This window comes from Coregonus lavaretus (genome assembly GCF_964263955.1).
Source record: "Coregonus lavaretus genome assembly, chromosome: 3".
NCBI classification, from domain to species: Eukaryota; Metazoa; Chordata; class Actinopteri; order Salmoniformes; family Salmonidae; genus Coregonus; species Coregonus lavaretus.
In genome coordinates, this window is record NC_139990.1 from 98,379 (window position 1) to 149,713 (window position 51,335).

Here is a 51,335-nt window from a genome sequence, read left to right on the forward strand (position 1 = left end):
TCAGAATAGACGAAGCCCCATTAAAAACAATGTATGCTGCCACCCTAGGTTCATGCACCAAAAGCATATTTAGAACTATTATTCAAAAACCTAAAATACCATAAAAGGTGAAAAATATTGTGATCTGATATTTTGCCCTGGCTGGTCTGTTGTGGAATTCATAACATTGTTGGACATGTTTAAAAGCTCAAATCCATAGAGCCAGTTCTTTTTTCCTGTAGTCTACCCTCCAATTAGAGGATTGGGAGAACACTCCTTTAGAATGCCTGAAGCTTTAACAGTACTTGAGTATGTGTGAACATTGATAAAGAGTAGGCCTACTTAAAACATGGGTCGCATTCTGTTTCTGATACAGATTGTATTTCTGTCCCTTACAATCAATGCATAGTATGCCTGTAACTCAAGGCGCTGCTTTTAAAAAAATGGAAACGTTAAAGAAAATCATGTGATTAACCATTTTAAATCGTTTGACAGCCCTACTAACTACACACATCAAGTGATATGTACTCCTTAGACTGGATAATGATCAGTCACGATGGGTATTAATTGATTAAAATAAATCTGACTTCACTCACCCAGCAGAACTTGCTTTGCCACAATAGCAGCATGATGGCTAAGTAGATTTCCATCAAGCACCAGGACCTGGGAAGGTAAGAAACACGTCAAGACAACAATTGCCACAACCTGGCCTTCAGATGATTCAATGAGGTTGCTTTATGTCTCAGATGGTAGTGCATGTAAAGTATTCTCATGGTCGTTAAACTCAAATACATTAATGTGGTAAACATCACTGACAAGCAAAATTATGTACTTTGATAAATACATTTAGCTACGGTTTAGGGAATTCTTGCTTCACAGCCACTGAAGCATGGAGTCACTAAAATGCAACAGCGATTACTTTAATGCTCACCAAGTATCAAGGGGGTTGGAGAGTTGCAACAGAATGTGTCCATCTTCCATCCCACTGTGTCTAGAAAGTAATTAAAATCATTAGAATCAATAGGAACTTTGAATTCACGCATGGTAGGTTAGCCAGTATGCATTTTCAGTGCACTGTGAAGTTAACTTCATGTTGTATTCAGAGACTCTAGTCTAGGAAATCATCATTAATGCATACACTGATGGAGCGGACGTCCATGACGGCTTTGTATTGCTCTTCTCCCATTGACTAGATGAAACACTTACGGGTGTTGGCGGTGCCCATCTTATTGGAATCCAGCCATAGCGTTCCAGCAGCGCAGGAGGCAAGCCTCTTTGGGAGACGGAGCATGCTGTGTTAGAGAAGAAAAGCGTTAACACACAACATTATGTATAACAACGTAACAATCTTCAATGTGTGAACAGCGGTTAAATCAGATAGCCAAGAGAAACATGACATCACAAATGTCAGCATAGTTTGCGAAACCATTCTCAGAGAATCATCATATTTAACCAATAACCGTTGATTGTTAGCCATACTGATAGCCACCTAGAATGCAACTGTGCTAGGCTAATAGTTAACTAGTCATGGAAATGTCATCCAATACTGCCCTGACAAAATGCTATGTTTGACAAACTGAATTACTCAACACAAGTAACCAGCTGGCAACCATAAAGCAACTGCCGGGGAACTCTTCCCTCCAGAGATGTCAGAACTCACCATCAATGGATGCAGTTTTATATGCACACCATTTGGACGCCATCTTGTCTATTATCCTGAAAGACAGACCAATTGACATCTTGAATGTGATTTTCACAATATGAGAACAGGAATATAATTAAGACTACTCAATTCACATACTCTTGAAATTTCTCATGTCAGTGTCTCAGTGCGCTGCGAGAAAGCATCAGTTTAATTCAGGAACCGATATCGCAATCATCATAGACACTGCAGATACTAAGGCCATTATTGCATCACAGCCACTGGTACTCTGAAGCATACAGTCATGAATAGCTAAAGATTACTTTAATGCTTACCAAGTATCATTTCACATCAATGGTTGGAGCCTTGCAACATAGCCATCATTCTCAGTCTGCAAAGTAATAAAAAAGCATTAGAATCAATAGGAACTTTGAATTCATGCATGGTAGGTTAGCCGGTATGCATTTTCAGTGCACTGTGAAGTTAACTTCATGTTGTATTCAGAGACTCTAGTCTAGGAAATCATCATTAATGCATATACTGATGTTGCGTTGTATGGCTCTTCTCCCATCGATTAGCTGAACACTTACTGGAGTTTGCAATCTCATCGGGATCCAGCCATATCTTCCCACAGGACAGGACACTTGAGACAAGCCTCTTTTGGAGCATGCTGTGTTTGAGATGGACAAAGAGTTAACATTACGTTCTGTATAACAGATTTTAACAATATAACTTTGAATGTGTGTAGTGTGAACAGCGGTTAAATCAGATAGCCAAGAGAAACGTGACATCACAAATTTCAGCATAGTTTGCGAAACCATTCTCAGAGAATCATCATATTTAACCAATATAACGGTTGATTGTTAGTCATACTGATGACCACCTAATACAGTGGTTCCCAACCTTTCTCAATTACTGTACCAACTGAAATGTTGCTCTACCCAGAGTACCCCCTCATGTGCATTTTACCAGTAAGTCTATGGTCTCACGAGTCCTCAAGTACCCCTGGTTGGGCACCTCTGACCTAATGGAGCCAACTTCCCAAGACTGCATTGTTTGCCTCCCTCCAAATGCCACAATAACTCACCAAATGAGACCACTGCTTGGAACTTCCCTCCTGTCTCCTGAAAGAGAGCATTGCATTGGTGTCATTTTCTATAAACTCAAGGAATAGGTAGTTAAGCAATCATTGAGGGCAGTGTGTCAGTGCACTGTGAAATAACATCACTGTAAAATCAGAGACTCTAGTCTAGTAAATCATCATAAACACTCCCGTCTCCATTCTCCAGGCACATTTCATTATTTCAGTGTTAACTAAACAATCTCACCTTGACTACACTTCATTCCCCATGCTAGACAGCTTGTTATATGCATTTCAAGGCTGGCAGATTCATCAGCCTGGAAGAGAATGGGGGGTGGGGGGAGATTATATTAATGTAATCCAAATTCAGTTGAATGTGTATCAGAACCATAAATGTAGTAATACGCATCTATACACTGCGTTGCCCTGGTATGATTTACGCAAGTTACAAAAAATACATTGCCAAGTCGGCACGTGTCCTGTGCATGCGCACATGGTGTTGCTGCTAGTTAGCTAACTCGTTTTTAAATTTACCTTGCAAACTTCTTCTGACTTGGGCAACCTCTCAACCACACTCGCTGTCTTTACAACACGCATTGCCAACCAATCTGGGTTGTACTTCTACTTACAAAAATACATGTAATGCCTCTCTTCATCTTAAACAACCACTCACGCAAGCGTCTTGACTGGAGAGAGGCCTCAGGAATGAGGGTGCGTTCTTTTTATACGTCTGGGTCCTTACAGCTTTAAGGCTAGCGTATATAATGCCTGTTTTTATATTTTCATTCATACATATCCCATAATGATGTTTATATACAGTATTGTGCTGTCTATATTTCCAGGTTTGTCTTCAGGTAAATATTTACAAGGTGACAGACAGATAAACTGGAAAATATAGACAATTTCTGAGATTTCTAAACCTCCGACAAAATACTTATTATGGGCAATAGGTGGCGTATTTTCCCCAAACTATCAATCACAGCCTTCCATCCCCGCCTTTCAAAGTGTGTTGCATTATGGGGATAAAAATTATCTTAATTTGCGCTTTCATGTCGACTACATGAACTTTACAAAAATCATGTGATCAAAGGTCCTGAAGTTTTGACTGCAGTTGCTCTTCACCATCTTCATCCTGCAGCTATCCCCTGCATTGTGGGAGGCTCTATTGTCAACCAATCTTTAGGGTGTTTTTGTTCGACCCATGCCAATGTGACCAAAGACATGACTAAAACAGGAACCCATTTTGCTGCAATATACAGTACGTATCAGTCAGTGTTGTAGCACTCGGTCTCGAGACCACATATTGAGTGTCTTGGTGTTGGATACATTTGTACTCGGTCATGACGCGGTCTCGGACAGTGAGCAATCGTAATTTCTTCCGGAGACCAGCAGAGTAAAAAAAAAAAAATCATAATTATCAGCTTATTTTCAGTCAGCACATAAATTATAGACATGTTTGCGCAGTGGCAAACCTATAGGCATTCAGTGTGTGACAGGTTCGTGATTCTGAAAGGACAGCAACCGTAATACTCTTGCACTTTTTGTAAAACACAAAGGGCCAGTGCTGTAGTGGAGGGTATACACAGGTATGAACCGTATACCCACTTTTTTTTTTCAGTGGGCATTGTGTACTCACTTCTACTGATGCGTATCAAAGTAGTGTTGTGGAGGTATACGACTGATCAAATACGAAGTACAATATAGAAATCATGCACAAAGTAGCCTACACATATCCAAGTTTCAGCGGAGTATCATCTGCAGGGTCCTCCCGAGTGCTAGTGTTGCCAACTCCTCAGTAAGGAGAGTAGCTATTGGCTGTCCTAAAAGTCGCTAGAAGTCATCACCTAATTTGCATAAATGGCCATGTGCATGTAATTGTGATGGACGCTGTAGGAGAGAGGAATAACGCTGTAGGAGAGAGGAATAACGTCGTGGGAGAGACAAAAAGTGAGTAAAAAACACCCTAAATATGTTTAGAACTACAAATTAGCTTTCTTCTGTCGATTCTTGTTTTTTTTTATGCCACAATTCCAACCCTCCTCCTTTATCCGGGCTTGGGACCGGCAAAAGTGACCCAAAAGAGACACTCTGTCGGAGTTACTTATTTTTTATTTTGGTTTGGTTTGGTTTTTAACCTTATGGTCCACTTAGGAGCCTACAACAAGTTACAGTGAAACATGAATATTTTTAACCATAACATTTAAAACATTTTTTTGTATACAATCTACATGAACAATCTAAATGGACCAAAGAAAAAACTGTCAATGGCAATGTGAGAAAATGATGGTAACTAGTCTGGCCCTAATTCAGGTTAATTGTTTGTTTTTTTTCAGACCCCCCTCCACACACACACAGGCTGTGCTGGATCACAGAAAGAGTGGGTCATCATCAGTTTGGTCAAGGCTCTCTATGGCAGGTTCAGCAACTGAGGGAGCTGACTTAAATGAGGAAGCAGCTGATGTGCCAAAAAGCTGCAAAACATTATCAGGCAGCTGGTGCTCATAGCAAGCCTCACCAGACAGCTTCAGTCCATATCGAATGTACAGGATGGAGTTAAGGGTCTGCAAGGTGTTAAGATAATTTATTAACTAACTATCCCAAAAGGTTGTAAGGCTTTTGGATCAAGAAACGGACAGAGCTCCCAGTTGCAATAGTCAGAGATCTTTATTCATTGAGAATTCTGTTATCACAATTTCAGAGTCCATCTTTTATACACACACGTCATACAATAATAATAAGCCATTTAGCAGACGCTTTTATCCAAAGCGACTTACAGTCATGTGCGCATACATTTTTACGTATGGGTGGTCCCGGGGATCGAACCCACTACCCTGGCGTTACAAGCGCCATGCTCTACCAATTGAGCTACAGAGGACCACCAGAGCTACAGAGGACCTACGAGGACCACCATTGAGCTACAGAGGACCTACGAGTGCTCACTGTCCCTCTGTAGGAGGGCTGTATTTTTCCACTGTACCTGGGTTTAGCTGATGTTTTCCTCTGTTCTCCTCCTGACCATCAGGTCACACACACATGTTCTTATCATAGGCTGCATTCCTTAGTTATCGCTGTCCTCACAATATCCTGCACCACATTTCATACTCCTTAACAAGCCTAACGGTTTCTCTCCTCTCTAAATTGGGAGGCCTCTTTATCTTGGTTTCTCAGTTGTCTGTAGACAGTTCTCCTTGTCCTTTGTTGTCTGGCCTAACTCTTACTCACATTGCTAAATAGTAACACAATGTCATAATCTTTACTGGTCCTACACTCACACATTCTAACACATTTCACACAGTTTCAGGGTGTAATAATTAGTCATTAATAATTATTCTATCACAAGGACATCTGATTTCTAAGTTTCCTTTTTACCACACTCATCTGGCTGAATACTCTCTCGACTTCAGCATTCGAGTGTGGCAAGGACAACACAGACACAGCAGCCATGGCAAGTTCTTGAAACGGGTTGATATCAGCTGCATCCCTGAACTTCCAAATCTCACTCCAGAAGCCCAGTGTGTTTTTTGTCTCATTCCATTTACTAAGATGGATGGCACGCCACTGCTGGACAATCTTGTCTATCTCTGCAGGGGGGTAGCCAAGGAGCTTGGCTATTTTTTCTATTTCTCCAGGGCTCTTATTGTGCTTTAGAGTTTCCTCCACATTGAAAACTGACATGTACTGCAATGCTTCGATGTTGTCCGGCAGTCTCACCCTCAACTCATTAGTGAGGGAGACGGTGAAGGCTACACACCGCTTTCGGACATTGTTTTCATCCTCAAGCGCAAGGTGGAGCTCAGCTGCCTTTGACTCAAAAAGGTAACCAAGGTACGGTTTGGGACTGATGTATCCATCTATTGGCCCTTTGAGTACATCAACATTTGCCAGTGGATTCAGCACCCTGCTGCTCACAGACTTGATCAGGCTAACCAAGCTGTCAAGTAGCTTAAGAGGGTCTACTTGCTCTCCCTCAAAAGCCTTGATGGCCAACTGTACCTCACCCAACATTGACTTCAAAAAAGTAAGATACAATATGTTTTGAGGATCACTGTACATGGAGTATACAACCTCAGCCATGTAGCAGTGTTCACTGGACTTGGTGACTGCGAAATGCAGCCTAAGCTCCTCCCACTGATCCAAAATGCGTGAAACCGCGGGTTCAATGGAGAGCCAACGTGTGGCACACACCTTGGTTATCTGTAAAGGTTTCTCCCCACAGTTGATGGTCTCATATATGGCCTTGTAGGCCTCCCTGCGCTTTGGAGACACTGAAAACCAGTTATAAGTCTCTCGTACCAAGTACTCCACACTACGGGGGATGGTGTCATTGGAAGCATGACTTACAGCAAGCTGCAGAGAGTGGCACACACAGCGAAGAAGAAACAGATCTTTGAGGCCGTACTCCTCCTTCAGCACTTTATGGACCCCATGGTTAATCCCCGTCATAACAGCGTCATTGTCAGTCCATATCCCCAGGAGTTTCTCTTTTTTAAGACAACACTTCTCGAGGAAAGCCACAACAGCACGGGCTATAGATTTGGTATCTCCTCCTTCCAACTCAACAAGCCCCAAAAATGTTGATACAATTGTCTGCTTGGTGTCACTAAAGTACCTTATCACAACCCCCAGGTACTTAGAAACAGGAGGAGGCTGAAACGCTGGTCACCCACATCTGCGACCAACTTTTTCAGAAAGTATGGTGCTAGAACACCATTAATCATTTCTGTGCACTTTGTCCCCTGCATTTTGAAGTGGGTAGCAGCAGTGGAGTCTGAGAAAGCAGCTCTACATGCTTCTCCAATGTGATCTCATGCCAGCATGGAACAGTGTTCAGCGATAACTAATGCCATGGTGGCCTCAGCCTTTTTTGCAGGGTCAATTTTTTAAACCATAAATGGCAGCTTCCCGCATGGGCGATTCATTTGCGGTCTGGACGCGGAGGGGTGAACATCTCCTGCTCTGAATGCAGCTGGGAGGGACTGCTGCGCGAGGACTTGGCCGCCTGTGAGTGCTTTGGGATGGGGGTGGGGCCCCACGGCAGCACCCGCTGCTCGTTGAGAAGAGTAAGAACGATATGTGCTTTCACGTCAGAGTCTCCAATAACACCAGAAAAAGTTGCTAGATGTCGCTAGTCGATTTAGAGGGGTCTGAATACTCGCTAAATATAGCGACAAAGTCGCTAAGTTGGCAACACTGCCCGAGTGGCGCAGCGGTCTAACGCTTTGAACACGCCGACTGTGTCATTGCGTTTTGGTACACCAGAAGTACATTCATGTCCAATGGAACGCTGCGTTTGCCTTGCAGCATTGCGTTGCAGAGTCAGTTGCAGTGCGTTCTGTGTGGTGCATACGTTGGATTTATCGAACGTATGCGTCAAACTGTATGCGTAAACGGGTTGACAGAAATGGTAGCAGAGGGTGAATGTTGAACTTTTGTTGCACACATATCTAAATGATGCTGCATACTATTTTGCGCAACGACGCAGTCGGTGTGTTCAAAACATAAGGCACTGCATCGCAGGCTGTGTCACGGCTTATACCTGCGTATACCCTTCACTACACCACTGGCTCTTTGTGTTGTGCAAGAGTGCGCTGGTATTATGGTTGCTGTCAGAATCATGAACCTGTCACACACTGAAGGCCTATAGGTTCGCCTCTGACCGGGAGTCCCATAGGGCTGCGCACAATTGGCCCAGCATCGTCCGGGTTAGAGGAGGGTTTGGCCGGGGCGGGGCTCTAGCGACTCCTTGTGGCTGGCCGGGCGCCTGCAGGCTGACTTCGGTCATCAGTTGAACTGTGTTTCCTCCTTCACATTGGTGCAGCTGGCTTCCGGGTTAAGCGGGCGGGTGTTAAGGCGCGCTGTTTGGTGGGTCATGTTTCGGAGGATGCATGACTCGACCTTCGCCTCTCTCGAGCCCGTTGGGGAGTTGCAGCAATGAGACAAGATCGTAATTGAAATTGGGAGAAAAAAGGGGGTAAAATTGTTTGCTGCCTCCCTTCGGGATGCACTGTTTCAGTTTCAATGACTCAATATTCTGTACAAAAACGGACGAATGTAACTAAGGCTGGGAATGTCAGTCATAACGTGGCTAATAGGCTAGCATATCTATTAAAAACACGGAGCCTAATGTTAGCTAGATAACTAGCTAGCTAGCTACTAGGAGTATGTCATGTCATGCCATTGGAGGAGTGGGTGAGTGACAGACTTTTTCCCCTCATATCGTTTTTCGGTGGCTATACACAGAGATGCAGGTGTCATTTGGTTAGCTAGCAAGAACCTGAACGACTGTTATCCAGTTAGCATATCTCTTGCGTTCGCAAATTCACTCTGGCTATCTACTCCGATTTCAGAGCAATCTCGTCTGAGTGTGCCGGAGCACAGAACAACTGATGAATTTACGAACATGCAACACCCGCTGAAAATGCCCACATTGAAAAGTACTGCTTTTATTTTTCTAATTAGTCCATTGTTCACTTTTCAACTGTGCGCCAAATCGTTTTAACATCACGAGGGGCACCTCTATCATTGTCCTGTCTTGCCACAGCACTGTGGACCGCGGCACATTGAAGCATATTATTGGTCTAGTTATGTAAAGGATCAAGGGGATTTGATGCGTGTTTTAAACAAACGCCCCTCAAGATTAGAGTGGAGCTGAATGGAGAGAGAGAGCATTCTCTGCTGAGTTCTACAACTGTAAAAAGGGCAACACGGTAGCGCTGTTTTATGTACAATGTTGTCAACAAAAGGGTTACTATTACTCCTGTCTCTATTGCAGAATGCAGACTTTTGACATCATGTCCTGAAGTCGATGTAATCCATACTTGCATTCACACCCGTCGCTATGGGCGGGCCATAGGGGGCCGGGCCCGCCCCCCAAAAATGCTTGTGCCCCCCCCCCCCCCCCACTTGAGGGAATTTATTATTAAATATACGTACTGTAGGCTAATAATAATTGTGCCCTGCCCTCCCATGCATTTCATATGCCCCCCTTAAGACTGAGGTCTGGCGACGGGTCTGCTTGCATTAGTCCCCTCGTTTGGTGATTGGCATTTAGGCTGTTACAAACGAAAAGGCAGCAGACAGAGAGACCTACTCTACAGTATGTTTTATCAGGGAAGTCTGGTAGGGTGACCTGATTTGTAACTATAAAAATCATTTTGTCAAATAAATTGTGAACCCAAAAGTTTGAATCTAGAGGGAAGACTGTAAATAGAAAATAATTAGGGTAGAGTGTAGGGGCAAATTTATGTTATATATTCTTCAGGAGATTTTATTAGCTATTTACTTTATTTAGTCTGATCAGTGGAACAATTCTCATTCTTAACAACGGGCTAAAATCTAGGGTAATTACTGTGCTTGTCAGCAAGAATGGTGCAGTGGTCTAAGGCACTGCATCGTAGTGCTAGCTGTGCCACTAGAGATCCTGGTTCGAATCCAGGCTCTGTCGTAGCTGGCTGCGACCGGGAGACCCATGGGGCGGCGCACAATTGGCCCTGCGTCATCCAGGGTAGGGGAGGGAATGGCCGGCAGGGATGTAGCTCAGTTGGTAGAGCATGGCGTTTGCAACGTCAGGGTTGTGGGTTTGATTCCCACGGGGGGCTAGTATGAAAAAATAAAAAATTAATGTATGCACTCACTAACTGTAAGTCGCGCTGGATAAGAGCGTCTGCTAAATGACGTAAATGTAAGAACACCACTATTATTCCCCACACTTATTGTATTATTCTACTTCTTCCCAATGTTGCCAGTGTAATCACATATTTGAAATCTGATATGCCTACTTATGTCTTTGAAAATATATATTTTCTGTTGTAATTGTACCCCCTTTTTCGTGATATCCAATTGCGATCTTGTCTCATCGCTGCAACTCCCCAACGGGCTCGAGAGAGAGAGAGAGGCGAAGATCGAGTCATGCATCCTCCGAAACTTGACCCGCCAAGGCACGCTGCTTAACATCCGCTTGCTTAACCCCCGCTTGCTTAACCCCCGCTTGCTTAACCCCCGCTTGTTTAACCCGGAAGCCAGCCGCACCAATGTGTTGGATTAAACACTGTTCAACTGATGACCGAAGGAGTCACTGGAGCGCGATGAGCCAAGTAAAGCCCCCCCCGGCCAAACCCGGACGACGCTGGGCCAATTGTGCGCCGCCCTATGGGACTCCCGGTCACGGGGATCAAACCCCAGGCTGTAGTGACGGCGCAACACTGCGATGCAGTGCCTTAGACCGCTGCGCCACTCGGGAGGCCCAAGGCTATATATTTTTGCAGCCATTCACGGACAGTTTTGAATAAGTCATACAAATAAGCATTGGATATTAAATGCTCCAGGAATCAAATGTAATTGTTGACATTTTAGTATTGTGCACATGCTAGGCAGAGATGGTAGGGTGTCTCACAACTCATAAGCATCATATTGTGTCTATGCAGAGTAAGATGAAAGCAGGGATTTTCAACTAGTAGGCATCAACCACCTGAATATTGATATTCATTAGATTTTTGGGTGATTTTGAGAAATTAATTGTTATAACAAGAACATTTTCAAACACCCAGCACTTGGGGAAAATAGTTCAGGGGTGGCCAACCCTCCTGGAGAGCAAGCAGGATTTTCTTCCAGCCCTATTTTAATGAGATAGTTCACCCAAATTACAAAATGTTTGTGTCCTTACCTTGAAAGCAAGACTGCAATCTATGATTTGGTTACCCCACTGCCATCAACCATTAATATTACCATTTCCTGTGCAGAGCCTTGGTGTAGTGGTAACACTCCCCGGCCTGTGTCGCATAGAACTTTCCACCTGAGAACAGGGATCGTGCCAGGGGGCAATGAAATTCACTCCAAGCTTTGGGGATTAGAACCAGTGACCTTTCGGTTACTGGCACAACGCTCTTAACCACTAAGCTACCTGCCGCCCTATTTTCAGTTTGTGATTTTGTGCTATGTGGGTTGGAGACATGTTTATTTCGACATTCTAAAGAACAACTTTTATAAGCATTGGCAACACTGCCAGGTTGCACTGAGCCTTGCTGTTGGAAAAAATACAAATCAAATCCAATTTTATTTGTCACATGCTTCGTAGACAACAGGTGTAGACTAACAGTGACATGCTTACTTACGGGTCCATTTCCAACAATGCAGAGTTAAAAATAAGATAAAAAAATCAAATGAAAAATATAAATAGTGACACGAGGAATAAATACACAGTGAATAACAAATAAAAAGAATGAGTAGAAAATAACATGGCTATATACAGGAAGTAGAAAATAACATGGCTATATACAGGAAGTAGAAAATAAATAAAATACAAATCTTGATCAAATAACATGGAAAACAACCACTTTTTGTGCAGTATTAATGTACAATCCTTACAAACCACTTAATGTAAATACATATTACTGTATTGTACATATGCTGGTCATCTAGGTTTGGTACCTGTAGACTTTCCATCTCCATGAAGAAAAACAATGCACAATACAGTAATTGAGTACATTGAGACACCAACTTATTTGAGATGCGATGATGTGGCTCAGTTGGTAGAGCATGGTGTTTGCAACGCCAGGGTTGTGGGTTCGATTCCCAAGGGGGGGTATGAAAAAAAAAAAAATAATACTCAAACTAAATAATGTATGCACTCACTAACTGTACGTCGCTCTGGATAAGAGCGTCTGCTAAATGACTAAAATGTAAAATCTAGGTTTGGTACCTGTAGACTTTCCATCACCATGAAGAAAAACAATGCACAATACAGTAATTGAGTACATTGAGACACCAACTTGTTTGTGATGCGATGATGTGGCTCAGTTGATAGAGCATGGCGTTTGCAACGCTACGGTTGTGGGTTCGATTCCCACGGGGGACCTGTACGAAAATGTATGCACTCACTACTGTAAGTCGCTCCGGATAAGAGCATCTACTAAGATGTAGAAGGAATGAACAGACCATTTCTGTTAACACACTGGAACACATACATCAAGCAAGTATTATCATATTAACTGTTTTGTACAGATAATTATCAGACTGAATTTACAAATGCTGGTAAACGCTCAAATACTAATACATTTAGTTAAAACATTTTCACAAAAGTAGTGCACTGGGCCTTTACTAGTCCTGTATTAGCAGACAGATATAGATGTCTTCAGTGCAGGCAATTTTTTTTATTTAAACTGCAATACCGAAGCAAAACTGTAGGAGCAGTCGAAACCGTGCTTCTAGAGGAGCAGTCAAAACCATGCTGGTAGACCTGAAAGATGGTCGATTGACTGGGGTTTTAAATTGTCAGTGGTGAAGTCTTGCTGTATGTTATTCTCGAAGAAGAAAGTTGCTGATAATATAGAGTTGTTTCTGTATGGACAGCCTATGGGAGGGTTTCTAAGTACAAATATTTTGGATCTATGGTTCAATGAGCGATATACAGTGCATTCGGAAAGTACTCAGACCCCTTGACTTTTTCCACATTTTGTTACGTTACAGCCTTATTCTAAAATTGATTGTGTGTAGATTAAATCTACACACAATACCCCATAATGACAAAGCAAAAACAGGTTTTTAGACATTTTTGCACATTTATAAAAAATAAAGAACTGAAATATCACATTTACATAAGTATTCAGACCCTTTACTCAGTACTTTGTTGAAGCACCTTTGATAGCGATTACAGCCGTGAGTCTTCTTGGGTATGACGCTACAAGCTTGGCACACCTGTATTTGGGGAGTTTCTCCCATCCTTCTCTGCAGATCCTCTCAAGCTCTGTCAGGTTGGATGGGGAGCGTTGCTGCACAGCTATTTTCAGGTCTCTCCAGAGATGATCGATTGGGTTCAATTCCGGGCTCTGACATTCAGAGACCTGTCCCGAAGCCACTCCTGTGTTGTCTTGGCTGTGTGCTTAGGGTCGTTGTGCTGTTGGAAGGTGAACCTTCGCCCCAGTCTGAGGTCCTGAGCGCTCTGGAGCAGGATTTTATCAAGGACCTCTCTGTACTTTGCTCCCTTCATCTTTCCCTCGATCCAGACTAGTCTCCCAGTCCCTGCCGATGAAAAACATCCCCACAGCATGACGCTGCCACCACCATGCTTCACCGTAGGGATGGTGCCAGGTTTCCTCCAGACATGACGCTTGGCATTCAGGCCAAAGAGTTCAATCTTGGTTTCATCAGACTAGAGAATCTTGTTTCTCATGGTCTGAGTCCTTTAGGTGCCTTTTGGCAAACTCCAAGCGGGCTGTCATGTGCCTTTTTAGTGAGGAGTGGCTTGCGTCTGGCCACTCTACCATAAAGGCCTGATTGGTGGAGTGCTGCAGAGATGTTTGTCCTTCTGGAAGGTTCTCCCATCTCCACAGAGGAACTCTGGAGCTCTGTCAGAGTGACCATTGGGTTCTTTGTCATCTCCCTGACCAAGGCCCTTCTCCCCCGATTGCTCAGTTTGGCCGTGCGGCCAGCTCTAGGAAGAGTCTTGGTGGTTCCAAACTTCTTCCATTTTAGAATGATGGAGGCGACTGTGTTCTTGGGGACCTTCAATGCTGCAAACATTTTTTGGTACCCTTCCCCAGATCTGTGCCTCGACACAATCCTGTCTCGGAGCTCTACGGACAATTCCTTCGACCTCATGGCTTGGTTTTTGCTCTGACATGTACTGTCAACTGTGGGACCTTATATAGACAGGTGTGTGCCTTTCCAAATCATGTCCAATCAATTGAATTTACCACAGGTGGACTCCAATCAAGTTGTAAAAACATCTCAAGGATGATCAATGGAAACAGGATGCACCTGAGCTCAATTTCGAGTCTCATAGCAAAGGGTCAGAATACTTATGTAAATAAGATCATTCTGTTTTTAATGTTTCATAAATGTGCTAAAATTTATAAAAACTTGTTTTTGCTTTGTCATTATCCGGTATTGTGTGTAGATTGATGAGGAAAAAATTTAATTTAATCAATTTTAGAATAAGGCTGTAACGTAACAAAATGTGGAAAAAGGGAAGTGGTCTGAATACTTTCCGAATGCACTGTAAGCATTAATGGTAAAGGCTGGAATGGAGTTAATGGAACGGAGTCAAACATGTAGTTTCCATATGTTTGATGTCTTTGACACCGTTCCATTGAATCCATTTCAGGCATTACAATGAGCCCGTCCTCCTATAGCTCCTCCCACCAGCCTCCACTGGTATTTATAGAGCTCTGATCAGGACGACAATTGATTACAGGTGTATAGGTTATGGAACAGAGGTAAAGACTTTGCTTCAGAGGCTGGACTGAATCCAGTATATAGCTTTAAGGATATTCATTGGTGCGTTTAAATCAACATCTGTAAGTGCCTTACTGGTGGATGCAGGAGAGATGCCTTTGGATATACGGCGTAAAAAATTGTCATTAGCTTATTGGGATAGGTTGAAAGGCTGTGAGGTTGAGCATCCCACTGCTACTGTTCTAGATGACTGTTGGGAATATACTAGTAGACAAGGCAGTGGTTTTGGTTGGACAGTTGGAAAGCTTGCTGATGAGAGTGGTTTGAGGGAGTTGGAGGTTGGCCCTTCTGTGGTGATAGGGGATGTTCCTCCGTGGTTACTCCCAGACCCTGTTGTTGATCTAACCTTGGTAGAGAAAAGGAAAGATTGGTCAGAAGTCAGTGATATTGGGAAACTGGTTGATAATTATATTGGTAGAAGTTTTTATGCTTTTTTACCGCTTTTCACAGATGGATCCAAGGATCCAAAGACCCAGATAGTGGGCGCACAGGGGAAGGCATTTACATTCCTGAATTTGATGTGCAGACATGTAGAAGACTAACAGATTAACTGTCAGTATACCCAGTTGAACTGTTGGCGATAGTAGTTGCCCTCCAGTGGGTGGAGGACGCTCAACCTGTCAGAATTATAGTATGCTCAGATTCCTAGTCTGTGTTGAATTAATAGTTTATCATCTGGCAAATATAATAGGAGTGACCTACTATTGGAGGCATGTTATGTTATCATGGAGAATCAAGAGATGTGTAGTAGTGAGATTCTGCTGGGTCCCAGCTAGGGCTGTTACGGTGACCGTATTACCGCCACACCGGTGGTCACGAGTCATGACGGCAGTCAAATTCCACGTGACCGTTTTTAGTCACGGTAATTAGGCTTCTCCAAGCTCTGATGCTGCTGATGGTCATTAGTAGCCTACCAAACATGCTAACTGCCTGGTACTCAGCTCTCTGCTGTCCCTCTAATCACTCTGACATCAATGCAAATGTTATATAATCTAATCAAACGCTTCATGAGAGCCCATGAGCTCATGTTGCACAACATTTCTATAGGCTATACAATTGCAGAGAAAACAGAGTGATGGCCTCTATTAAAAAGAGGAGGATCCCATCAGCTTTCTATAGACTAGGCCTAATATATTTATTTCTCAGCTTTCCTAACATTAAGCACATTGCTTCTCTTCACAACAGGAGTATAGCCTACCTGGCTGGCATGAAAATTAACCACTGGAAAAGCGTCCTCCATTTGCTATTTAAGTGCATAGATGACGTATTTTTTTTCCCCCTGCCCCTGTTTCGAGGTGCATGATAATGGTCCATTCTAAATCAAAAACAAATTTCACACATATATTATTTAGAATATGAAAAGACATGATTAAATCAAGAATAGTCTGATGGGTGACAATATTATTCTACCACTTGTGAATGATGTATTATCACTTGTGAATGATGTATTATCACTTGTGAATGATGTATTATCACTTGTGAATGATGTATTATCACTTGTGAATGATGTATTATCACTTGTGAATGATGTATTATCACTTGTGAATGATGTATTATCACTTGTGAATGATGTATTATCACTTGTGAATGATGTATTATCACTTGTGAATGATGTATTATCACTTGTGAATGATGTATTATCCCTTGTGAATGATGTATGATCCCTTGTGAATGATGTATGATCCCTTGTGAATGATGTATGATCCCTTGTGAATGAAGCCCAGCTTGTGTGCAGTAAGGGAAGAAACAGCTCATGCCTTTTTTTGGCGACTTCTTCAAATCATAGTCGCACACCTCATGTAGCCTAGCACATAGGCCTATACAGTGCCTTCGGAAAGTATTCAGACCCCTTGACTTTTTCCACATTTGGTTACGTTACAGCCTTATTCTAAAATTGATTAAATAAAAACATTTCCTCATCAATCTACACACAATACCTCATAATGACAAAGTGAAAAGAGGTTTTTAGATTTTTTTTAGCAAAAAATAGAAATACCTTATTTACATGAGACTCCAAATTGCTCTCAGGTGCATCCTGTTTCCATTGATCATCCTTGAGATGTTTCTACAACTTGATTGGAGTCCACCTGTGGTAAATTCAATTGATTGGACATGATTTGGAAAGGCATACACCTGTCTATATAAGGTCCCACAGATGACAGTGCATGTCAGAGCAAAGGGCCTTGGTCAGGGAGGTGACCAAGAACCTGATGGTCACTCTGACAGAGCTCCAGAGTTCCTCTGTGGAGATGGGAGAACCTTCCAGAAGGACAACCATCTCTGCAGCACTCCACCAATCAGGCCGTTATGGCAGGGTAGTCAGGATGGAGGGAAATATGAACGGAGCAAAGTACAGAGAGATCCTTGATGAAAACCTGCTCCAGAGCACTCAGGACCTCAGACTGGGGCAAAGGTTCACCTTCCAACAGGTCAACGACCCTAAGCACACAGCCAAGACATCGCAGGAGTGGCTTCGGGACAAGTCTCTGAATGTCCTTGAGTGGCCCAGCCAGAGCCTGGACTTGAACCCGATCCAACGTCTCTGGAGGGACCTGAAAATATCTGTGCAGCAACGCTCCCCATCCAATTTACAGAGGTTGAGAGGATCTGCAGAGAAGAATGGGAGAAACTCCCCAAATACAGGTGTGCCAAGCTTGTAGCATCATACCCAAGAAGACTCGAGGCTGTAATCACTGCCAAAGGTGCTTCATCAAAGTACTGAGTAAAGGGTCTGAATACGTATGTAAATGTGATATTATTATTATTATTATTATTATTATTATTTGTATAAATGTGCAAAAAAATCTAAAAACCAGTTTTTGGTTTGTCATTATGGGGTATTGTGTGTAGATTGATGAGAGCGAAAACGATTTAATCTATTTTAGAATAAGGCTGTAAAGTAAAAAAATGTGGAAAAAGTCAAGGGGTCTGAATACTTTCCGAATGCACTGTATGTTTTGATAAGGTTTGTATCACAACTAAAGTGGGCAAATAACTTCTTAAAATGAAGCACATTAATCCACTTTAAAACAGGTGTAGAGCCTAACTGGCATACATATGCAGCACGTGAATTTCAAGTTTGGGGAAGATAATTTTCACCATAAAACTGCACATTTATAATAAAAGCATTACATGCATAATGGCATTTGCAGTCACTTTTGAGAATGGTGTTTTTCCTCTAATGGAACATTAGTGCTTATAGCCTACTGCCATGTGTGCATTGCTGCGCTTATAATGTGAAGAAATAGCCTAAGAGTTGATCAACAGTTTAAACTAAACGTTCTGATCTGTTGCGTTAGGCTCATTGCTTAACAAATGTTTTTTGATGCTAGTGGTTGTATTAATTTGGGATCTATCGCATCCCGCAATTGTCCCAGACTATGTTTGGAATATTTATTTCTCACACAGAATAGAATAGGTCAACATTTTGTACTATGGGGGATAGCAGATTGACATAGGCTAGTGCTTTTGCTGTTCGTTAGGCCGACTCATCTTGTTGGCTGATGAAAAGTAAATGTGGACAGTTCTTCCAATATCGTCAATATACGCCTCAGAATTAGGACGGGCGCAGTTGCATCCCCGATGTGTCGGTCTTCACTTGTAGCCTGTGAGAAAGACCTGATCACGTGACGGGCATTGGCTAATAAGAATTGAGCTAACTGTGAGAGCCATGTCAGTGAGAGGTGCTTCGGAGCACGCAGCCAGGAGAAGGGAATTATAATGATTAAATCCGGCACAATGGCCACTGGCCAAGAAAAGCATGGATTTCTTTAGGGGGCATTACGGCCACACAAAGGGGATGCCACCGGGAAAAATCGAGGCATTATCAGGTGCTTGTTAAATTGTGAATGAGAGACTGATGAGGTGTGTACAGCCTGCGCAAAAAACAAAGCAGAGCTCATGCCTTTCATGTGACTTTTTTCAAGTCATCATTAGAGTCGCATCTTGAAGCCTTAGAATGTATTAAAAATCAAAACATATAGCCCAGCATTTGTATCACAACTAAAGTTCCATAAATAACTCTAAATTAAGCATATAGGAGTACCTGTTTCTTTGTTAACTGCTCAACACAGAATAGCCGCAGGTGCTCACTCCCTCAAATCGTTTGGAGAAAATATCCTTTCTATTTTATTCAGCTATGTTCAATTGTATTCTTCATACAATAAAATAATGCCATGGAATTCTAAGCAAATCTTGTCTGCTAAATGAACTAGTGTAGCCCACAGCCATTTGGCATAGCCAGATCAGGGCCTAACATAAGAACAACTCAGAGTATGCTATTCTGTTCTTCTGAAATATACTTTTTTTTTTTTCATATCATGTTTCTTTAGACCTGTCTAAAATAAATAATGGATTTATTGTGATGGTGTAGACTATATTACATATATTTATTAGACTTTTTAAAATGTAGATGTTGCAAAGGTCTGCTTTAGTGGCCTGTAGGCTATGCGTGGAAGCCAGGAGATGCTAAATGTGTTTATGTTAATTAACAGTCAATTACCGTGAGACTGGCAGTTATTTGCTTGACAATCACGGGCTGACAAAATGTAATGAACGCCACAGGCCTAATCCCAGCCCATTCGGGTGTGGAAGGGAATGAAATTGTAGACCAGATAGCCAAAAGGGCTTTAAAACTAGATATAATTGATATTCATGTTCCACTGGATAGAGGTGAGGCCAAATGTAAGATCAGCTATTTTGATAGATGTGTGGCAGAAGAGATGGGACTCTGAGCCCAAGGGCCGGCATTAATATGCCCTCCAAAGGGTATTTTAGAAGTTAGTAGGGTTCTTTTTTTTTATTTTCTCAGAAGTACTGAGTTAGGTAAGAGGATTTAGAAAATGTGGAGCTAACGTTGTAAACCATATGATCGACCACACACTCCAGCACAGTAGGTGGCGGCATGCACGGGAAACGTTTGTTTGCGGACCGCCATTATATCATAGAAGAAGAAGAAGATCAGCTCGCTACAAGAAGTGAAGATGGCGACTGCCTACGAGAGGTTCAATTTGTAAGTATTGTTCTTCACTTTTAAATGTATTAAAACGACACCAATCAAGTATAAGGAATATCAGGTCGACATTTGTCATGATTGTCAAAAGTCGGGTTGACATTAGCTAGCTGGCTTGCTGAATGTTAGTTAAGTCAACAGCTATCTTGGTGAATGCTAGCCAAGGCAACAACCAATGGTCATGCAGTCTAGTAGAACTCGCTTAGCTTGCTTAAAGGGTAACTCTCAACCCCAATTTCAGCATTTCCCGAACCCCTTCAAATGTTCAAAAATGCATTCAGTTGAGAAGTTGTGGGTGGGAGTAGTTGTACCTTATCCCAACACTTTCTCACTAAAGCATACTTACCAGAAGTATCTACTGGCATGCTCTGATAATAAAATGATGTGCATCACGAGCAAATATGTCTCTGAACAGTTGGCTCCCAGTGGTGAGGCGCCGAGTTCTTGACATCTATTGCCACTTGCAGTGTAAACTCTAATCCCCCCGTAGGGTGCAAAACAAATCATTGAAATGTGGATTCACATTTATGGCGTTATTCTGTTGGGAAGAAAAGTGCAATCATCACCTCGAAAATGAAGATTAGGGGCTCAATTCAATCCAACCCGCAGTGCAGTATTTACCCAGTATCTCTTTTTCCAATGGTCAAATTAACTCACAGATTAGTCTTGGGTTCTCTATAAAAACCTACAACTACTACCAGGGCGACCCCTCTCACAGGTATGCTTTTACTTTTCAGAATTAGAAGTGTGGGCACAGGATGGATATTGTAAAAAAGGAGACGTTTTTTTTTATCTGCCCCCAACCTGTTTTCAGAGCATTTAGTATTATTCTGTACGTAAATCCGAGATGGTCCATTTAGTATGATACAGTATGTTACATTTCGTATGGTATGTATTAATTTGTGAATGTCCATCATCCATTTCGTATGATATGTTTACGAATTGCAATTTGTACAATATGTTACGGGGCGGCAGGAGGCCTAGCTGTTAAGAGCGTTTTTCCAGTAACCGAAAGGTCACTGGTTCGAATCCCGAACCTGCTTGGTGAAAAATATTTAGATGAACCCTTGAACAAGGCACTTAACCCTAATTACTCATTTAAGTCGCTCTGGATAAGAGCGTCTGCTAAATGACTAAAATATCAAATATGTTACGAATTCCAATTTGTTGTTGCCAACGTTAGCTAGGTGTCTAACGTTAGCGGGATTAAGATTAGTGGTTAAGGTTAGTAGTTAGGTTAAAGGGCTAGGGGAAGGGTTAGCTAACATCCTAAGTAGTTTCAAAGTAGCTAAAAAAGTAATTAGTTTCAAAGTTGCTAAAGTTGTCCGTGATGAGATTCGAACACGCAACCTTTGGGGTTGCTAGATGTTTGCGTTATACGCCCACCCATCCACCCCGACCAACCACACTCCTTACGGTTTTGCCTTATGTAACCTTCTGCCTTAACTAACCATACCAAATGTAACACACCATACTAATTCGAGTGGCATGGATTTACGTTTACTATGTCACGTCTAGTCTATGAGACCAGGCTGCTGCCCGATGTGGGATGAGAATTGTCAACCGTTAAACTATGAGCCAACTGTTTTAGCGGACAGCGGTTGGGAAAAAATCCCAACGCGTTGACACGACCACCATTGTCATCTATTTCTTGTTACGATTGATATGGCTATGAATATAAACGTATCATCCTCAGCCTACATGATTTTGTTCTTGATATGTGTGGAAATGTGCCTTTTTTGAATGTTGTGTAACATCAGTAGTGTAGTCAAGGAACCATCATGCAAAATATATTGGCACACTCCACTTACCAAGACCTTTGCCAAGTAAGGTGCACTGTCACCAGCACATCTAGAAGGGAGTTTATTTCGTACTGAATCCCTCCCTTGAGATGATGTAGGTGCCTTTACGTCACGATTTCAATGGTAGAGTTTAACCGCTACGGGCAAAAAGAGCTACATTTACTATTAAAATACCAAAATATATCACTTTTGCAACAAACTGTCAAAATGAAGACCAGTATTGACATGTTTCACTATAACTAAGCACAAAACATCTGGTTTTCCATGAAAAAAAAGTGTTTTTCATAAAAGTTACTCTTTAACCTGAGCTAGCTATATAACAATATATTTGTCTAGCTAGCTGATTGAAGAAATCCCATTTAATGTTGCATGACCATTTCAGTTTAGTGGCCAGCTAATTAGCTCATCTTGTTGCAAAAAAAAAACTTTATTGTCTGGTTGGCTTGTTTGCTACCAGGTAGTCAAGTCATATGGATAAGCAGCATATGATAACAATTTGACCAGACAACTGTCCAGGCAAACAGAGCTATGGTTTTATCACTCCCAAATTCTGCTTTTTCTTTGTTGAAATGTTGTCCTGTAAGCTCAGTTCTATGTGCCATCTCAGCTGTAGTGTGTGTGACCCTTTGCAAGAACTATTGGGCAACTGAATACCTGACTGAGTTGTCATGTTCTCAAACCAAGGAAATGGGGGCAAGTCAAGTAGTAGATGTATTAACATAAAGGACTGCTGATGAATCAGAGATGGCGCCGGTAGCTCGTTGAGAATAACCAAGCCTATGTGACAAGTGCAATACCCATGGGCCATGAACCGGGTCTAACCTACTTTTGGTTGTTGAATTCAGTCACAACTTCACGTCAAGTTATGCAAGCAGACAATATAATAATAATAATACCAGTAATTGAATGTTTGCGTTATACACAAAATTATTATAATTAAAGTTTTATTATGCTTTTCATTATACAGAATCTCAAAGCGCTTGTTAAGCGGCAGGTAGCTTAGTGGTCAAGAGCGTTGTGCCAGTAACCGAAAGGTCGCTGGTTCTAATCCCTGAGCCGACTAGGTGAAAAATCTGTCTATGTGCCCTTGAGCAAGGCACTTAACCCTAATTGCTCCTGTAAGTCGCTCTGGATAAGAGCGTCTGCTAAATGACTAAAATGTAAAAATTATATAGGCTACAACATCAGCTAGATCAAGTCTGTTGGAGTGCTTCTAGATCAAGTCTGAGTGCTTCTAGATCATATCTGTTGGAGTGCTTCTAGATCACGTCTGTTTGAGTGCTTCTAGATCATGTCTGTTTGAGTGCTTCTAGATCACGTCTGTTGGAGTGCTTCTAGATCAAGTCTGTTTGAGTGCTTCTAGATCACGTCTGTTGGAGTGCTTCTAGATCACGTCTGTTTGAGTGCTTCTAGATCACGTCTGTTTGAGTGCTTCTAGATCAAGTCTGTTGGAGTGCTTCTAGATCACGTCTGTTGGAGTGCTTCTAGATCAAGTCTGAGTGCTTCTAGATCATGTCTGTTGGAGTGCTTCTAGATCACGTCTGTTTGAGTGCTTCTAGATCACGTCTGTTTGAGTGCTTCTAGATCACGTCTGTTGGAGTGCTTCTAGATCAAGTCTGTTGGAGTGCTTCTAGATCACGTCTGTTGGAGTGCTTCTAGATCACGTCTGTTGGAGTGCTTCTAGATCACGTCTGTTTGAGTGCTTCTAGATCACGTCTGTTGGAGTGCTTCTAGATCACGTCTGTTGGAGTGCTTCTAGATCACGTCTGTTGGAGTGCTTCTAGATCACGTCTGTTGGAGTGCTTCTAGATCACGTCTGTTTGAGTGCTTCTAGATCACGTCTGTTGGAGTGCTTCTAGATCAAGTCTGTTGGAGTGCTTCTAGATCATGTCTGTTGGAGTGCTTCTAGATCAAGTCTGTTTGAGTGCTTCTAGATCAAGTCTGTTGGAGTGTTTCTAGATCATGTCTGTTGGAGTGCTTCTAGATCACGTCTGTTGGAGTGCTTCTAGATCACGTCTGTTGGAGTGCTTCTAGATCAAGTCTGTTGGAGTGCTTCTAGATCACGTCTGTTGGAGTGCTTCTAGATCAAGTCTGAGTGCTTCTAGATCATGTCTGTTGGAGTGCTTCTAGATCACGTCTGTTTGAGTGCTTCTAGATCACGTCTGTTTGAGTGCTTCTAGATCAAGTCTGTTGGAGTGCTTCTAGATCACGTCTGTTGGAGTGCTTCTAGATCACGTCTGTTGGAGTGCTTCTAGATCAAGTCTGTTGGAGTGCTTCTAGATCAAGTCTGTTGGAGTGCTTCTAGATCACGTCTGTTGGAGTGCTTCTAGATCACGTCTGAGTGCTTCTAGATCACGTCTGAGTGCTTCTAGATCATGTCTGTTGGAGTGCTTCTAGATCACGTCTGAGTGCTTCTAGATCACGTCTGAGTGCTTCTAGATCATGTCTGTTGGAGTGCTTCTAGATCAAGTCTGAGTGCTTCTAGATCACGTCTGAGTGCTTCTAGATCACGTCTGAGTGCTTCTAGATCATGTCTGTTTGAGTGCTTCTAGATCAAGTCTGTTGGAGTGCTTCTAGATCACGTCTGTTGGAGTGCTTCTAGATCATGTCTGTTTGAGTGCTTCTAGATCAAGTCTGTTTGAGTGCTTCTAGATCAAGTCTGTTGGAGTGCTTCTAGATCACGTCTGTTTGAGTGCTTCTAGATCACGTCTGTTGGAGTGCTTCTAGATCATGTCTGTTGGAGTGCTTCTAGATCAAGTCTGAGTGCTTCTAGATCACGTCTGAGTGCTTCTAGATCACGTCTGAGTGCTTCTAGATCACGTCTGAGTGCTTCTAGATCATGTCTGTTTGAGTGCTTCTAGATCAAGTCTGTTGGAGTGCTTCTAGATCACGTCTGTTGGAGTGCTTCTAGATCACGTCTGTTGGAGTGCTTCTAGATCACGTCTGTTGGAGTGCTTCTAGATCATGTCTGTTTGAGTGCTTCTAGATCAAGTCTGTTTGAGTGCTTCTAGATCAAGTCTGTTGGAGTGCTTCTAGATCACGTCTGTTTGAGTGCTTCTAGATCACGTCTGTTGGAGTGCTTCTATACTGAACAAAAATATAAACGCAACATGTAAAGTGTTGGTCCTATGTTTCATGAGCTGAAATAAAAGATCCCAGAAATGTTTTATACGCACAAAAAGCTTATTTCTCACAAATGTTGGTCACAAATCTGTTTACATCCCTGTTAGTGAGCATTTCTCCTTTGCCAAGATAATCCATCCACCTGACAGCTGTGGCATATCAAGAAGCTGATTAAACAGCATGATCTTTACCAGTGGTGTAAAAAGTACCCGATTGTCATACTTGAGTAAAAGTAAAGATACCTTAATAGAAAATGACTCAAGTAAAAGTGAAAGTCACCCAGTAAAATCCTACTTGAGTAAAAGTATTTGGTTTTAAATATACTTAAGTATCAAAAGTAAATGTAATTGCTAAAATATGCTTAAGTATCAAAAGTAGAAGTAAAAGTATAAATCATTTCAAATTCCTTATATTAAGCAAACCAGACAGCACCATTTTCTTGTTTTATTTTTTTACGGATAGCCATGGCCGCACTCCAACACTCAGACATAAATTACAAACAAAGCATTTGTGTTTAGTGGGTCCGCCAGATCAGAGGCAGTAGGGATGATCAGGGATGTTCTCTTGATAAGCGTGTGAATTAGACCATTTTCCTGTCCTGCTAAGCATTCAAAATGTAACAGGGTACTTTTTGGTGTCAGGGAAAATGTATGGAGTAAAAAGTACATCATTTTCTTTAGGAATGTGGTGAAGTAAAAGTAAAATTTGTCAAATAGTAAAGTACAGATACCCCAAAAAACGACTAAAGTAGTACTTTCAAGTATTTTTACTTAAGTACTTTACACAGGTGCACCTTGTGCTGGGGACAATAAAAGGCCACTCTAAAATTTGCAGTTTTGTCACACAACACAATGCCACAGATGTCTCAAGTTTTGAGGGAGCGTCCAATTAGCATACTGACTACAGGAAGGTCCACCAGAGCTGTTGCCAGATATTTGAATGTTCATTTCGCTACCATACGCCGCCTCCAACGTCGTTTTAAAGAATTTGGCAGTACGTCCAACCGGCCTCACACCCGCAGACCAACGCGAAACCACACCAGCCCAGGACCTCCACATCCGGCTTCTTCACCTGCGGGATCGTCTGAGACCAGCCACCCGGACAGCTGATGAAACTGTGGGTTTGCACAACCGAAGAAGTTCTACTTTCAGGTAACCGTTTCAGGGATTCTCCTCAGCTTGCTCGTCGTCCTCACCAGGGTCTTGACCTGACTGGAGTTGGGCGTTGTAACCGACTTCAGTGGGCAAATGCTCACCTTCGATGGCCACTGGCACGCTGGAGAAGTGTGCTCTTTACAGATTCATCTCGGGTTTCAACTATAGCTCTCCAGATGGAGGGTTGACGGACCACGTGTTTTATACCGTAGCCTATCAGTGCAGTGTTTTACTTTGTGGGTGGTTAAGTGCGTTGCTCAAGGCCACAACGGCTCAGTTGTCATTATCGTACGTTCATGGTCTGCCTGTCTGCCCTGTAATAAACCTCAGGATTGTCACGTCTCTGTAATGTGCTGCATCTCAGGCGGCAGACAGCCTTTCTGTTACGGTGTGCTCTTCATGTCACTGGACGTTCTCCGTAACGTGCTCCAGGCTGACCCAAGATCAGCATCTAAGGGAAACTTCACCCTACTCCGCCACATACTTGAACCTCTCCATTATTCCCTTCCCACAGGCACACTACCCCAGAGAAGTTCTACATTGAGGCCTGTGATGACGGGGCCGATGCAGTCCTGGCCATCGACAGGGTGTCCAATGAGATGACCCTGACTGGTAAGACTCGGTACACATCGTAGCGAAACGTTTTGCAACAAAAAAACAAGCATTTGTTATTGGATGAATTCAGGTAGGTTCCAAGAGAGGGTTTATAGCTTCCTAATGGAGTTCCTGAAGTGCGGAAGTTGTGAATAATTAATGTACCCTTAAAACCTACAACTGCATAAAGTGCTGGCAAAGTTTAGCGCACCACTCCGTCTAGCTCAGCAAAAGATCTAGGTCTACAACTGAAGATGACCTATTGTGGATCAGTACAGTAGCTGGATGTGTGTGGTCAATACAGTAGCTGGATGTATGTGGTCAATACAGTAGCTGGATGTGTGTGGTCAATACAGTAGCTGGATGTATGTGTGGTCAATACAGTAGCTAGATGTGTGTGGTCAATACAGTAGCTGGATGTATATGGTCAATACAGTAGCTGGATGTGTGTGGTCAATACAGTAGCTGGATGTGTGTGGTCAATACAGTAGCTGGATGTGTGTGGTCAATACAGTAGCTGGATGTGTGTGTGGTCAATACAGTAGCTGGATGTGTGTGTGGTCAACACAGTAGCTGGATGTGTGTGTGGTCAATACAGTAGCTGGATGTGTGTGTGGTCAATACAGTAGCTGGATGTGTGTGTGGTCAATACAGTAGCTGGATGTGTGTGGTCAATACAGTAGCTGGATGTGTGTGTGGTCAATACAGTAGCTGGATGTGTGTGTGGTCAATACAGTAGCTGGATGTGTGTTAATCATTGTGATTAGAGAGTGTTTATCCTGTATCTTGTTTCTTTAGGGAAGAAGGATGTCCCTCCGTCAGCCAACACCAGGCCCATCTGTGGCATCATGGGGACCATCCGCCTGGTGGCAGGTAGGCACCACAGCCTGACACAACACTGGACTGGTCCTTACCTTGTCACACAGGATGTAGGCCTACCACTCGGTGCGTCCCAACAATATCTCCTTTCTCCTGAAGTGTGGAATCGTTCACTAATTCCCGCAAATCTAAAAACATCAGATTGGTGGAGGCATGGGCTAGAGCAGGGGTGTTTGTTTTTTTCTTCTACTAACTATGTGTAGAAATGATAATGGGCCTACATTCAGGAATTTTATTGACTGTGTACAGCTCGCTAATAATCACCGAAATGAAAGCTAGACAGTCAGGGAGCATCAAATACCAAAAGTGATGGATATATGACTATTTTTAGCAAATTTGTACGGCGAGGAAATATAATCAGTTTTAAGTGTGGCCCTCCGGACCTCGTTGAAGACCGAATGCGACCCCCAGGGCAATCTGAGTTTGACACCCCTGCGCTAGAGGGAGTTTCCACCGTATTTCTTATACCAGTAATTACCTTTTCAAATCAGTGAAGGGAATTGAACAAGTGAACACTTGGGGAGAAAGGAGATTATCGGAACGTAATACCTTGTCCCTACAGGATGTACCCCTGTAACTAACACGTTACTGTTTTAAATAGGGTGTTGACCAGGCTGACGTTAACTGTGGTTTCCCCGCTCACAGGGATGTACCTGATCGTCATTACCAAGAAGAGGAATGTGGGCAGCCTCCTGGGTCACGCTGTGTGGAAGGCAGTGGATTTTGATGTCATCTCTTACAAAAAGACGGTGCTTCACCTCACTGAGAACCAGGTGACAAACACACTCATACACTTTTTGGGATATATATATTATTTTTATATATATTTTTTTACACTACAGTTGGAAACAGAAGGGGAGACAGGCAAATGAGAGACCAGTAGGAAGGGTGGATGTGGCGATTGAACCCAGTCTGTGGTGGGTGGTGACTAGCCGGGAGTGTTACCGCTAGACCACGGGGTTCTGCACCGTATTTTCAGAAGTTTTACGCTTCCTATTCTAATACTCAGTCGGCTGGTTCTGTTTGAAACTCTTCCTAGTTACAGGATATCTATTCACTGATAGCTGTTGCTTGTTATCAATCCATCCATATCTGTGACTTTGCATTGTGTCAATACGCAGGGAGAATCTCCTTTCAATCTATCCTAGTGTTTGACAGGCAGTAGGGAAAGCACACTGCCATGGAAACAGTAGCTTTGACCTAGAGGACCTAGCTACAGTAGCGTTAGTACAGCTAACAGACAGTAGCTTTGAACTTTAGCTAACAGACAGTAGCATTGAACTAGAGGACCTAGCTACAGTAGCTATGGTACAGCTAACAGACAGTAGCTTTGAACTAGAGGACCTAGCTACAGTAGCGTTAGTACAGCTAACAGACAGTAGCTTTGAACTTTAGCTAACAGACAGTAGCTTTGAACTAGGGGACCTAGCTACAGTAGCTAACATACAGTAGCTTTGAACTAGAGGACCTAGCTACAGTAGCGTTAGTACAGCTAACAGACAGTAGCTTTGAACTAGAGGGGACCTAGCTACAGTAGCGTTAGTACAGCTAACAGACAGTAGCTTTGAACTAGAGGACCTAGCTACAGTAGCGTTAGTACAGCTAACAGACAGTAGCTTTGAACTAGAGGGGACCTAGCTACAGTAGCGTTAGTACAGCTAACAGACAGTAGCTTTGAACTAGAGGACCTAGCTACAGTAGCGTTAGTACAGCTAACAGACAGTAGCTTTGAACTAGAGGGGACCTAGCTACAGTAGCTAACAGACAGTAGCTTTGAACTAGGGGACCTAGCTACAGTAGCTAACAGACAGTAGCTTTGAACTAGAGGGGACCTAGCTACAGTAGCTAACAGACAGTAGCTTTGAACTAGAGGGGACCTAGCTACAGTAGTGTCAAATCCAATGTTAAGTAAATTCCAAGAATTCAATTCCCAATTCAATATTATCCCCAAGAATTCTACAAATTCCAATTTGAAATCAATTCCTTCAGGCTTTCAGGCTTATCATTTCAGTGTTCAGAAATATTCAAATTGTTAACATTTATTTAAAACAAATCCTGCAGTCAATGTTTGATACTAAGTGCTTTACTGTAACTGGGAAATGTGCAAAAGTAGTGCACTATAAAGGGAATAGGGTGTAATTTGGGATGCAACCTCAAGTCATTGTATCTGTTTAGAGATGCACCACAGGTCATTGTATCTGTTTAGAGATGCACCACAGGTCATTGTATCTGTTTAGAGATGCACCTCAAGTCATTGTATCTGTTTAGAGATGCACCACAAGTCATTGTATCTGTTTAGAGATGCACCACAGGTCATTGTATCTGTTTAGAGATGCACCACAGGTCATTGTATCTGTTTAGAGATGCACCTCAAGTCATTGTATATGTTTAGAGATGCACCACAGGTCATTGTATCTGTTTAGAGATGCACCTTAGAGATGCACCACAGGTCATTGTATCTGTTTAGAGATGCACCACAGGTCATTGTATCTGTTTAGAGATGCACCACAGGTCATTGTATCTGTTTAGAGATGCACCTCAAGTCATTGTATCTGTTTAGAGATGCACCACAGGTCATTGTATCTGTTTAGAGATGCACCACAAGTCATTGTATCTGTTTAGAGATGCACACAGTCAGAACAACGCTTGCTAACAGCACGGCTTACTAAAGGTCACAGTGAATTTCCTTTGTTATGGAAAATGGAAGTTGTCACACACTCTTTACTTGATACGTAAAGAAAGACTTATATATTTTCTTATTAGAATTATCAGTGAAAGTTTTGGTCTAAAATGCCTCAGGTGTTTTAATACTTCATGTTTTCGATGAGTGCCGTGGGTGGAGTGGAAATTTAGTTTGGAGGTATTAGAAACCATGTGTGATTCCAAATGGCACCCTATTTCCTATACTGTGCACTACTTTTGACCAGAGGCCAAAAGTAATGCCCTATATAGGGAATAGGGCACCATTTGGAACAAAAGACTTGAATTTTAATGTATTTGGCCGTCAGTCATCTTGAGGAGAGAGACACTGCATTCACTGGCAAAAACAGGATACAAAGTGCTGATAAAGTGCTGACATAATGCAGGGAAGCAGCTGCAGCCTCGTATGGAGTGAGGAGGCATAGGGTCAATCCCATTTGCATCCTCTCTCCTCTCCTTCTCTTCAAAACACATTGGAGAAGACCTTCGTTTCAAGTTTTAATGTCAAATGCTCAAGTACAGTGAAATGCCTTTCTTGCAAACACAACAATGCAATAATGAATAACAATGTATTACTATAAAAAAAATAACACGAGAAATATGAAATACACAGGAAATATACAGGAAATATTTAAAAAGTCAGTTCCAATACCATATTTACATGTTCAGGGGTACTGGAGTGATGGAGGTAGATACAGTGTATTCGGAAAGTATTCAGACCCCTTGACTTTTTCCACATTTTGTTACGTTACAGCCTTATTCTAAAATAGATTACATTTTTCCCTCATCAATATACACACAATACGTCTGGAGCAAAAACAGGTTTTTAGAAATGTTTGCAAATGTATATAAAAATAAGAAAATGGTAATATGACATTTTAAGTATTCAGACGCTTTACTCAGTACTTTGTTGCCGCACCTTTGGCAGCGATTACAACCTCGAGTCTTCTTGGGTATGACGCTACAAGCTTGGCACACCTGTATTTGGGGAGTTTCTCCCATTCCTCTCTGCAGATCCTCTCAAGCTCTGTCTTGTTGGATGGGGAGTGTCGCTGCACAGCTATTTTCAGGTCTCTCCAGAGATGTTCGATCGGGTTCAAGGCCGGGCTCTGGCTGGGCCACACAAGGACATTCAGAGACTTGTCCCGAAGCCAGTCCTGCATTGTCTTGGCTGTGTGCTTAGGGTCGTTGTGCTGTTGGAAGGTGAACCTTCGCCCCAGTCTGAGGTCCTGAGTGCTCTGGAGAAAGTTTTCATCAAGGATCTGTCTGTACTTTGCTCCGTTCATCTTTGCCTCGATCCTGACTGGTCTCCCAGTCCCTGTCGCTGAAAAACATCCCCACAGCATGATGCTGCCACCACCATGCTTCACCGTAGGGATGGTACCAGGTTTCCTCCAGACGTGACGCTTGGAATTCAGGCCAATGAGTTCAATGTTGGTTTCATCAGACCAGATAATCTTGTTTCTCATGGTCTGAGAGTCTTTAGGTGCCTTTGGCAAACTCAAAGCTGGCTGTCATGTGTATTTTACTGAGGAGTGGCTTCCGTCTGGCCGCTCTACCATAAAGGCCTGATTGGAGTGCTGCAGAGATGGTTGTTCTTCTGGAAGGTTCTCCCATCTCCACAGAGGAACTCTGGAGCTCTGTCAGAGTGATCATCGGGTTCTTGGTCACCTCCCTGACCAAGGTCCTTCTCCCCAATTGCTCAGTTTGGCCGGGCGGCCAGCTCTAGGAAGAGTCTTGGTGGTTCCAAACTTCTTCAATTTAAGAAGGATGGAGGCCACTGTGTTCTTGGGGACCTTCAATGCTGCAGAAATGATTTGGTACCTTTCCCCAGATCTGTGCCTCGACACAATCCTGTCTCGAAGCTCTACGGACAATTCCTTAGACCTCATGGCTTGTTTTTGCTCTGACATGCACTGTCAACTGTGGGACCTTATATAGACCGGTGTGTGCCTTTCCAAATCATGTCCAATCAATAGAATTTACCACAGGTGGACTCCAATCAAGTTGTCGAAACATCTCAAGGATGATCAATGGAAACAGGATGCACCTGAGCTCAATTTCGAGTCTCATAGCAAAGGGTCTGAATACTTATGTAAGTAAGGTATTTGTTTTTAAGTTTTAAGAAATTTGCTAACATTATTGGGTATTGTGTGTAGATTGATGAGGAAAACAATTATTTTAATCAATTTTAGAACAAGGCTGTAACGTAACAAAATGTGGAAAAAGTAAAATGGTTTGAATACTTTCCGAATGCACTGTATGTATACGGGTAAGGTGACTGACTATGCAACAGGATATAAGATAAACAGAGTAGCAGCAGCTTGTATGTGAGTGTGTTGTGTAGAGTCAGTATAAATGTATGTGCATATTATGTGCGAGTGAGAAAATGGACTTTGTGTGTGAGTATGTGATTATGTAGGACCCTGTGAGTGTGCATAGAGACATACTGAAAGAAGAGGGGAGGAACCTTGGACCTTCTCCTCCGATACTGTTGAGAAGGAGACAAGCAGGTGGGACGTGAGGGATCACGGAAAGACACATTGAGAAGTGCAACACTTTGGTAGAAAGGAGAAATTGTGGTCATAGCTGTAGTCATTCATGTCCGTCTTGTCTAGGGGATAATTTCTTGGATACTTGATTACTGACAAGCAAAAATCAATGGACTAATGAAACAAATACCAAAATATGGCTTTCCTTTAGACATCGGCTGCGTCCCAAATGTCACCTGCACCACATAGGGAATAGGGTGCAGCCATTTGGGACGCAGAGATCATTAGAAGTTGTGCACTAAACTCTGGGAGGGAGGTGAAGTGGACAAGGTTTAGAATGAAACCCATCAACTCGGAGGGCTATTGTAATATGTAAGAGATGATTTCAACCGTGCATAACGAGGCCCCATTTTGAAACCACCGGGGCTGTAATAGTACTTCAGAACATCTGATGCCGTTCAGATGTATTTTAGCCAGATGTATTTAATTTGTTTATAGGTCACCTAGTAAGATTATTGTCAATGTTTCTAAATAAAGCATGCTGTTTAATTTCATATGAAAAGTCCTTGGCTTAACAGCCTCTCTTTCCACATTTTCACACACACACAAAACGGCAAACTGCACTGTCATGAGTTGTGCCCAACCAGCTAAAATCTATTTTCTCCCATCCAGACGCAAGACAACAAGACATTCCTGTCCATGATTAACAACGTGCTGACTACAGATGGATTCTACTTCTGCACTGACTATGACCTGACCCACACCCTCCAGAGACTGGCCAACGTCAGCCACGACTTCCAGGAGATGAGCCTGCTGGAGAGGGTAGGAGAAGAGGGGGGAGGGAGAGAGGGAGAGAGAGGAGGAGGAGGGGAGAGAGAGAGAGAGAGAGGACAAGAGAGAGGAGGGGAGATAGAGGAGAGAGAGGGGGAGAGGGTGTGTGAAAAGAGGGTAGGAGAAGAGGGGGGAGGGAGGGAGGGAGAGAGAGCATGAGGAGGGGAGAGAGAGGAGGAGAGAGAGGGGAGGAGAGAGAGGGGGAGAGGGTGTGTGAAAAGAGGGTGGGGGTGTGGAAGGGGAGAGAGAGGAGAGCGGGGGGGTGGAAGAGGGTAGGAGGGGAGAGTGAGGAGGTGTGGAAGAGGGTAGGAGGGGAGAGTGAGGAGGTGTGGAAGAGGGTAGGAGGGGAGAGCGAAGAGGGTAGGAGGGGAGAGCGAGGAGGTGTGGAAGAGGGTAGGAGGGGCGAGCGAGGAGGTGTGGAAGAGGGTAGGAGGGGCGAGCGAGGAGGTGTGGAAGAGGGTAGGAGGGGAGAGCGAGGAGGTGTGGAAGAGGGTAGGAGGGGAGAGCGAGGAGGTATGGAAGAGGGTAGGAGGGGAGAGCGAGGAGGTGTGGAAGAGGGTAGGAGGGGCGAGCGAGGAGATGTGGAAGAGGGTAGGAGGGGAGAGCGAGGAGGTGTGGAAGAGGGTAGGAGGGGAGAGCGAGGAGGTGTGGAAGAGGGTAGGAGGGGCGAGCGAGGAGGTGTGGAAGAGGGTAGGAGGGGAGAGCGAGGAGGTGTGGAAGAGGGTAGGAGGGGAGAGCGAGGAGGTGTGGAAGAGGGTAGGAGGGGAGAGCGAGGAGGTGTGGAGGAGGGTAGGGGAGGAGGGGGTGAGAAATGACTATTGTTTCTCTGGAACAAAGACCCTGTCCAGAAACAACCCTAGACCCAACCTAACCCTCGAGGCTCTTGTGCAGACCTGGAAAGATTGATAGAGGTAGACAGTTTACCATACTGCTCATATCCAGAGGGCAAGGTGCAGCTACCACCATATTGCTTATAACTAACCGATTCTTTCAAATCTACATGAAGTGATTATTTTAGGAGCATAACAGTTGTTTTTGGACAGGGCCAGAGTTTTCTCCTATTGCATACCAAGCTAGTCAATCACAATGGCTTAGATGATGATATCCCTCTCTCATCCATATTGGAGGAGTGTCACTGGGGTGTTTGGGCTCCTGCCATTCATGTAAACCACACTAGTCACCTTGCCCTCGTGTACACACACACACACAGAAGCATTTACTCACGTAAACACACACACACACACACCACTGTCTGCTCAAACTGATGGAGATAATTTACTGCAGGCTGATTGACAGATACAGTGCCTTCAGAAATTATTCACACGACTTTACAAAGATACAGCCACCCTTCCTAACTTAGTTGCCGGATGGGAAGGAAACCGCTCAGAGATTTCACCATAAGGCCAATGGTGATTTTAAAACAGAGTTTAATGGCTTTGATAGGAGATAACTGAGGATGGATCAACAGCGTTGTAGTTACTCCACAATACTAACATAAATGACAGAGTGAAAAGAAGGAAGCCTGTACAAAATAAAAAATATTCCAAAACATGCATCCTGTTTGCAACTAGGCACTAAAGTAATACTGCAAAAAAATATGGCAAAGCAATTAACCTGTCCTGAATACAAAGTGCTATGTTTGGGGCAAATCCAACACATCACTGAGTACCACTCTTCATATTTTCAAGCATGGTGGTGGCTGCATCATGTTATGGGTATGCTTTTCATCGACAAGGAATAGGGAGTTTTTTAAGATAAAAATAAATGGAATAGAGCTAAACACAGGCAAAATCCTAGAGGAAAACCTGGTTCATTCTGCTTTCCACCAGACACTGGGAGACATAATCACCTTTCAGCAGGACAGTTAGCTAAAACACAAGGCCAAATATACACTGGAGTTGCTTACCAAGACGACATTCTCAGTGGCCTAGTTACAGTTTTGACTTAAATCTGCTTGAAAATCTATGGCAAGACTTGAAAATGGCTGTCAAGCAACAATCAACTTGACAGAGCTTAAATCGTTTTTTAAAAAGAATGACGAGCAAATCTTGTATAATCCAGGTGTGCAAAGCTCTTAGACTTACCCAGAAAGACTCACAGCTGTAATCGCTGCCAAAGGTGATTCTAACTTGTATTGACTCATGCGGTTGAAAACGTATGTAATCAAGAGATAGTGTTTTTCCCCCCATTAATTACACAAAATGTTAGTATTTTTTAAAAACTTTTACATTTGTTTTTTTTTGTAGATCGTTGACCAAAAATGACAATTTAAATCAATTATAATCCCACTTTGTAACACTAGAAAAGGGTTGTGAATACTTTCTGAAGGCACTATAGATTGAGGGATTGATTTATTGAGTCTGTGATTGACTGATTGGTTCTCCTGTTTCTAGGCAGATCAGAGGTTTGTGTGGAATGGAAGCCTCCTGAGAGAGTTCCTTGCACAGCCAGAGGTGAGTGTGATGATATGCCTTATAACACATTACACATGTCCACAGCCTTCCTCCTTTGTTTCTTATTCTAATGTACCAGAGGTAAGTGTATTAGAATATGGACAAGATAACGTCAACCTTACCCCTCCAAAATTAACTATATTTGTTTGAACAATAACTATAGACGACCACAGTCTTCCTCCTTTGTTTCTTGTTGAAATGTATCCAGTTTAAATGTGATATTTTCATTCCCTTTCAGCTCCACAGGTTTGCGATCCCTGTTGTCCATGGATGTATCCTTTGCATGGTCTTGCTTTGCTCCCACCGATCTTAGTGTAGTAGTAATCAGAACGTTGAGTTTGAATGGGTCTCTCTGAGTGTTCCAATAACCAATTTCAACTCAATGCAACTTAAATCATTCCCTCAGGGGCACTTTAGGTAACCGTCGCCAGGAAATAAATAATAACATCCTCTGCTTAGAGTACAAGAACAATAACATCCTCCACTTAGGGTTACGTCCCAAACGGCATCCTATCCCCTATATAGTGCACTACTTTTGACCAGACTATATAGGGGATAGGGTGCAGTTTGGGACACAGACTTAGGTACAACTTGGCCTATGGGCTGATGCTGTAGCAGTGTATTATGTGAGGTCCTTGATGAGCCTGATCCAGTCGTTGTGATGAAGCCGTGCCGTGTCAACGGGAAGATCTTTGAATGGATCCTCATATCCAGAAGGAGCTGCTTCAGGGCTGGGGTCAGGTACTACGTCAGAGGTAAGACACATGGCCACGTCCCAGTTGGCACCCTGTTCCCTATGTTGTGCACTACTTTAGACCAGGGCTCATAGGGCTCTGGTCTAAAGTAGTGCACTATATAGGGAACAGGGTGCCAATTGGGTACGCAGCCATTGTACTGTACTGAGCAGCATTACTGGCATGTTGAATCAGTAATGGCCCCGTGGACATGCGTAATCATTCTCTCATTATCATTATTCGGTTTTTTTCCTCAGGTATCGATTCTGAGGGCCACGCTGCTAACTTTGTGGAGACGGAGCAAATAGTCCTGTACAATGGAGGGAGGGCTTCATTCGTACAGGTGAGTTTGAAAAGTAGAAGTAGCAGTAGTAGTAGTAGTAGTAGAAGTAGTAGCAGTAGTAGTAGTAGTAGTAGACTGTAGTAGTAGCAGTAGTAGTAGAAGTAGTAGCAGTAGTAGTAGTAGCAGTAGTAGTAGACTGTAGTAGTAGCAGTAGTAGTAGTAGTAGCAGTAGTAGTAGTAGTAGTAGCAGTAGTAGTAGCAGTAGTAGTAGTAGTAGTAGTAGTTGTAGTAGTAGAAGTAGTAGAAGCAGTAGTAGTAGTAGTAGTAGTAGTAGTAGTAGTAGACTGTAGTAGTAGACAACAGCAATAGTAGTCGTAGAAATAGTAGTAGTAGAATTAATAGAAGTAGTAGTTGTTCCAGTTATTGAATAGGCTCTGAACCAATCCAGAGAAATAAGAGCGTTTTTAAAGTTTTTTTCAGATAATGTTTGTTTCCCTCCACAGACACGAGGCTCCATGCCCTTCTTCTGGTCTCAGAGGCCCAACCTGAAATACAAGCCCAAGCCACTGATCAGCAACAACACCAATCACGTAAGGGATTTTACATCTTCTGTTTCCCTCTTTCTATTGCATTACAGTACAACAGGTCAAAGGTTAGGTAAACCCACTCTGTGGATCTTTTGTCTACCAAATCATCAATTAACGCATTTTTCCCCAACTGTCTTCATAGATGGATGGCTTCCAGAGGCATTTTGACTCCCAGGTCCTCATCTATGGAAAGCAGACCATTCTGAACTTGGTAGGCCCCTCATTTTTTTTTAAGCCTCACAATGGCTAACATCACTTTGTCACATAATTGTGAGAGAGACGCATTAGAGAGATGGATATAAGATTGTGTTCTTTTTCCTCCAGGTCAACCAGAAGGGTTCAGAGATGCCCCTGGAACAAGCCTTTGCCAAGATGGCGACTGGCTTGGAGAACGGCATGATCAAGTAGGAACAGACCACCGCTCTCCTGAACACTCACCCATCTGGCTTAGCATTTTGAGTGATTTATACCTTTTTAGATGGGCGGCAGGTAGCTTAGTGGGTAAGAGCGTTGTGCCAGTAACCGAAAGGTCGCTGGTTCTAATCCCCGAGCCGACTAGGTGAAAAATCTGTCTGTGCCCTTAAGCAAGGCACTTAACCCTAATGGCTCCTGTAAGTCGCTCTGGATAAGAGCGTCTGCTAAATGTAAAAATGATGAGGATGGATGGATGAATGGATGGATGAATGGATGGATCTAGTGTATTCATGCTGTTTCTATTGGCTGCAGGTACGTAGCATTTGACTTCCACAAGGAGTGCAGCCGGATGAGATGGGATCGTCTGAATATCCTGGTGGACAATGTAGCTGAGACACAAGATGAATACAGGTATTTCTCCCTATTGACTCCTTTTTAAATAGCTGCTAGTCTACACCCACAACCATACAAGACTCAAGTTAAGTTCCTTAGCAAGAGGATAGGCATATGAACACAAAGGAGAGGGTCGTATTCATCCTTTCTACCCTTTTATCTCTGGTGTGTCTTCAGGGTAAAATACCTGTGATTACATTACAGTAGTCAGTCTGGTCTGTCTTCAGGGTAACATACCTGTGATTACATTCCAGTAGTCAGTCTGGTCTGTCTTCAGGGTAACATACCTGTGATTACATTACGGTAGTCTGTCTGGTCTGTCTTCAGGGTAACATACCTGTGATTACATTACGGTAGTCAGTCTGGTCTGTCTTCAGGGTAACATACCTGTGATTACATTACAGTAGTCAGTCTGGTCTGTCTTCAGGGTAACATACCTGTGATTACATTACGGTAGTCAGTCTGGTCTGTCTTCAGGGTAACATACCTGTGATTACATTCCGGTAGTCAGTCTGGTCTGTCTTCAGGGTAACATACCTGTGATTACATTACGGTAGTCAGTCTGGTCTGTCTTCAGGGTAACATACCTGTGATCACATTACGGTAGTCAGTCTGGTCTGTCTTCAGGGTAAAATACCAGTGAGTACAGTAGTCAGTCAGTGACGTCTGAAAAACCTCTGGGCATATGTGTTCAGGCTTGCATCCCAAATGGAACCCTATTCCATACATAGTGCACTAGTTTTGACCAGGGCCCAAGTAGACAAATCAAATCAACTCAAATTATATTTGTCACATGCGCCGAATACAACAGGTGTAGACCTTACAGTGAAATGCTTACTTACAAGCCCTTAACAACAATGCAGTTTTAAGAAAAATAAGTGTTAAAGTATTTACTAAATAAACTGGAGAAAAAAAAAGATTAACAAATATAAAAGAGCAACAATAACATAACAGTAACGGGGTGTCAATGCAAATAGTCCGGGTAGCCATGATTAGCTGTTCAGCAGTCTTATGGCTTGGGGGTAGAAGCTGTTGAGAAGTCTTTTGGACCTAGACTTGGCACTCCGGTACCACTTGTCGTGTGGTAGCAGAGAGAACAGTCTATGACTAGGGTGGCTGGAGTACTTTGGCAATTTTTTGGGCCTTCCTCTGACACATTAGGCATGGGTCCTCATATCCTCAAAAAGTTATACAGCTGCACCATCGAGAGCATCCTGACAGGTTGCATCACCGCCTGGGGCCAAGCTTCCTGCCATCCAGGACCTCAATACCAGGCGGTGATGAAACCAGTCAGGATGCTCTCGATGGTGCAGCTGTATAACTTTTTGAGGATATGAGGACCCATGCCTAATCTTTTCAGTATCCTGAGGGGGAATAGGCGTTGTCGTGCCCTCTGAATGACTGTCTTGGTGTGTTTGGACCATGATAGTTTGTTGGGGATGTGGACACCAAGGAACTTGAAACTCTCGACCCGCTCCACTACAGCCCTGTCGATGTTAATGGGGGCCTGTTTGGCCCTCCTTTTCCTGTAGTCCACGATCATCTCCTTTGTCTTCATCACGTTGAGGGAGAGGTTGGCACCACACTGCCAGGTCTCTGACCTCCTCCCTATAGGCTCTCTCATTGTTGTCAGTGATCAGGCCTACCACTGTTGTCGTCGGCAAACTTAATGATGGTGTTGGAGTCGTGCTTGGCCATGCAGTCATGGGTGAACAGGGAGTACAGGAGGGGACTGAGTACGCACCCCTGAGGGGACTTCTTGTTGAGGATCAGCGTGGCAGATGTGTTGTTACCTACCCTTACCACCTGGTGGCGGCCCGTCTAGAAGTCCAGGATCCAGTTGCAGAGGGAGGTGTTTAGTCCCAGGGTCCTTAGCTTAGTGATGAGCTTTGAGGGCACTATGGTGTTGAACACTGAGCTGTAGTCAATGAATAGCATTCTCACGTAGGTGTTCCTTTTGTCCAGGTGGGAAAGGGCAGTGTGGAGTGCAATAGAGATTGCGTCATCTGTGGATCTGTTGGGGCGGTATGCAAATTGGAGTGGGTCTGGGGTTTCTGGGATAATGGTGTTGATGTGAGCCATTACCAGCCTTTCAAAGCACTTCATGGCTACAGACATGAGTACTACGGGTTGGTAGTCATTTAGGCAGGTTACCTTGGTGTTCTTGGGCACAGGGACTATGGTGGTCTGCTTGAAACATTGTAGGTATTACAGACTCAGTCAGGGACATGTTGAAAATGTCAGTGAAGACACTTGCCAGTTGGTCAGCGCATGCTCGGAGTATATGTCTTTGTAATCCGTCTGGCCCTGCGGCCTTATGAATGTTGACCTGTTTAAAGGTCTTATTCACATCGGCAATGGAGAGCGTGATCACACAGTCGTCCGGAACAGCTGGTGCTCTCATGCATGCTTCTGTGTTGCTTGCCTCAAAGCACGCATAGGCTCGTGTCACTGGGCAGCTCGAGGCTGTGCTTCCCGTTGTAGTCCGTAGTAGTTTTCAAGCCCTGCCACATCCGACGAGCGTCGGAGCCGGTGTAGTATGATTCAATCTTAGTCCTGTATTGATGCTTTGCCTGTTTGATGGTTCGTCGGAGGGCATAGTGGGATTTCTTATAAGCGTCCGGGTTAGAGTCCCGCTCCTTGAAAGCGGCAGCTCTACCCTTTAGCTCAGTGCGGATGTTGCATGTAATCCATGGCTTCTGGTTGGGGTATGTACGTACGGTCACTGTGGGGACGACGTCATCGATGCACTTATTGATTAAGCCGGTGACTGATGTGGTATACTCCTCAATGCCATCGGATGAGTCCCGGGAACATATTGCATTCTGTGCTAGCAAAATAGTCCTGTAGCTTAGCATCTGCGTCATCTGACCACTTCCATATTAAGCGAGTCACTGGTACTTTCTGCTTTAGTTTTTGCTTGTAAGCAAGAATCAGGAGGATAGAGTTATGGTCAGATTTGCCAAATGGAGGGCGAGGGAGAGCTTTGTATGCGTCTCTGTGTGTGGAGGAAAGGTGGTCTAGAGTTTGTTTTCCTCTGGTTGCACATGTAACATGCTGGTAGAATGAGGTAAAACGAATTTAAGTTTCCCTGCATTAAAGTTCCCGGCCACTGGGAGCGCCGCCTCTGGATAAGCATTTTCCTGTTTGCTTATGGCCTTATACAGCTCGTTGAGTGCGGTCTTAGTGCCAGCATCGGTTTGTGGTGGTAAATAGACAGCTATGAAAAATATAGATGAAAACTCTCTTGGTAAATAGTGTGGTCTACAGCTTCCTGAGATACTCTACCTCAGGCGAGCAAAACCTCGAGACTTCCTTAGTATTACATTTCGTGCACCAGCTGTTGTTTACAAATATACACAGACCGCCACCCCTTGTCTTACCGGAGGCAGCTGTTCTATCCTGCCGATGTAGCGTATAGCCCGCTAGTTGTATGTTGTCCATGTCGTCGTTCAGCCACGACTCGGTGAAACATAAGATATTACAGTTTTTAATGTTCCGTTGGTAGGATAGTCTTGATCGGAGCTCATCCAGTTTATTCTCCAATGATTGCACGTTGGCCAATAGGACGGATGGTAGAGGCGGGTTACCCACTCGCCGACTAATTCTTACAAGGCACCCCGACCTAGGTCCCCTATATCTCTGTCTCTTTTTCATGCGAATGACGGGGATTTGGGTGAAGTAATCCTTCGCGTCCGACCTAGTTAAAGAATAAATCTTCGTCCAGTACGAGGTGAATAATCACTGTTCTGATATCCAGATGCTCTTTACGGTCATAAGAGACGGTGGCAGAAACAATTATGTACAAAATAAGTTACAGACAACGCGAAAAAACACACACACAATAGCACAATTGGTTAGGAGCCCGTAAAACAGCAGCCATCTCCTCCGGCGCCATTATATAGGGAATAGGGTGCCATTTGGGACACACCCCTAGCCTTGTCTTTATTATAAATGGACCCCTCTGTTGTCTCCCTGCAGCGGAGGGCTAGGTGGTGTCCCAACGTTACAGTGCTGTTACTGGCTCTGAGGATATGTGTTCTCCTAGCCTCGTCTACTGACCCCTCTGTCTCCCTGCAGCTACTTCATGGTTGACACGGAGGGGAAGGTGTTGTCCCAGCAGAAGGGGACGTTCCGCAGTAACTGCATGGACTGTCTGGACCGCACCAACGTCATTCAGAGCATGCTGGCCCGCCGCTCCATACAGTCCCAGCTACAGGTAGGAAGTCCTCCAGAGCTGGCCCGCCGCTCCATACAGTCCCAGCTACAGGTAGGAAGTCCTCCAGAGCTGGACCCGCCGCTCCATACAGTCCCAGCTACAGGTAGGAAGTCCTCCAGAGCTGGCCCGCCGCTCCATACAGTCCCAGCTACAGGTAGGAAGTCCTCCAGAGCTGGCCCGCCGCTCCATACAGTCCCAGCTACAGGTAGTAAGTCCTCCAGAGCTGGCCCGCCGCTCCATACAGTCCCAGCTACATGTGTGTGGATGGTATACGCTTATTTTTGCTAGACAGTACACTCCGATGGAGCAGGCAGAGTACCCCATTCTACCTCCATACTGTCCCAGCTGCAGGAGTGTGGGAGTTACACTTACACTCAGAGGGACCCTTTACTGCCTAATATGTTAATTTATACATTCCCAGCCACAGGTAGGAGCTATGAGGGTTGCACTCATTATCACTTGAAGAAAAGGAAAACCTGCACACTGCTCTGCAGTAGTATTTAAACCCATTATTTCTTGACAGATACTCAGCGACCAGGCGGAGTACCTCAAACCCCCTGGTTTCGCACACTGTGGGAGTTATCATTCTGACAGTTCCATAAGAGAACAAACTAAGAAAGTTATAGGTGGGAGGCAGAGAGTTGAACAAAGGGTTGCTCAAAGACAACCAGTAGCTACTGTTTCACACAGTTGGATACATTATTATTGACAGTTTCTTTTAGAGAACAAGCTGAAAGACTGAGCCCTGTCCCTAGTGTCCTACCTTATCCCCTTCTAAATGGACTTATGTATGCTTGTTTGGTGTTTGTCCACAGAGGATGGGTGTCCTGCATGTGGCCCAGCGGATTGAGGAGCAGGCTGATTTCGAGAAGATCTACAAGAATGGTAAGTGGCCACCCTCTACAGCACATGAATGGCAGCTACTTTAAGCCTTTTCACACTGCATTCTCTTAGGCCAGGGATATCACTAACCCTGGGTTAAACTTAGCCCCGGGCTAAGGGGGCTGTCAGCACTGGACTAAGGAGGCTGTCAGCCCCGGCTTAAGGAGGCTGTCAGCCCCGGGCTAAGGGGGCTGTCAGCCCCGGGCTAAGGGGGCTGTCAGCCCCGGCTTAAGGAGGCTGTCAGCCCCGGGCTAAGGGTGCTGTCAGCCCCGGGCTAAGGGGGCTGTCAGCCCCGGGCTAAGGAGGCTGTCAGCCCCGGCTTAAGGAGGCTGTCAGCCCCGGGCTAAGGGTGCTGTCAGCCCCGGGCTAAGGGTGCTGTCAGCCCCGGGCTAAGGGTGCTGTCAGCCCCGGGCTAAGGAGGCTGTCAACCCTGGGCTAAGTGTAGTGTGTGAACGCAGCTTTTGAGTGTCCTATGAGGTTGATCTGTCTGGTGTGTCACACTGCTCTGCTAATAATGTCTGTCTGTTTTCTGTGTTAGCTTGGGCTGATAATGCCAACGCATGCGCCAAACAGTACGCTGGTACAGGAGCCCTGAAGACTGACTTCACAAGGTATAGAAATGCGTTTCGGTGTGCTGCTGCCTTCAGAAAGTATTGTGTTACAGCCTGAATTCAAATGGATTAAATTTAGATTTTGTGTCACTAGCCTACACACAATACCCCATAATGTCAAATTATTTTTTACAAATTAATTAAAAATGAAAAGCTGAAATGTCTTGAATCAATAAGTATTCAACCCCTTTGTTATGACAAGCCTAAATAAGTTCAGGAGTAAACATTTGCTTAACAAGTCTCATAATAAGTTGCATGGACTCACTCTGTGTGCAATAATAGTGTTTAACATGATTTTTGAATGACTACCTCATCTCTGTACCCCACACATACAATTATCTGTAAAGTCCCTCGGTCGAGCAGTGAATTTCAAGCACAGATTCAACCACAAAGACCAGGGATGTTTTCCAATGCCTCGCAAAGAAGGGCACCTATTGGTAGATGGTTAAAAAAAAAAAGCAGACATTTGAATATCCCTTTTGAGCATGGTAAAGTTATTAAGTACACCTTGGATGGTGTATCAATACACCCAGTCACTACAAAGATACAGGCATCCTTCCTAACTCAGTTGCCGGAGAGGAAGGAAACCGCTCAAGGAGTTCACCATGAGGCCAATGGTGACTTTAAAACAGTTACAGAGTTTAATGGCTGTGATAGGAGAAAACTGAGTACGGATCAACAAAATTGTAGTTACTCCACAATACTAACCTTTCACTTTTTGTCCTGAATACAAAGTGTTATGTTTGGGGTAAATCCAATAAAACACATTACTGAGTACCACTCTCTATATTTTCAAGCATATTGGTGGCTGCATCATGTTATGGGTATTTTCATTTTTTTTGTAACCTTTATTTAACTAGGCAAGTCAGTTAAGAACAAATTCTTATTTACAATGACGGCCTACACCGGCCAAACCCGGACGACGCTGGGCCAATTGTGCGCCGCCCTATGGGACTCCCAATCACGGCCGGTTGTGATACAGCCTGGAATCGAACCAGGGGGGTCTGTAGTGACGCCTCAAGCACTGAGATGCAGTGCCTTCGACTGCTGCGCCACTCGGGAGCCCGTACCCACTCGGTATGCTTCTAATCGTTAAGGACTGGGGAGTTTCTCAGGATATAAAATCATCGGAATGGAGCTAAGCACAGGCAAAATCCTAGAGGAAAACCTGGTTCAGTCTGCTTTCCATCAGACACCGGGAGATTAATTCACCTTTCAGCAGTACAATAACCTAAAACACAAGGCCAAATCTACACTGGAGTTGCTTACCAAGAATGTTCCTGAGTGGCTGAGTTAGTTTTGACTTAAATCTACTTGAAAATCTATGGCAAGACTTGAAAATGGTTGTCTAGCAATTTGACAAAGCTTGAAGAATTTTGAAAAAAATCATGGGTAAATGTTGCACAATCCAGCTCTTAGAGACTTACCCAGAAACACTCACAGCTGTAATTGGTGCCAAAGGTGCTTCTACAAAGTATTGACTCATGGGTGTGAATGCTTATGTAAATTAGATATTTATGTATTTTATTTTCAATACATTTGCAAACATTTCTACAAACATGTTTTCACTTTGTCATTATGGAGTATTGTGTGTAGATGGGTGAGAGAGAGAAAATCAATTTAATCCTTTTTTTAATTCAGGCTGTAACACAACACAATGCGGAATAAGTCAAGGGGTATGAATACTTTATGAAGGCACTGTATACAGGCCTGCATGTCAGTGTACCTCTGACCTCTGAAATATATACAGGCCTGCATGTCTCCAGAGACTGTGCTCGTGTGTTTGGAGGTCAACTGTTGGTTGTGTGGCTTCAATTTGAAGTCACTTTTCTTTCATTTCTATGCAGACTGTCTACATTTTTACATTTACATTTTAGTCATTTAGCAGACGCTCTTATCCAGAGTGACTTACAGTTAAGTGAGTGCATATATATATTTTTTCATACTGGCCCCCCGTGGGAATCGAACCCACAACCCTGGCGTTTGCAAACGCCATGCTCTACCAACTGAGCTACATCCCTGCCGGCCATTCCCTCCCCTACCCTGGACGACGCTGGGCCAATTGTGCGCCGCCCCATGGGTCTCCCGGTCGCGGCCGGCCACGACAGAGCCTGGATTCGAACCAGGATCTCTAGTGGCACAGTTAGCACTGCGATGCGGCGCCTTAGACCACTGCGCCACTCGGGAGCTAGGTACTAGCTGGTTGGTGGATAATCTCCGTGTGGCCACGAGCTGTTGATGGATGTTATTTCTCCTTCAGCAGATTGATGCCATTAGTGTTGCTACGTGGACATTAGGGCAGACAGTCTGGCTACTTGCTTGCTGGTGACTGTATCACTCATTGTTGTGTTGACAGTGTCTGTTATTGATGGTTGTTGTTTCCTGTCCTCCGCCAGGACAGGGAAGAGGACGCAGATGGGCCTGGTGATGGACGGAGTCAACTCTGCCATTCGCTACTACAAGAACAACTTCTCTGACGGCTTCCGACAAGTACGTCTGATTTTTTCAGTTTAAAGGCCTAGAAAAAGGGACGTGTTCCTTTGGTGAACTACATAAGGTAGTCACAGCAATAAATAATCAGATATCTACTGTGTAGTTGATACATTTGCTGCTATAGACCAATATCGTTTTCCTCTAAAATCATAATTTTACAAAAACTGAACATAATTCTTCATCCATGTTTTTGTAGAGAGACATGGAGATATTTCGCTGTGTCCTTTAAAGAGTAAATAAAATAGTATTTGTGTTTCTTGTCTCCAGGATTCCATTGATTTGTTCCTTGGAAACTACGCTGTTGATGAAACAGACGGACCCACTCCACTCCGCATCCAGAAGGACTGGAAGTTCCTCACGGTCAGTTGCCTCTCCCCATCTCACAGTAGTAATCAAATCAAAATCAAATCAAAATTGTATTTGTCACATGCGCCGAATACAACCGGTGTGTAGGCCTTTTCAGTGAAATGCTTACTTACAAGCCCTTAACCAACAATGCAGTTTTAAGAAAAATAAGTGTTAAGTAAAAAATAGATAAGTAGAAAATTAAAGAGCAGCAGTAAAAATAACAGTAGCGAGGCTATGAACAGGGGGTACCGGTACAGAGTCAATGTGCGGGGCACAGGTTAGTCGAGGTAATTGAGGTAATATGTACATGTAAAGGGATTTATTATAGGGGTGAGAAGTGGGGAGAGGCCTTTTTGGGATGTCCTGGCACCACTCAGGATGCCAAGACTGATCATCATGTTTTGTGATTCACTTTACACGACTAAATCTCTGGTACTCTCCTCCATTTTAATACCGAGTTCTGCTTCCCCCCCCCCCCCCCAAACTACGAATAATATATTTTAGTCATCTTTGTCTTGCAGCTGCCCATCATCATGGTGGTGGCGTTCTCTATGTGTATCATCTGCCTCCTCATGGCTGGTAAGAAAACCACTGTTGATCTCCATCTGACAACCCCTTGTCTAAAGGAACATTTTAGCCTTTTAACTTTTAACTCTAGCCATATTAACCTCAGGACACAAGGGCATGCTAGCTTGTTCTGTTTTTGTCTATATCCTTAAAATGTTTCATCTCTGGTCACAAAAATGTATAAATTTGTTATGGTCTCTGACAAGTGTCCCCCTCTGTCTCTTTGTGTCCTTGATATGTGTTGTTCTCTGACGAGTGGTGTCCCCCTCTGTCTCTTTGTGTCCTTGATATGTGTTGTTCTCTGACAAGTGTCCCCCTCTGTCTCTGTGTCCCCCTCTGTCTCTGTGTCCTTGATATGTGTTGTTCTCTAACGAGTGGTGTCCCTCTGTCTCTTTGTGTCCTTGATATGTGTTGTTCTCTGACGAGTGGTGTCCCCCTCTGTCTCTTTGTGTCCTTGATATGTGTTGTTCTCTGACAAGTGGTGTCCCCCTCTGTCTCTGTGTCCCCCTCTGTCTCTGTGTCCCCCTCTGTCTCTTTATGTCCTTGATATGTGTTGTTCTCTGACGAGTGTCCCCCTCTGTCTCTGTGTCCTTGATATGTGTTGTTCTCTGACAAGTGTCCCCCTCTGTCTCTTTGTATCCTTGATATTTGTTGTTCTCTGACAAGTGTCCCCCTCTGTCTCTTTGTGTCCTTGATATGTGTTGTTCTCTGACAAGTGTCCCCCTCTGTCTCTGTGTCCCCCTCTGTCTCTGTGTCCTTGATATGTGTTGTTCTCTGACGAGTGGTGTCCCCATCTGTGTCTCTGTGTCCTTGATATTTGTTGTTCTCTGACAAGTGTCCCCCTCTGTCTCTTTGTATCCTTGATATTTGTTGTTCTCTGACAAGTGTCCCCCTCTGTCTCTTTGTGTCCTTGATATGTGTTGTTCTCTGACAAGTGTCCCCCTCTGTCTCTGTGTCCCCCTCTGTCTCTTTGTGTCCTTGATATGTGTTGTTCTCTGACAAGTGGTATCCCTCTGTCTCTTTGTGTCTTTGATATGTGTTGTTATCTGACGAGTGTCCCTCTCTGTCTCTTTGTATCTGACGAGTGGTGTCCCTCTCTCTTTCCCAGGTGACACGTGGACTGAGACCCTGGCGTACGTGTTGTTCTGGGGCACTGCTGCTGCAGTCACCGCTGCCGTCATAGTCTTCAACGGCCGTGACTTTGTGGACGCCCCCAAACTGGTGCAGAAAGAGAAGATGGACTGAATGTGTGTTTGTGGAAAGCAGCTCGGCCCAGCGGACTCCTATACCTCTTCATCTTCATCCAACTCTTCTTCCTCCCGGCTGCTTGAGGCTCGGACACTGTACTGACCTGCTGCTCTCCACACTGTCCTCCTAGGGAGCATCCCAAATGGCACCCTATTCCCTATATAGTGCACTGGAATAGGGTGCCATTTGGGACAGCGCCTTAGAGTTTCCATTGGGGTTTCTACTCTAACCCACTGAAGCCGCTCTGAACTCTACAGTCTCCTATCAGACTCTGGCCTCCTTCACTTCCTTCCTATCCCACATTCCTTAGATCATGATGTATACTGACCTTTTATTATGTTTAATTTCTCTGTGTTGGACAAGGTTGGTGTACGTTCGGTCAACCTTGGTTATGGTTTAACCAACTGAAGGCATATGGTAATAGTTAGTTATTACAGAGGTCTCAGAAAACTTTTGATGGCACTTTAGTGAATTGCAGCAGAATTCTTCATTTTCCATGAAAGCAACTTAAAAACAAGACAATGTTCAATATTCTTGTTATACATTAATTAATGGTTTCTTTGGTTTTAACGTTTCTGTTTACTGTAATTATAATGCAGTGATGTCTTTTAAACAATAGGAATCTACAGAGAAACGTTTGGCACTTTCACATGCACTAGAATGACTGGGGTACATCGTTTAGAAAGATAACATGTTTTAGTTGTTCTCTTGAATGTAAGCCTTACTAAATAAGCCTTACTAAACGACTAATTTAAAGAACATCTAAACTAGCTAGTTCTCCTAGAGAAGAATGACGTGGGGGTCGGGGGGGACAATGTATTCCTATTATGAACTTAAATCATGCAGTAGTATTTATTATGATTCTATTTTTAAGTAAGGGTTTCTTGCTTATCTTACCATCTTGTTTTGGCACTTTGGGTGAACATGAAATAAGTTGCACATAGTATGTGATCTGAGCGGTGTGAGATGTTGTTAATTCATTTAAGCAATAAGGCCCGAGGGGGTGTGGTATATGGCCAATATACCACGGCTAAGGGTTGTTCTTAGGCACGACGCAACGCAAAGCCATATACCACAAACCCCCCGAGGTGCCTTATTGCTATTATAAACTGGTTACCAACGTAATTAGAGCAGTATAAAAAAAAAAATGTGTCCTACCCATGGTATACGATCTGATATACCACGGCTTTCAGCCAATCAGCATTCAGGGCTGGAACCACCCAGTTTATGATGTTGGTTAAAGGGTAGTCACCATATCATAGTTCTGTCCTAATAACCTTGACTTGTCAGTGTTTTCTTGTTGACCTCTCACAGTAATTTGGGATTGTTATGCTCCAGATACAGAATTTAAAACCACACGTTAGACCTCTACTCTTACAAGCTTGCCCCTCCATGATTGAGGGAGTGGACATAACCATTCCTTGTTATCGTGAATATGTTTGAATATGATTTATAATCTTAATGGTTTTCAGGCTTTTTTCCCCAGACTTTCTGTATTCAATAGATTGTTTTGTAGCTCTGAATATTTCCATCTTGCATATGCAGTGTTGAGTACTTATTCTAAATACAGAAGTGGAGGTCATTGCATAAATATTTTTGAACGTAATTGCAATTCCATTGCTCCTTAGAATGTATTATTGTAATCTGCCAGTGATTTACTACAAAATAAGTTTTAGCTCAATTAGAATTATGTTTTAGTTAATATGCTAGAATTAATATTTATTCTAGCTGGGCAGTGGTAACTACAAAGAGGGGAGGACCAACTCAAGCTTGTCTACTTTGATACCGTTATGTCTGTGTTTCCATGAACATATCCTTGTAATTATAGATGCTATATATTTTACAATGAGATTGTACGCTGAGCACTTATTTGCAAAGTCTATACTAAATGTAAAGATCAAGTAGTGATTTTTGTCTGAGTGAGAATTTAGAAATGTTTACCTGATCTTCTGTGTGAGTCAACAGCATTTTAAAGGTGTATGATTTGCCTGGTGAATATTTTTTGCTTATATGGGGATTGGAAACAATCTTGATTTATGTTTTTAATATTTATCTGACACAGGAGGCTGGTAGCACATTAATTGGGGAGGATGGGCTTGTTGTAATGAGTGGAATGGTACCGAACGTGTTTCCATGTGTTTGATGCCATTCCATTTACTCCGTTCCACAATTATTATGAGCCGTCCTCCCCTCAGCAGCCTCCACTGCTTTCAGAATATTAGATGTATTTTGGAATATGGTTGTTTCCGTGAATGGATTAATAGTGGTAGTGGATGATTTTATTTTTTAAATCATATTTTTTTACTCCGTCACCATTCCTTGGTTGGTATTCAAAACCCTGAACATTCCCATATGAGCATAATACATGTAACTGGGGCTGCGATGTAGCCTGGTCCCAGATCTGTTTGTGCCGTCATGCCAAATCAATGAGTGACATGGAGTTGGCATGGTAGCACAAACAGACAGGAACCCAGGCTAGCTATGAAGACCCTGGCCAGTAAATCAACTTTTGAGGTTAGTTGTAGACTTTTACATTTTGCAATTGTAAGTGGTGGGCTGTTACTATGAAACTAGTTCTCTATCT

The 51,335-nt window shown here is 43.5% G+C and overlaps 1 protein-coding gene across 1 annotated transcript; it reads left to right on the plus strand.

The window, feature by feature from the left end:
• Positions 1–19,884: 19,884 nt before the first annotated feature.
• Positions 19,885–50,738, plus strand: LOC311109104 (phosphatidylinositol-3-phosphatase SAC1-A-like). Its single transcript, XM_084151911.1, has 20 exons — positions 19,885–19,944; positions 26,538–26,635; positions 27,416–27,490; positions 28,142–28,269; positions 33,361–33,510; positions 35,913–35,972; positions 36,211–36,244; positions 36,626–36,727; positions 36,964–37,049; positions 37,493–37,579; positions 37,719–37,787; positions 37,901–37,980; positions 38,303–38,401; positions 42,464–42,602; positions 43,418–43,487; positions 44,023–44,095; positions 46,492–46,585; positions 46,856–46,948; positions 47,458–47,515; positions 48,612–50,738. The coding sequence occupies exons 1-20, from the start codon at positions 19,916–19,918 to the stop codon at positions 48,746–48,748; spliced, it is 1,761 nt and encodes a 586-aa protein (XP_084008037.1). The 5' UTR covers positions 19,885–19,915; the 3' UTR covers positions 48,749–50,738.
• The last annotated feature ends 597 nt before the right edge of the window (positions 50,739–51,335 follow it).

Excerpts from the sequence above, each read along its gene's own strand:
- LOC311109104 (XM_084151911.1), top strand. The coding sequence starts at position 19,916 with ATGGCGACTGCCTACGAGAGGTTCAATTT. Across the intron at positions 36,245-36,625 it reads GATCCCTGTTGTCCATGGAT|TCGTTGTGATGAAGCCGTGC; the intron begins GTATCCTTTGCA and ends AGCCTGATCCAG. Across the intron at positions 42,603-43,417 it reads CCATACAGTCCCAGCTACAG|AGGATGGGTGTCCTGCATGT; the intron begins GTAGGAAGTCCT and ends GTTTGTCCACAG.